The sequence below is a fragment of the Nicotiana sylvestris genome, chromosome 11, assembly GCF_000393655.2.
Source record: "Nicotiana sylvestris chromosome 11, ASM39365v2, whole genome shotgun sequence".
Lineage (NCBI taxonomy): Eukaryota > Viridiplantae > Streptophyta > Magnoliopsida > Solanales > Solanaceae > Nicotiana > Nicotiana sylvestris.
The window spans coordinates 94,720,254-94,792,342 of NC_091067.1; the positions used below are offsets into that span (position 1 = coordinate 94,720,254).

Below are 72,089 nucleotides of genomic sequence, written 5' to 3' on the forward strand. Positions count from 1 at the left end.
CGTGAGTTTGTCCTTAAATGGAAACTATACTTTCCAATCTTAAGGTGGACATGCAAGTCTCTTGAGAGTAATCTCTCCGATAGTCGAGCCATATTGAAAGTAATTTCTCAGATAGTCAAGCCACATTGAGAGTAATCTCTCCAATAGTCGGAGCACATTGAGAGTAATCTCTCCGATAGTCGGGGCACATTGAGAGTAATCTCTCCGATAGTCGAGCCACATTGAGAGTAATCTTTCCGATAGTCGGGGCACATTGAGAGTAATCTCTTCGATAGTTGGGGCATATTGAGAGTAATCTCTCCGATAGTTGGGCCACATTAAGAGTAATCTCTCCGATAGTCGGGGCACATAGAGAGTAATCTCTCCGATATTAGAGCCACATTAAGAGTAATCTCTCCGATATTAGAGCCACATTAAGAGTAATTTCTCCGATAGTCGAGCCATATTGAAAGTAATCTCTCCGATATTCGGGCGGGGATGAGTACCCATCCCCTCACACCCCATGATTGTCTTCTTCATTTATGGATCATCTTGTTAAGAAAGAACATATCCTCCTCGTTGACTTACAAAGAAAAGAAGGGGAAAAAAAGAGAAAGAAAAGGACGACGGTAAATACATAGAAGGAAAAAATTACCTTCGGATTGCCTCCTTGTGAAAACACGAAGCCAAGATAGCTTGTAGATGCTACAGTCCAATGCTTAATAAGAATATGAGCATGGGATTTATATAGATCTCCTATGAAGCTGATTGGGAAGTGAGATTTCAATGTGAGAATAGCCGAAATCAGTTACTGAAAAGAATTGGAATTGCTAAGGCGGCTGCTACAATTGTTTTTCGTATAGGATTTGATCATGTGTATTGGTTTGATTATGGTGACAACACTCCAAAAGCAACTCAAATTGTTTGTAGGAGTTTGTGAACAGAACATGGAATTATTTCTAATTATTACAATAAGACAAGATTCCTTTCCCAATTAGGAATGTAGAAATCACTGGCGCCATTACGATTTCATATGGAAATCACAATTTCAATGGTTTTGTCTTATTCCCATTCAAAGTAAGTTGTCATTATGTTGCTTAAAGTAATTGACTGGGTGTATATATAACAAATTGCATGGATAAGCCTTCGTGCTCTAAACTAGCCTAAGCCAAATTTGATGGTCCGCTAGTATTTCATTACCCGTTTACGATTTTGACAAGTCTACACCTCAACAAGTCTTGAAGTAAGAGGCATTTGTAGATAATTAAATTTTTATTAAATTTAAATCCATAAGAAATTTGGATTTAATCTCAATTAAATATATTTTGGTCCAAATAAATATCATGAGCTAATATAATTGGATTGCTTACTTAAGTCCAATGAATATTGACTGGCTAGCCCATTTAGTTAAGCTACAAATAACGAGCCCACTTCATTAGAGCCAATATGTCATCTTCTTAGAGGCCCAGTTTAGTATCATATGACGTGGCACGCCAAGTCAAGCGGAAGAGCCAATAAAATCATGCCACATGTTAAAATGACAAGGCAAGCCAAGTCATATTAAAAGGCTAATGAAATCGCGCCATGTTTGCAAGTGACATGTTCTGGCCAATCAAATGCGGCCTTGTCACACTTCGATTTGATTGGTCGAAAAGAGTTTGTTCTTATCATAACTCTTCCCTCCCACAACTATAAATATGTGTCTTCATAACCCAGAAAAGACACCAGAAGTTATAACAAGAAGCAAGAAAGAGCTCACACCAGAAGTTATAACAAGAAGCAAGAAAGAGCTCGTGGATCAAATGATGCAAATTCCTCCACAAGTTTCAAGCTTCAAGCAATGATGCAAATTCCTCCACAAGTTTCAAGCTTCAAGCAATCAAGTTCAAGCTCAAGAACGAAGAACAAATCAAGGTCAAGTTCAAGCAATCAAGCTAAAGTTCAAGAACAAGATCATCGTTCGTGGCGACAACTACATACTCAAGATCAAGCTCAAAGGCCCTTAAATTCATTTACTATGGGAAAGAAGAATCAGAGGATCCATAGAGATTGTAACACTCAAATATTTGAAATAAAATACTACGATTGTTGCAATATTTTTCGGTCCTGATTTTATTTTCTCGACGCAATTTATTTTCTACAGGCAGTATCCAAGCTTGCGCCACACCTCGGCAATTCATTGGACTACTTGTCCGTCTTGTAAGTTGGAACATATGAGCTCACATCAAGTAAAAACTTACACGCTCCACGTTTTTACCATAAAATATAATTTACAATGATTAAGTTATAAATAAAGGTGAGAGTATGTACTAATTAACTGCTCCTTCTGTCCCAGAAAAGAGCAACACCTTTCTATATTTAATAACAAGTCATTTCCCTTTTTACCCTTAATGAGATAATTTCTAACCACAAATTTTTGTGGATGGTTTTAGATCACAAATTTTACAAGTCTTTATTTATTTCTTAAAATTTGTGCATAGTCAAACACCTTCACATAAATTGGAACAGAGAAAGTATAATTTAGTAATAAGAACGTATGTAAAGGCACGTATCATGTATTCATTCAATTGATAAAAACATTGGATATGAACAAGTTTTCAAAATATTTGTAGTTGGATGCAAACCTCAAATCTCAAGGTTTTTCTCCCGTGCTTCAATCCTAGGCAATCCTCGTTGGATTATAGTTATGATTTTCTTAAGCTTGACAATCACGATATTTACATTAGAGCTGTTCCTAGCAATTTAGAAGCGAAGGTGAATGTTGACATTATCATCATTCAACAATTGCCTTGTTATTTGAAGTCATATTCTGCACAGGTAGCTTGCTGGAGTTACTCTTATCAGAACCCTGTATAAGCAAATACTATGAAATAAACTAACGAAACAATTAGCGACTCAATCTCATTTCAGATTTGTTATGTCCACTACATTATCTATTGGCGCTAACAAGTGTAGACAGGCATCTGTGAATTAACCACCCTAACCATGAAGTTGATGGATAAATGGTGCCCTGATTCAGCAATGTACCATATACAAACAAAGAGGTGTTGCTAATGAACTTCAACAACTTTGAAGTTTGAACCAAAGTGCATGCAGTAAAAGAGATCACCCTTGATACTGCACCATAGGGACAAGCAGTAAAAACACCCTGAAGAGCCATGTTTAAGGGAACCAATGTACCAGAAACCAGAGTTATCCTATATGTTTCCAAGATGAAAATAAATCTTTCTTTTTTCTGCCAGCATTATTAACAAACACAGGAAAAATGAGAGCAACCAGATGTTAGCAAATCAGTCGTTCCTCTTTATATGTGAGACCAAATTACTAAACTGATGTTCCATAACCTCTTAAGATTCAACAAATTACCAAGTAAAGCACAAAGCATTTAACAATCTCTTAGCATCTGCTAAAATATTTATAAAGATTTACCATTTGTTCACCCCCCCTTCAAAGGTTCATTACCTTCTGAATTCTTCAGGGTAGTTGAAAAGCATTTCACAAGTCCTGCAAATGTCACTTGGAGAGTTCAATCTGATCTTGTTTCACCAATTCATTTTCAGAACGTAAGTAAATTTCCACTGAAAGTTTAAGAATTCAATCAGAAATTTAAATATTAGTAGTCTATTCACTTAGAATTTCTTCATCACAAGTAAACAGTTAAAACATCATACTTCTGACCTTTAGTAAGGAGGTGGAACTTGCAAACTCAAGCTGAGTCCTCTAAATATCAGCCTATTTTTAAGCCATGTAACCTTTTACAATAACTAAACAGACATAATGTGTATGTTACGAAATCTAATGCAAAAGGCTAAAATATATCCTTAATCTCAGATGCTGCAGAGCAGAATTCTCCAACTAACTTAAGAAAATACTACAGCACGCTGCAGTATGATTCTTATCCTATTCCTAGTTGAAATAGCACATCATAATAAAAAATGCATGTGAGTCAGCAAACATGTGGAAGATTACATCAGTTTAACAACTAGGTTCAGAAGTCTAGTCTTCTTAGTACTCCCGAGAAATCCATAGTGTGATGATAATAAGAGAGAACAGTGTAGCTAGAATTCATCAAATAATTTTCAAGTTGAAACTCAAGCTTCTCCACTTCAAAATGTGGCATTAACTGCAAGTTTATAGAACAGATATCAAGCCTGAAAAACAATTATTTACTCCATACACCAATTAAAGAAAGCATAAATTGTAGAGATCAAAGGTTTCCTTTTCCCCTTCCAATATATTGTGGTGTCTGAGATTCAAAATCAGCTAATCGACATCAAAAGCATTAAACATGTTCAATCAAGACTCCTGAAAATATTAATTACAGTGCTTCATTTTACACCTTTTCATGTATCACTTGATCAGGGGCAAGTGAACCTTCACACACACAAAAAGATCATCTAATCAAGAAACAGAATGTATCTGAACAAAGTCCCATAGCACTCTTTTGAATCTGAAAGATTACCTCACGCTGACAGTTTCAACAAATTACAGAATTCAATTCATCAGAAACCTCCACGGTTTCATTACAAAACATTCATGTGGAACTACAGGTTTTGGTAGTCCACACACCAAACAGTTATCTTCTCCACTCTCCATTACCGAAATGGTCAAGCACTTATTTAGAGTTATGTGCCTATACTGGTATCCCCACCAAATTCAACACAAGCAACTCCCTTGATTCTTGTGTCTTTTCTTAAGAATTGAAACCCTAACAAATGCAACGAAGCAAACACTCTAATACTAGCAATAATTCAACAAATTGCACAGAAACTAGCTCCATTTCTCACTCGCTACACTACCCTAACCCCTAAAGACTTTAACAACAATGTCACGTCTACGGAAACAACAATACACATTTATACATATCATCAACAGAAAATACTTCATATCTTCAGTTTCCGTCATCGTCTCTTCTCCCAGAAGAGGGCGGTGCGGAACCCGATAGAGAAGCTAACAAATTCAGGTGCCCTTGAGCTATAGGAAAGTAATTCCCTAATCTAGCAGCCGACTCCTCTCCCATTTGTTGCTGAAGAAATCTCGCTGCCGATGAATGTGTCGGCGCCACCATCTCCGGCGGAGGAGGCGGCGCAAAGCTCCAAACCTGGCCAAAATCCGGCCTAGCTGGAACAGCCCAAAACCCAGCGGTAGGTCCCACAACCGTAGCTCCGTTACTAGCGTCATCCTTGTCCCCACTCCCGTCGTCATCCTCGGGCCGCAGACGCTTCCCGAGCAAAAACGGCGCCGGCGAAATCGACGGCTGTGATGACGACTTGTAATCAAGCGGAGCAGAAACAGAAGAAGAAACCGAAGAGTTCCGCAGCGAAACGGAGAGAGTTGAAAAGCTAGCAGGGATAGTACCGGTACCAGTGGCGGCGATAATCGAGGGTTCAGCTTGACGCAGCAGCCATTCAATGGTTTGACCGTCAGACTTATGACCTAGTTCGCGAGTGAGCTGGAAAACCCTAGCGGCACAAACAATTGGCATCCTTATACGCCTTCCTCGTCCATCGACTTTGCTATGACGGTCCTTTGCCGGCGGCTTCTTCACTACCAAAGCACCATTATTGCCAGCATCAGAAGAGTGTTGCTGCTGCTGCGTATGTGAACTAAGTGTAGCGCCGTTAGCTTCTACCGACGTCGACATAAAGACTGTAGTTGGGATAGCCTTACAAAAACTCAGAATTGAGGAAAGGGTGAGGGAAAGAGGGGGAACAGGGCAAGGGGAGTCTGGGTTGGGGGTGGGGGGTCTAATGATTGAGCGGCAGGAGCTGGTGGAGACAGAAGGAGGGCACATGGGTTGCGTGGGACCACATATAATACTCTCACTCTTTTATGACTATTTCCTCTTTGATTGTTTATAAAACACAAAATGCATAATTCAACTTGTCACGAAAAATTATTCACGCACCTTATTTTTACGGGCAACTTATGTCCCCCTATTTTTATTTAGGATGAATTTAATATCTCATTAGTAACACTTAGTTAGTCTTGTAGTGGAATGTGTAGTACATGCGCGTCACGTGTCAATATCTGCTTTATTTTTTTTCACTTATTTAATTATTTTGTTTTGAGGGACTATTTTGTCCTTTCACCCTTATTATGTGAGGGACTGTTTTGTCCTTTCACCAAAAGCCAAATGCAATTATTCTTCTTCTCTCTTCCTCCCCTCTCCCCGTTCTCTCATATTCAATTTTCTTTTCCAATTCAAAGCTTTTTACACTGCTAAATTATTGATTTTCTCATAGGTTACAACCAATAAAATTATTATCTACACTCAAAGAACAACTTTATTGAAAATCTGAAAAAAACAAATCAAACCCATATGGGTTAGAATTCAAATTTGAGATCTAAATCAGTCATGTCCACCCTCGACAAATTTGTTGTTCATGTTCTTTTCTATACGATTATACTCTTCTTCAAATCACTGGGAAAACAAATGAAAGAAGCACAAATGCCTTCTTAAGACGGTCCGATTGTTTTAGAGGATTTTTGTTGGGCAAGTTCTGACCTCCATAACAATAATTAGCAAAGGTAGTATATGTTAGCAAGATCTGACCTTCTGGATTTTGTTTCAGGTCGGAAAAAAATTTACTTATAAATCAACTGGGTGTTATCTTCAATTGTTGGAAACTATTGCAAACTTGAATTCGAAGTTTGAGAAGTTTTGGCAACTGATTTGAGGTGTACCACGACTGAAATTTCAGTTGAAACTCAAGCTTCTTAGATCTGAAGAATTCGAATTTCTTGGTAGTCTTGGTTCTATTAACTTCTGTTTTTCTTTTTATTAAGCTAATTGATAGAATTAATTAAGCTTCCATTTTTTCCATTAAAATGACAATTGTTGAATCATAATTACAGAGGAGAGAGATTGAGACAGGGAGAGAGGAACAAGGAGAATGGGTGTTGGATTTAATATTTTTAATATATGTCTATTTTTAATCCTTTTGGGAGGGGTTTAAAAAAAATTAAAAAATAAAATAAATAAAAAATTCTTTCCCTCTTACACGCGAGTTTGGGAGAGTGAAACTACTGTCTTTGCCATGTCACCATTTAGGGTGGTATTAAATTCACTCCAAACAAGAATAGGGAGGACATAGGTTGCCCGTAAAGTTAAGGTGTGTATAATAATTTTTCATGACAAGTTGAATGCGGATTTTATGCATTTTCTCTTTATAAAAGAATGATGTATTTTTATGTGCGAAAATAATTTAATTTTAAATTTTATGCTTTATTTTTTTTATAATCACATAAATATTACTCATTCCGTTTCAATTTATATGAATTTGTTTAACTAGGCACAGAATTTTAAGAAAAATAAAGACTTTTGGAATTTGTGGTCCTAAACAAGTCAAAAAGGGGTCCAGAGTATTTGTATGGTTATAAAAGCATCTCATTAAGAGTAGAATTGTAAGTTTAAGCTAAATTGTTACCAAATTTAAAAAGAGGTCATTGTTTTTGAAATGGACCAAAAAGGAAATAAGTTCACATAAACTGGAACAGAGGGAGTATGATATATTTAGTAGGTGTTCGGGCATAAAAATTATATATATATTTTTTAAAAAGTAGTATTTAGAGTTAAGTTAAAAATTGATATTGGAATTTAAAATTATATTTGGACATGCATATCACTTGAAAAAATATTATAGTTTTGTGATTGGGAAAATAATATTTTTTTTATTTTTGAAAAACTTATTTTCAAAAACTTCCAAAATTTGGACTAACACATTTTTTTAAAAAAAAAATTGAAAAAATATAATACTATGTGAAAGACTCTCACTAAGTGTGCTTATCGGGTAGATTGGGCGGATGTATACGCTAACGATTTATTTTATCGGCTATCGATTTATAAATGTAGTAATCTACTAGCCAACCAATAAGTCATCAGGCGGATTGGTATCAAATTAGCGATTATCGGGCGGTTTATCAGATTATCCATTAAGAAAAAATTTGGAGTAAAACATCACATTTGCTTTGTCTTTGTAATGATTCTGGATGAAGTAAATGAAGCCCTATGTATTGAAAACGAACTAACTGAGTAAGACTAGAAAATAGAAATTGAACCCCAATAAAGTGCTCTTCAAAGCTGAACTAACTGAGTAAGGCTAAAATTTCTTGACTTTGCTTTGTCTTTGCAAATCAAATTCATTCAAAGCTGGAGTGGGTGTAGTATTTGGGCAACGAGATTATCAACCACATTTAGTTTAAATTATATACTTGTATATATGGAAGTAGCAGACTAGCAGTACTACTCTTCCCCAATTAACTTAGGTCCAACCCTACATCAAGGTCTACATTTGTTACCAGATCATGACGAGTTTGATATACCTTGAACCGACCAATAAATATTACTTTATAATTTATATACATAGAGGTAAAAGTATAAATACAAAAATTCTTAATGGGAACGGTTTATCCGATAAGAAAATTGAGTAATCCGCCGCCAAACCGCTAAGCCGTTAGTTATAAAATTTCAATCCGTTCACCAACCATTACCTCGATAATCTGATACTAATAAGACAATAAGCCATTTTGCGGTTCGATTAATGGTTACAGTTCGATTTTGAGCAGCCTTACTCTCTGCTTTTGAAAAGATGTTCGATTTCGACACTTAAGACAAAGATTCTTTCGATAAATATGATTTTATCTTTTACTAAGCTAGCCTTTGGATCTAGATTTGGTTGAAATTTTAAAAAATAAATTCTAAAGTTGTATTAAAAAATAATTTTTGAAAGTTGAAGTTGTGTTTGGACAAGCATTTTACTTGAAAAGATGTTGAAGTTTTATGAGTGGAAGAAAAAATTTCACCCAAAACCTGGGCAAAACAAAAATTTTTAGAACTTAAATTTTTTTCATCAAAATCTTTTTAAACACTGATAAATTCCATAAACAAACAATATTTTCAATTTTTTAAAAGTAGTCGAAAGTTGTATCCAAATAGAAGTGATCGGGTCTAAGCCTACACTACTATTGAGTAGAGAAGGTAGTCGATGCAGTTTTAACCCAACTAGGTCGGGATCGAATCCACAGGGAGTTAATAATTGGAATTAAGTTTATATCTAAGCTAGATGCGAGCTTTGAGTCTAATTACACTTCCACAAACTTTGGGTTTGATTTCTACTTCTAACTTTACGCTATTGTATGCAATGATTGAAACTAAGGACAATATTTTTGTTGATGTTTTTCAAGTGTTTAAAGAGGCTAGGTTCGTGACTTCCACCTAGGTGTATATCTAACGGGTAGTAAGAATCTAGGGCAAGCTTGATTAGTTGGAGTCGTAATATAGCTATCATACCCGGGTACTCACTCTATACCTCTCGGTAATCTGAGTGATTTTGCCCAATTTGGCTTTCTCAAGTCCAAATGGGTATTAATGCAATTCAAGTGATATTAGCTCAAGTCGGGTATTACTATCTCTAGGTTTAACCCTTTAATTGGGGCTATCAATTTCTTGAGTTTACCCCAATTCCTTGTTAGCTCAGTCTTCCTAGACTTAGTGTATCTTTCTCAAGTAGAGACTAAATCATAAAGGCATGAATCAATGTTTGCAACCATTAATTCTATAGTTCTAGCAAGAACTAGGCCACATATTACTAATTCTTTCATATTCAAGCTCTAAAATCAATTACCTATCAAATACCCACATTGGGGTTGGGTCACAACCCTAGCTATGGGTTTAACTACTTATGGAAATAACAGAAATCAAAAATGAAAAGAAGATAAAATTCATAATACTATATTAAAAGATGAAAATCTAATGCTGAAAGATAATTCTAGTACAAAATTACCCAAAACGGAATGTACAACCGTCTCACGTGCTCAGATAATACATAACATAACCTAAAAATGTCAAAAAGATCTATTTATACTAAGCTAAAATTTTCGGACAAAAATACCCCTGCGGAGGTTGTGCGGCCGCGTAATTCTGAGCGCGGCCGCATTCTTGCTTTCGCAGCCGCGTTCTTGATTTCATGGCCACGTAATTCTGATTGCGGTCCGCGTTCTTCAAATCTGAATCCGGGTTGAGCCGAGTTTCACGGTCGTGCATAATTCCATTCGCGACCCCGTAAGGGACTCTGCGGCCTCAAAATTCTGACGCGGAGCACACTTCTTTCTTTTGCTCAAGTTGTGAGCTCTCTGAACTTCATGCATCACGGTTCGCATAATTTCCATCGCGGCCTTAGAGAGACTTTCATAGCCGCACATTTCTGGTGCGGTTCGCGCTTATCATTTAGCCTGAAAATGCAACTCTCTAAACCTCCCTTTCGCGTACCGCGTATTTCTGATCGCGACCGCGTTATGGATTTCGTGGCCGCACAATATTTGCACGATCTGCGTTTCAGATCTCTTGGCCTAGTCTTGATTTTTGTTCAAGTTTTGACTCCTTTATGAGTTGGTTATGACTCCTTTGGCTCATATTGAATAATTCCTGCAAGCAAGCATATTACATTAGTTTCCGGGAATACCTTCATGCATTCTTGGCCCAAAACACAAGTAAAAGAGAACAAATAATAGGTTTAAATCCTTACTTATCAACTCCCCCAAACTTAAGCTTTTGCTTGTCCTCAAGAAAATAAGGTAATTCTCACCTCCACTAGAACAAAATGATATTTCAGCTGGCCTAAGGTGAATCCATTATGCATCAATTGAGACTAACAATTACCCTCACCACAAATGAATTATCAACAATACCATGTTTTGACCTTTTGAGTACCATAGTTCTAACGTGATACTAGAGCACCAAGAGTTGACTTAATTCACCAAGGAAGCTCTCTCTATTACATAGGTCGTTGTGGAACCCAAACTCCTCCTCCTCTACTCTCCATAAGCAAATCTCACTTTAGAATGAAACACTCAAAACAAGGATTGTGAAGAGGTACGCTCATCTCTCTCAAAGGAATGACACAAGTCCGGCTCTAAGTACCATAAGCTTGCCCCTTATATAAATCACCACTAATTTAAGCTCACTTAACTCGAAATCATATAGGACTTTTACGGGAAAGTAATGAAGGCTTTTGGATCAAGGTAGGACTTATCGGCATATAATGGTTTCATCTTTCCTTAAGCACTCCATTTTCTCATTTCGGCTCATACTTTCTTAACTATTTGAGTCATTTTCTTCTTCCTTAAGGGAACTAGGGAGACACACTGTCACTCTTTCTTGCTCATGAAAATCATTTTTCTCCTTTTCTAATCATTCCATGCCTTTCATCATTATTTTCTTTGAATCCTTTCAACTTTCACTTTCTTTTTGACACATTTCTTTTTGGCCTTTCTTCCTTTTCTTTGCCTTCCCTTTTCTTTATTTCTTTTTTTGTACCTTTTATCACTTTCACATTTCTTTTTTTTCCCCTAAACTTATGCTTTTGCCAGTTGTTTATCAAGAATACCAAGGAAAAATCGGGTGCCAAGAGAGGGTCATTATAGAACAGATAAAGGTTTATAACGTGATTATTGAAAGAAAAAGGGCTTCGGCTCAAAGGGGTTGACTCGAGATATCATATTGGTAGGCTACGAAAGTTTTCAAGTTTCAAATTGGATCAAGGAGAGCCTATAATCATTTCTCAAGTCGAGCTACACATAGAATTTCGCCTAGAAAAACATTCAGTGCAAGTTCTTGACTTATTGGCGTGGAACTTGGACTTGCAATTCAATACCTCACCTCTCAAGCTGTTGGATTGCTAAAGAGAGCAGAGTCGAGATCCCACAACAACCCTATCTAAGATTGAACATCATAAATGGCTCAAATAAACCACTCGATGATTGTTTTGGTCAACAAAAGAGTCTAAAGGTCACAACTAGAACTATTCTTTGCCAATCAACTTGTTTCTAACCATAAGGTCGAAGGTAAATGTGTTAGTACAAAGTGAAGCCTGCTTGAGATACTTTTATTCATTACTACTATATATACCAAAACATAATGAAAACAGAGTCAATCCCTTAAGAAGGTTGTCACGCCATTCATCGTTCGGAAGAGCCACCTGTTTCACACAACATCCACCTTTAGAAAGAACCATGGCATTAAGAAAACCAAAGACTTATTGTTAACATAAAACGTACAAAAGAAGCTAACAACTTAAAAAGAAGCTACTAAAGGAAATAAGAAGCTATGCTACTAAGGGAAAATAATGAAAGAAATTATGAAGTAAACTACGGAAATTAAACTAAATATATACAAACTTGAGGTAAAGCAAATATATACATAAATAAAAATGAATATATACATCAAATGGTAAAAATATATACATATCAAAAGTGAAAATAACGAATATATACATACCAAAAGTGAAAATAAAGATAAAGAAAAATAGTGTAATGGTTATTACATACCAAATGTCATCAAATCAAAATGGACCACCCCCAAATAAAAGATAGCATTGTCCTCAATGCTAATAACAAATAAGAACAGGGAAAAGGGGTAGAGAGTAGAGAAAACTCCCTATGTGGTCTCTGTCTGCATCGGGTCCTCAACATCAGCACCCTCTGTCTCCTTTAACTGGATCTCCATATCCTCTGACTGGGGGACTACGGGGTTGCTGAGCATCTGAATCAGCTCCTCAACAGTGTGTGATGATGTAGCTAGCTCCTCAGACTGGCCGGCTGCTTCCCCTGGTGCCTCGAGATCTGTTGCATGTGCTGCTGGCACTGTCTCCTCCATGAGAAGGTCCATTGGCAAGTCTCCTGCATGTGCAATCTTCTCAACCTCCTTAGCCAGCTTCTCCACAGACTTCTTTGAGGACTGAGACTTCTTCATCTTCCTAGCCTGCTTGGTCAGGTCTGCAATGACCTTCCCATATGTATCAAGAGTCTCCAGGATCTTCTTCTGGTTTTCCAGAATCTTCTTCAATGAGTCCTTCACTGATGAAGGTACCTGAAGCACTGTTGTGGCTGAAGGCTGTGCTGCCACTGCACTGGATATGGCAGTCAACCTTGTGGTAGCTACTTGTATCTAGTTGTTGAGATTGGAAAGTGTCTAGGAAACCGTCAGTGCAGTCTAAGGGTAAGTGGAAGATGAAGACACTGGCAGTGGCACAAAGATAGATAGTCCAGAAGATGAAGGAGGCATAACTGCTGCTCCGGTGGAAGTACCAGTAGCTTTGGAGGGCTCGACAACTAATCCAGTGTTCACTACCCCTGGCTCCTCAGACTGGCCAGTGGAAGTAGTGGCTTTACCCTTTGACTTTGGGTTGTCCACTCCCTGGAGGTAATACGATGAGAATGGCTTTTTAGCCTTCACCTCCACATTGAAATGCCTCGGCTCTACCCCTTGATCTTGGAAATACTCAGTGTGGAAGTTGGGGTAGGGATATGATCTTTCTTCTTTTTGGACTGCATTGGAGACGTTGTAGGACATCAGGTTCCCTACATTAATAGGATAGCCTACCATGATGGAAGCTAGCAATACTGCCGGGGGAAGTGGAAGGACATTCTCATGTAGGCAAGGGTCAATACGGTTGCACACGAATGTTTGCCACTCTTTTGCTTCAAAGTTAAGGGTGGCTCTGACAATTGGGGCTCCTGATGGGAGCCATGCAGGTGTTGTTCCCAGAATAGCAAGTATCTCAGCTAGCCATGGGCGAGCTGCATCTCCCAAGGCTAGCTTCTCCAGGTATTAAACAGCCTCAACCTCCTCGAACCCTACATATTTGTTCAATGCTTGGTCATCGAACCAGATTTTCAAGTTCCGGACCTTCGTCACTTTTGTACCCTTTTTGATGTGGGAAACATTAGCATAAAACTCCTTGACAAGGTATTCATTGGCATCTTTCATACGTTCGGTGAACCACTTCTATCCTTGTCTCTTCGTGAACTGCTTTAGAACATTTGGATTGTGGTGGATCAGATCTTTGGTTATAAATTGTCACGCAAGAGTGAGTAACTTTTGAGACCACCATTCCCGGAACCTGGAATATGCCTTCTCACTGACAAACCTATCAGCCCACACCTCCGGCTTCCTTGATCTAGCTAGACCTCCCGCAATTGTGTCACCCCTCTCCCATCATCCGGAACCTCATTATCATCCTCTAAATTGATTGCAGCTAGGGAAGTATGTGAGGGAGAGGGTTCAGAATCTTTACTACCCTCTCCGAACCCTCAGATGACCCCTCAGAAGAGGAGGACTCATCAACCAAATGCAATCTCCCCGGGAATTGTTTGAGGATTTATTGGGACTGGACTTTCGGTCGTGCTTACATGGAGTTTCCTTTAGAAGATTCCCCGGAGGGGACATATTCACTGGTCTAAGAAGTGTCCGGGGGAGGAGGTTTAGCAGTCTTTTTCTTGCTGATGATCTTCTGGACTGATAGTGGAATGTTGGGTTTTCCTCGACCCCGACTTCGGGAGAGTTTTGCCCTCCCTTTGGAAGTATCACCTCGACCTCAGGAACTCACCATTGTCTGCAATACACCAGTAGTGAAAGGCAGTTAGAATTGGGGTTCAACGTGTGTTAAGGCATTACATATGAAATAAAAGACAATGCTTCTTAGAACAAGGTAGCGCGGATCCTACAAAAGTGAGTGCAGCCACAAACTGCCCATCACAGACCGCATAAAAGTGAATGCGGCCGCGAAGAGACCAGGCTTAGACTACTGGCTCTATGAAGTTGATCAATCGCGAACCGCATAAAAATAAGTGCGGCCGCAGAAGACCCAACGTGGACCGCACAATTTTGGGTGCGACCGCGAAAAAAATGACTGAGTCTCTGAAGTTCATATGCGCGGATCGAACAAAATTGAGTGCGTCCATGAAAGATCAATCGCGGACCATGCAAAAGTGACCGCTGCCGCAAAATCTAAGCAAATGTCAGTGCCTCTGAACTAGGGTATCACGAACCACACAATTTTGTACACAACTGCATACCCTATCGCGGACCGCACAAAAAATGTGCGCGATCGCGAAGTTCAAATTATATAGGCACTGAGGTACGATCAAAACTAGGGTTTTCATAAATTAGGCAAGATTTATGGCAATTAAGAAATAAAAGCTACTAACCCCAGCCCTCATTATGCATTCAAACACTACCCATAAGTTTCTAAGCAAGAATCAAAAATCAATTCGACATTTTGGCATGAATTTAACCCTAGATAAAAAGAAAACTAAAACAAAGAGAAAAGAAAAGAAAAAGAAAAAGATGAAATTAATTCATTATAAATGAACATACCAATAGTGAAATGTAGCGATAAATCACACTTGATGAAAATGGAATGAGAGTGAAAACAAGGAAGAGTGCACTGTGTCTAGCTTTAAAGAGCAGAGTTTGTAAAGTGTGAATGGTATGAAAAAGTCCTATTTATTCTTTTACCCAGGTGGCCTACCAACTTACCTGAGTGCGGCCGCAAAATCTTTTCGTGGTCTGCACTTTTTACCTTTTTGTGGCTCAGCATCGGACTCCTGGGTGCGGTCCGCAAAAAATTGGCAGCGGCCGCACAAATTGTGCGGTCAACAAAATTTTGAACGCGACCGCGATCTCTTAAGGAATTTTGACAGGCCAACTTCAGAGAGTTGGCAATTTCCATCATCCAACTACACGACCGCGCATAGATTTGTGCGGCCGTGAAGTTCTTGCGGTCCGCATAATTTTGGGCGCGGTCCGCAAAATTTCACTACTTAGCCAAATTTTTCCTTGTCAATTTCCTGCACTGCACAATCAATTCCTACACACACTTCACAACCAGTTAGTGCAAAACAATGCCTCATCTAAGAAGAAAATCAAAAGAAAGAAAAATACATGGGTTGCCTCCCAAGAAGCGCCTGATTTAACATCGTGTCATGAGGTATGTTACCATCATTCACTTGAAATGGATCCATGCCACCACGTGGCCATCGTCAACCTTACCAAGGTAGTTCTTCATCTAGTGCCCATTGACTCTAAAGATCTCACTATTCTTGTTTTTCAAATCTAAAGCACCAAAATGAGTCACATGCACCACTTCAAAGGGACCGCTCCACTTTGACTTTAGTTTTTCAGAAACATCCGTAACCGAGAGTTGAATAAGAGAACAAGGTCACCTTCTTTGAATTCTCTATTCCGAATATACTTATCATGTAGGTACTTCATCTTGTCATTATACAAGGACGAACTGGAGTAAGCATAGAACCGGAACTCATCAAGTTCATTCAATTGCTCCACCCGAAGATTGACAGCTGCATCCCATTCAAGGTTTAACTTTTTCAATACCCACATGGCCTTATGCTCTAATTCCACTGGGAGGTGACATGCTTTCCCAAACACCAACCGATACATAGACATACCAATTAGAGTCTTGTAAGTTATTTTATAGGCCCATAAAGCATCGTCTATTTTCCTTGACCAATCAATCCGGTTTGCATTGACAGTCTTGGATAGAATACTCTTGATCTACCTGTTGGAGACTTCAACCTATCCACTTGCCTGAGGATGATAGGGGGTTGATACCTTATGAGTGACACCATACTTGGAGAGTAAAGTTTCAAAGGCTTTGTTGTAAAAATAAGAACTCCCATCACTAATGATGGCCCTTGGGGTGCCGAACCTTGTGAATATGTTTTTCTTCAAGAATGCCACCACACTCCGTGCTTCATTGTTGGGCAAAGCCACAAATTCAACCCATTTGGAAACGTAATCCACAACAACAAGAATATAGGTGTTCCCACACGAACTCACAAATGGACCCATAGAGTTGATGCCCCACACATTGAAAATATCAATCTCAAGGATGGTGGTGAGAGGCATCTCGTTCTTCTTGGAAATCCCACCGGCCCTTTGGCAATCATCATACTTCTTAACAAGCTCTCTAGCGTCTTTGTACAAGGTAGACTAATAGAATCCATAGCTTAGGACCTTTGTAGCAGTTCTCGCCCCACCATGGTGACCACCATAGGGCGAAGAATGGCAAGCTTCAAGAATACCCAATTGCTCTTCTTATGGAACACATCTCCGGATAACACCATCGGTGCAAATTTTGAAAAGATATGGCTCGTCCCAATAATAATCCAAGCAGTCCTGTTTGAGCTTCTTCCTTTGGTTTGAAGAGAACTCATTCAGGATAATTCCGCTCATAATATATTTAGCAACATCAGCGAACCAAGGCATCTCGGTCGAAGACATGGAAAGGAGTTATTCATCTAGAAACGAATCATTGATCTCAAGGCCATCATAGGGGCTCCCCTCCTCTTCCAAACGGGACAAGTGGTCCGCCACTTAATTCTCACTCCCTTTTCGGTCTATGATTTCAAGATAAAATTCTTGTAAAAGAAGTACCCACCACATCAATCTAGCCTTTGAGTCCTTTTTACTCATCAAATAACGAAGCATCGCATGATCGGTGTGAACAATCACTTTGGTGCCGATTAGGTATGGGCGGAACTTTTCCCTATCAAAGACAATGGCTAAGAGTTCTTTATTGGTCACCGTATAGTTGAATTGGGCATCGTTTATGGTCTAACTAGCATAGTAGATCGGATGAAATATTTTGTTGATTCTTTGCCCCAATACTGCTCCTACTGCCACATCGCTAGCATCACACATGAGCTCAAATGGTAAGCTCCAATTTGGTGCGATAATGATGGGAGTGGTAGTCAACTTATGCTTGAGTAGCTCAAATTCCTTCATACATCATTGAATACAAATTTGGCATCTTTTTCCAACAACTTACACAAAGGGTTCACAACCTTTGAGAAATCCTTGATGAACCGATGGTAAAACCACACGTGACCTAGAAAGCTCCTCACTCCTTTGATGGAAGTAGAAGGATGGAGTTTTGATATCACTTTAATTTTTGCTTTATCCACTTCAATTCTATTCTTGGAGATCTTGTGGCCGAGGACAATGCCCTCCTCGACCATAAAGTGACACTTCTCCCAATTAAGTACCAAGTTGGTCTCTTCACAACATGCCAAGACCTTATCAAGATTATCCAAAAACTCTTCAAAAGAATCCCCCACAACAGAGAAATCATCCATGAAAACCTCGAGGAAGTCCTGCACTATATCGATGAATATTGCTATCATACACCGCTGAAAAGTAGCTAGTGCATTACATAAACCAAACAGAATTTTTGAGAATGAAAATGTGCCATACAAACAAGTGAAGGTGGTCTTTATTTGGTCTTCAGGTGCAATGAGAATTTGTTATATCGGGAATACCCGTCCAAGAAGCAATAATAAGCACGGCCGGCTAGCCTATCCAACATTTGATTAAGAAATGGAAGCGGAAAAAGGTCTTTCCGAGTCACTTTGTTCAGTTTCCTATAATCCATGCATACTCTCCAACCGATGATAGTTCTTGTAGGGATCAACTCATTGTTGTCATTTATAATCACAGTCATGCTCCCTTCTTTGGGACACATTGTACCGGTAAAGTCCATGAACTATAAAAATGGGGTAGACAACCCTAACATCCAACCACTTGATGATCTCTTTCTTGACTGCCTCTTGCATGGCCTTATTCAACCTTCTTTGAAGTTCTACGAAGGGTTTGGCATCTTCATCCAATATGATTTTGTGCATGCAAGAGGCGGGGCTTACGCCCTGAATGTCCGCCAATGTCCAACCTATTGCCTTCTTCCTCCTTTGGAGCACCGCAAGGGTGGAATCTACATGCACGTTAGTTAAGCACGAGGAAAGAATAACATGTAAAGTGGAATAAGGGCCTAAGAACTCATACATGAGGTGTGAAGGCAAGGGCTTCAACTCCAATGTGGGAGGCTCCTCAATTGAGGGCTTTGTTGGTGGAGTCTTCCGGTTCTCCAAGTCCAAGGAAAGTTTTCGGGGCTCATGTGTATACGAACCCTTTCCTTCCAAAGCATTGACACATTCTATGAAGCCTTCCTTCTCATCCTCATCATGATTCAATAACACAGCTTCCAATGTCTTCAACATTAATCATAGCACTTGTGCCATCAACAATTACTTCGGTCACAAGATCCACAAACGAACACACTTTGTTGCTATTAGGCTGCTGATTGACTTGTAAACATGGAACACAATTTTTTATCGCCCACCTGAAAGGTGAGCTCTCCAGCTTCCACATCAACTAAGGCCTTCCCTATAGCTAGTAAAGTCTCCTCACAGTGAAGTATCACAAAATCTATGGGAAGTATGAACTTGTCGACCTGAACTAGCACATCATAAATTATCCCCAATGGCCTCTTCATTGTCCGATCCACTATTTGCAACCTCATGGATATGGTTCTTGGTTGTCCAATACCCAATGTCTTGAACACAGAATATGGCATCAAGTTAATGATTTCTCCCAAGTCACACAAAGCTTTGGCGAAATCGGCACTACCAATAGTGCATGGGATTGTAAAGGCACCAGGGTCTTCTAACTTTGGAGCCAAGGAGTGAACAATGGCACTCATTTGATGTGTTATTTTGATCGTTTCACAGTTTATTGATATATTCTTTATTACCAAGTCCTTCATGAACTTGGTATATCCCGATATTTGTTTTAACACTTCAAACAATGGAACATTTATGGACAAACTTTTTATTATATCAATGAATTTCTTGAACCAATTCTCATAATTTTGCTTTGCAAGCCTTTGAGGATATGGTGGAGGATGCCTTGGCAAAGGAGCCTTGGCTTTGGGCACTACCGAATCCGGTATGTCTATCACATGTCCCCTAGATGGGTTCACATCATCTTTCTATATTTTCATCAATGTCTATCCTCACTTCATCATTCACTTGAACCTTGTTGCTTGGCTCATCATTATCTTGCATCACCACATCATCATTCACAATCTTTCTTGAGTTTGAGGTACTAGCAACTCCACCTTTCACACTTCTTGTAGTCACCTTCATAGCATGCCCCGTATTGTTCCCACCCTTAGCGTTTACTACCGTATCACTTGGTAGTTCCCCCTTAGGGCGAGTATTCAAAGCTTGAGAAATTTGGCCAAGTTGGACTTCCAAGTTGCGGATAGAAGTATTGTGGGAGGCTAGCTGAGCATCAGAGTTGGCATTTTTCTTCATCATTTGCTCGAACATGGTTTCAATCTGTCCCATCTCATTGTTGGAAGAACTAGGACCTTGTGACGGATATGGAGGTGGGTTGTTCGGTTGTTGAAACATCAGGGGACTTTGAAAGCCCAACCTCCGATTCCCTTGATCATTGTTGTTCCAATCCCCTTAATTGTTATTGCCTCCCCAATTACTATTGTTATTGTCACCCCAATTGCTTTGGTTGAAGTTGTTGCCACTATTCCAATTTTGCTGTTGATTTTGATTGCCCCAATTTCCTTAGTTTCTCTGTGATCTCCACTGTTGTTGATTCGGAGCATTGCTCCTTTGACCTTGGTAATTGTTGATATATTAAACCTCTTCACTTTGATCATCATAAGAATCATCTTGATTGTACCTGCTACCACTTTGCTCAGATTGATCCGGATTGTTTTGAACTTGTTTACCTTGTTGCCGTCTTTTGTTGACCATCATGTCCACTCCTTTCATGGCATTTACTTGTTTTGGCCCTTGAACTTGTTGAAGCTGAGCTTTGGCCAATTGGTTCATGGTAGTTGTCAACTCGACTATAGCTTGCCCATGGTCATATAGCTCCTTGTGTATGTGAATAGCATTAGGATCACCTTGTGTCACATTGGCTCTACTTTGCCACACCGAAGAGGTATCCTCCATCTCATCAAGTATTTCATAAACTTTGGCATATGGCGTGTTCATGAAGTTCCCCCGGCGAGTTGGTTAACCACTCATTGGTTTGTTGTGTTGATTCCCCGGTAGAATGTTTGTTGGATCATGGCGTCGATCATATCATTATTCAGACATTCTTTAACCATCGTCCGGTACCTCTCCTAAATCTCATGTAACAGTTCATTTGGCTCTTGTGTAAAAGCAAGGATCTCATCTCTTAGCATTGCCATATGTCCCGGAGAAAAGAACTTTGTGATGAACTTCTCGGTCAACTTATCCCAAGTGTGTATAGAATGGTGGGGTTACCTCTCTAGCCAATCCAAAGCCTTCCCCCCCGCCCTAGAGAAAATAAGAAAAGCCTTAACCTCAAATCATCTTCAGAAATGTTGGTTTGCTTGCTCCCCCAGCACGTGTCAACAAAACCTTTGAGATGCTTGTTGGCGTTATGTGTGGAGCTCCGGTGAAGAAACCCCTCTGTTCCAACAGTGTAAGCATGTCATTGGTTATTTGAAAGTTGCCCGCCCTAATCGGGGGAGGGACTATTGCATTCACGTAGCCTTCGTTGGGCAACACCCGATGTGCTGCTCTTAGAGGAGGTGGGGGAGGGTTTGGGATATTATTATGAGGCAGTCGGCCTCACCTGTTTAATTGAAGTTCGGGTTTAATCTTATCCACTTGATCATCATCTACCTCTTCCCCCAATGGAAAATTCCCGAGGGCTTCGTTGTTAAGAGCCATTTGGTACCTAAAAGCAATTCACACTCAAAATTAGAAAAATGGAAGGAAAGAAAAACTAAAAACTAAAATACTTAATATATACCTAAAACCGTCTAACTCCCCGACAACGACACCAAAAATTGATCGGGTCCAAGCCTACACTACTATTGAGCAGAGAGGGTGGTCGATGCAGTTTTAACCCAACTAGGTCGGAATCGAATCCACATGGAGTTAATAATTGGAACTAGGTTTATATCTAAGCTAGATGAGGGCTTTGAGTTTAATTACAATTTCACAAGCTTTGGGTTTGATTTCTACTTCTAACTTTACGCTATTGTATGCAATGATTGAAACTAAGGATAATATTTTTGTTGATGTTTTTCAAGTGTTTAAAGAGACTAAGGTCGTGACTTCCACCTAGGTAAATATCTAATGGGTAGCAAGAATCCAGGGCAAGCTTTATTAGTTGGGGTCATAAAATAGCTATCACACCCGGGTACTCACTCTATACTTCTCGGTAGGTTGAGTGGTTTTGCCCAATTTGGCTTTCTCAAATCCAATGTATTCATGCAATTCAAGTGATATTAGCTCAAGGAGGGTATTACTATCTCTAGGTTTAACCCTTTAATTGGGCTAGCAATTTCTTGAGTTCACCCCAATCCTTGTTAGCCTAGTTTTCCTAGACTTGTACATTTTTCTCAAGTAGAGACTAAGTTATAAAGGCATGAATCAATGTTTGCAACCATTAATTCTATAGTTCTAGCAAGAACTAGGCTAAATATCATTAACTCATTCACATTCAATCCCTAAAATCAACTACCTATCAAATACCCACACTGGAGTTGGGTCACAACCATAGCTATGAGTTTAGCTACTCATGAAAATAACAGAAATCAAAGATAAAAAGAAGATAAAATTCATAATACTAGATTAAAAGATGAAAATCTAATGTTGAAAGATAATTCTAGTACAAAATTGCCCAAAACAGAATGTACAACCGTCTCACGTGCTCAGATAATACAAAACATAACCTAAAAATGTCAAAAAGATCTATTTATACTAAGCTAAAATTTTCGGACAAAAATACCCATGCGGAGGTTGTGCGGCCGCGTAATTCCGAGCGCGGCCGCATTCTTGCTTTCGCGGCTGCGTAATTCTGATCGCGATCCGCGTTCCTCAAATCTGGATCCGGGTTGAGTTAAGTTTTGCGGTCCGCATAATTCCAATCACGGTCGCGTAAGGGACTTCTGCGGCTGCATAATTCTGATGTGGACCGCAATTCTTTCTTTTGCTCAAGTTATGAGCTCTCTGAACTTCATGTATCGCAGTTCGCATAATTTCCATCGCGGTCGCAAAGAGACTTTCTCGGCCAGTCTTGGTTTTTGTTCAAGTTTTTACTCCTTTATGAGTTGATTATGATTCCTTTGGCTCATATTGGACAATTCCTACAAGCAAACATATTACATTAGTTTTCGGGAATACTTTCATGCATTTTTGGCCCTAAATACAAGTAAAAGAGAGCAAATAATAGGTTAAAATCCCTACTTATCAGGGAGCTAAGTTTACCATACATGAATTTAAATTAGTTAAATATTGAATCTTTGAATACCAGGTGATTGCCTTCGACTTTTAAGATGAACCTTTATTAGGAAATGAGTGTTTTACCTCTTTATGAATTTATTTGGTGTAGATCTATGTTAACAAGATTTAGTAACTTGGATATCAAAAGGCCTCAACTTTACTTCTGTAAATGAATTACCTTTCGATAAAAGATGTTTTAACCTCAATGGCTTCCTTGGAATTTTTTCAAATTAATACAACTAGTAAATTGAGTCATAATAAAATTTTTACACTATTATGTCATTTTATTTGTCATAGTAGGTAACCGATCTTACAACAACAATAACAATAACAAACTCAGCGTAATCCCATAAGTGAGGTCTATGGAGAGTAGTATGTACGCAGACCTTACCCTTGCCTTCAAGAAGGCAGAAAAATTATTTCCTGTAGACCCTCGACTTAGAAAAGGTAAAAGGAAGGGCAACAACAAGCACACCAATTATAAACCCAAGAAACAATACAAAACTAACACTAGGTACTACAATCAAAAGCCAAAACAAAAGCAATAACACGTAATAACAGAAGTTAAGGAATACGAAAATACACAAATGATACTAAGTCATGTATTAAAGCTACTGTTATAGACAAGAACAACGTTTGGCTACTTAACTCCTTACCTTTATTCTCAACCTCCATACCTTCCTATCCATGGTTGTATCCTCGGTTATCACGACTTAGTCTCTAAAACTAGGTAAACCTAACAGTTGCGGAATAACTGAAATAATGGCAAAACCTTAACAACAACAGGTATATATATAGATAAAGTTGGAAAATTGCCGCTCGACATGCACAAGTAAAACCAACAACTCTGAGTATAAACATCTCCCAAAGACCCAGTAGTCACAAGTCACAAGCTCTAAGTAATTGTTCTAACAGTCTCTATACATCAGTATCTAGGAAAAATAAAGAAGAAACAACATAGAAGGTAGAGGGGGACTCTGAGGTCTGTGGATGCTAGCAGATATACCTTGAAGTCTCTGTAGCAACAACACGTACTCTCTACTAATAGCTGGGCTGGTAGGAGGTATCTGGATCTGCAGACAAAACATGTGCAAAAGAGTAAGGCAGAAGATATAGTAATATAATGAAATACTGAGAATTTAACAACGAGGAATACAGAATGTGGCAACTACACAACAAATAGGGGTAAAATACTAGGGCCCTCCCGAGGTACCGCCTCGTAGTCCCAAAAGTAAATACTCAACAGGGGATCTCTCAAGGTACCGCCTCGTAGTACCAAAAGTAAATATGCAATGGGGATCTCCCGAAGTACCGCCTCGTAGTCCCAAAAGTACATATACAATAGGGGATCTCCCAAGGTACCTCCTCGTAATCCCAAAAGTAAACACACAGCTCAAAACCGATGGAAAAAAACGAATTCATAGCAAGAAATCCTACAATTAAAGACTAAATACAAAATTGAGGAAAAACATGAATTCAACTAAGCATGCTGCTCAAATTTTAAATAAGCATTCAAGACAAATAGACATGCGATATTAGGCTAATCATGATAACTACACATGTTGGGATGACTCATTTAAGATATAACAGGTTTCTGTTCAGTAAAAATCAGATTTTCAATAATTAGCCCCGTGTACGCACTCGTTACCTCGCATACACGGCACTCACATATCACAGAATTGTCACAACAATACCAAATCCTAAGGGGAGTTTCCCCACACAAGGTTAGACAAGTCATTTACCTCGAACCAAGCTCAATCAGTCAATAATGATGCCTTTTCCTCAATTTTTCGACTCCGAATGGCCTAAATCTAGCCAAAAGCAATTACACTCTATAAACATAACTATAAGAAACTAATCTAATTAATGAAATCAAGACTTTAACAAGAAATTAGAAAGTCGACCCGGGCCAACATTACGGAATCGGGTAATAGTCACAGAATATGAACACTCATTCAACCACGAGTTCACCCATACTAATATTACTCAAAATCGAAACCAAAACCTCAATCAAAACCCTAAAATTCAGTTTAAGAACTTTTCAACTTTTTCCCCAAATTTCTCAACCTAAATTCTTAATTAAATGATGAATTAATGATAGACTAGTGGATATTAATCAAAAACAAGTCAAGAATCCTTACCCAAATGTTTTATCTGAAAAACTCTCAAATTTTCACCTCAATCCGAGCTCTCAAAGTCCCAAAATAAAAATGAGATCAAACCCTCGAACTTGCCCCTTTTCTGCCCAGCAATTTCGCTTTTGCGGGCTACTACTCTCAAAATGACTGGCCGAGTCCTTACATCCCCCATCTTAAAACAATCATTCATCCTCAAACAATCATAGAGACATACCTGAAGTGGTTAAAAGATGAGGATAAAGGCTGCGGATATGATGCTCGGTCTCCTAAGTCGCCTCCTCGACTGGCTGACCCCTCCACTGAACCTTCACTGAAGAAATTTTCTTTGACCTCAACTTTTGAATCTGTCTGTCCAAAATGGCCACCGACTCCTCAACATAGGACAAGTCCTTGTCCAACTGGATTGAGCTGAAATCTAACACATGAGACAGATTGCCATGATACTCCCGGAGCATAAAAACGTGGAACATTGGATGAACTCCTACTAGGCTAGGAGGCAAGACAAGCTCATAAGCAACCTCCCCAACTTTCCACAACACCTCGAACGAGCCAATAAACCTTGGGCTCAGCTTGCCTTTCTTCCCGAACCTCATAACACCCTTCATGGGTGATAGCCGTAGCAGGACCCTCTCCCCAACCATGAATGCAATATAGCGAACCTTTCGATCCGCATAACTCTTCTGTATGGACTGGGCTGCATGAAGTCGATCCTGAATCACCTTAACCTTCTCCAAAGAATCTTGAACCAAGTCTGTACCCAATAACCTATCCTTGCCCGGCTCGAACCAACCCATTGGAGACTGACACCGCCTATCATACAAAGCCTCATATAGGCCATCTGAATGCTCGACTTATAACTGTTTTTGTAGGAAAACTTCACAAGTGGCAAAAACTGATCTCAAGAACCCCCAAACTCTATCACACATGCACGAAGCATATCCTCAATTATCTGAATAGTGCGCTTGGACTGTCTATCCATATGAGGGTGAAATATTGTGCTCAACTCAACTTGAGTACCTAAATCATACTGTACGGCTCTCCAATACCGTGATATAAACTGTGTACCCCCGTTAGAGATGATAGATACTGGTACACCATGCAGCCTGACAATTTCGTGGATATAAACTCGAGCCAACTGCTTGGAAAAATAAGTAGTCATCACTGGAATGAAATGAGCCGACTTGGTCAACCTATCAATAATTACCCAAACTGCATCAAACTTTCTCCTAGGTACGTGGAAGCCCAACAATGAAATCCATAGTGATCTGCTCCCATTTTCACTCCGAAATCTCTAACTTCTGAAGCAATCCACCTGGCCGTTGATGCTCATACTTCACCTGCTGGCAATTTAATCTACTATGTCATTCTTCATTCTCCTCCACCAATAATGCTACCTCAATTTCTGATACATCTTCAAGGCATCCGGGTGGATGGAGTACTGCGAACTGTGAGCCTCCTGGAGAATCAACTCACGTAAACCATCAACATTGGGCACACATAGCCTACCTTGCATCCTCAATGCACCATCATATCCAATAGTGACCTCCTTAGCATCTTCGTGCTGAACCGTGTTGTTAAGGATAAGCATATGGGAGTCATCATACTGACGCTCCCTGATACGGTCATAAAGAGAAGAGTGAGATATCATACAAGACAAAACTAGACTTGACTTAGAAATATCCAATCTTACAAATTGGTTGGCCAAGGCTTTAATATCCAATGCCAATGGTCTAAGCTTCCCAAACTCTCCGCCCTGCGACTCAAGGCATCGGCCACCACATTGGCCTTCCCGGGATGGTATAAAATAGTGATATCATAATCATTAAGCTGCTCTAACCACCTTCACTGATGTAAGTTAAGATCCTTCTATTTGAACAGATGCTGCAGACTCCGGTGATCGGTGTAGATCTCACAAGGGACACCATACAAATAGTGCCGCCAAATCTTTAAGGCATGAACAATAGCTGCTAATTCAAGGTCGTGGACAGGATAGTTGTTCTCATGCACCTTCAAATATCTAGACGCGTAGGCAAGCACCCTACCATCCTACATCAACACCGTGCCGAGTTATGAAATGCATCACAATATACAGTATAAGACCTCGAACCTATAGGCAATACCAATACTAGGGCTGTAATTAATGATTTCTTAAGCTTTTGAAAACTTTCCTCACACTCCTCTGTCCACTTGAACAGAGCACCCTTCTGGGTCAGTCGGGTCATATGTGCTGCAATAGATGAGAAACCCTCTACAAACCGACAGTAATACCTTGCCAAACCAAGGAAATACTGGATCTCCATAGCTGAGAACAGGCTGGGCCAACCCTGCACTGCTTCAACCTTCTTTGGATCCACCTTGATCCCCTCATTCGACACTAAGTGACCCAAAATTGCCACTGAGTCTAGCCAGAACTCACACTTTGAAAATTTTGCATATAACTTCTTTTCTCTCAGGATCTGAAGCACAGTCCTCAGGTGCTGCTCATGATCCTCCCGACTCTGGGAGTACAACGGAATGTCTTCAATAAACACAATGAAGAATGAGTCAAGATAGGGCCGGAACACACTGTGTATCACAAGGAACTCTTAGTGACCATACTGAGTCCTGAAAGTAGTCTTCGGGATATCTGGCTCCCGAATCTTCAACTGATGATAACCTGAACACAAGTCAATCTTGGAAAACATTCTGGCACCCTGATCAAATAGGTCATGAATATGAGGCAATGGATACCTATTATTCATTGTAACTTTTTTCAACTTGCGATAATCAATGCACATGTACATAGAACCATCCTTCTTCTTCACAAACAAATTCGGAGCACAAAGGAGACACACTAGGCCGAATGATGCCCTTATCAAGCAACTCCTGCAACTTTTCCTTCAGCTCCTTCAACTTCGGTGGAGCCATATAATATGGAGGAATAGAGATGGGCTGAGTGCCCAGTAACAATCAATGCCAAAGTCTATCTCTGTCGAGCGGCATGCCCGGAAGATTTGCTGGAAATACATCTAGAAAGTCCCTCACTACCAGAACTGACTCAATGGTAGAAGTATCAACACTCATATCTCTCACATAAGCTAGATACGCATCACACCCTTTCTCAACCATTCGTTGTGCCTTAAGAAATAAAACGACTCAGCTAGGAACATAATCTAAGGTACCTCTCCACTCTAACCGCGATAATCCTGGCATAGCCAGCGTGACGGTCTTGGCGTGATAATCAAGAATAGAATAATGGGGCGACAACTAGTCCATGCCCAAAATAATATCAAAATCGGCCATATTGAGCAATAAAAAATTGTTTCTAGTCTCAAAACCACTAAGAACAACCAAACACAACCGATACACATGGTCAAAAACAATAGAATCTCCCACATGTGTAGACACATAAACAGGAGAATTCAAAGAATCACGGGATACACCCAAATACAGAGCAATATAAGATGACACATAGGAATAAGTGGAGCCCGAATCAAATAAGACTGATGCATCTCTATGACAGAATGGAACAGTACCTGTAATGATAGAGTCGAATGCAACTGCCTCTGTACGAGTATGAAGAGCATAATATCTGGCCTGATCTCCCCCTCTAGGGCGACCTCTACCTGCCCGACCTCCACCTTGAGCTGGATGAGCAGGTGGAGTAGTAGCTGGTGATAGCCTGAGGACTCGGTGGAGCACATTGTGCCTGAGAAATATGTGGAGGTGCACCCCTACTGAGTCTGGGGCAATCCCTCACCACATGGCGAGTGCCAACCACACTCAAAACAAGCTCTGAGAGGATGTGGCTACTGTGACTGGCTCAGGCTAATCGGCTGGACTGATCGATGAAAGCACCTCGTGCATGAGGTGTACTAGACAATGGCGGTGCATAATATGGAGCCTGGGGCCTAGGAGTGGCCGGAATACCACTGGCGGGTAGAAATGTTGAATGAACAAGGCGACTCACATAGCTCATACCATGGCGAGCTGTAGCTGGGGCACGAGTACCACTATATGTGCCAGACTCTCCAGACCTCTTGGCCTCCCTCTTCTCTCTCTCCGGAGTCAGCATACCCTCTAATCTCCTAGCAATCCACACAACTTGCTGGTATGCAATATCCATATCTAACTCTCGGGCCATGCTAAGTCTAATACTAGGGTTGATCCCCTCATTAAATCGACGGACCCACTCTCCAAATATAGCAACCAAGGCCGGTGCATGCCTAGCCAAATCACTAAAGCGAACAACATACTCTGATACAGTCATAGAACTATGGCGCAACTGCTCAAACTCTACGCGCCATGCGTCTCTTAGACTCTGAGGAACATACTCCCTCAAGAACGTATCCGAGAACCGAGTCCAAGTGAGTGATGGTGCCTCAGCTAGACTACCCAACTCATATGCGCGCCACCACTGATAGGCTGCTCCTCTAAGCTAGAACGTAGTGAAAGAAACCCCACTAAACTTTTCTACACCCATAGTACGGAGGATACTATGGAACTCCTCAAGAAAACCTTGGGCATCTTCTGACGCCAAGCCACTGAAAGTAGGAGGGTGGTACTTCTTGTACCGCTCGAGCCTAAGCTGCTCCTCCTCAGAAACTACTGCCCTACCCTCAGGCCGAATTGGGCTACAGGCTGCACTAGTATGACCTCTAGAACCTGGTCGACTTGACCCGCTGCTCTGAGTAGGGGCGGCGAGAGTCTGTGCACCTTCCCCGGCCTGAGATGTGGCAGGAGAAGGTGGAATCAACCCTGCCTGAGCTAAAGTGCCGAGCATGCTCAGAAACTATGCAAGGGTCTCATGAAGAGCTGGTGCAGTAACAGGCATCTCAGGTGTCTGCGCCCCAACTAGAGCTACTGGTGGCCCTCTATAATAGCTCGTGTGGGTGCTTTGGCTGCACCACGTGGAAGTCGTTGGACTCTACCCCGACTTCGACCTCTCGCGGCTCCAGTAGGGGCGGGGGTGCCTGGTCATCTGATCCGGTTGTACGTGTTCTCACCATCTATGAGAGAATAGAAGACAGAAGTTTAGAATTTCGAAGTCAAAAATTTCGCACGACAAGAAATCAAAGAAGTGAAATTTTCCTAACAGTTCCATAGCCTCCCGAAGATAATTACAGACGTCTCCATACCGATCCGCGAGACTCTACTAAACCTGCTTGTGACTCATAACACCTATGAACCTAGAGCTCTGATACCAATTTGTCACGATCCAAATCTCCATCCGTAAGATGTCGTGACGGTACCTAGTCTCTAAGACTAGGTAAGCCTAATAATTGCGGAATAACTAATAACGGCTAAACCTTAACAATAACAGGTATAAATATATAGATAAAGCTGGAAAACTGCCGCTTGGCATGCACAAGTAAAACAACCAACTCTGAGTATAAATAGCTCCCAAAGACCCGGTAGTCACAAGCCACAAGCTCTAAGGAATTGTTCTAACTGTCTGTATACATTAGTATCTAGGAAAAATTAAGAGGAAACAACATAAAAGGATAGAGGGGGACTCCGAGTTCTGCGGACGCTGGCAGATATACCTTGAAGTCTCTGTAGCAGCAACATGTACTCTCTACTAATAGCAGGGCTGGTAGGAGGTACCTGGATCTGCACACAAAATATGGATAGAAGAGTAGCATGAGTACACCAAAACGATACCCAGTAAGTGCCAAACCTAACCTCGATAGAGTAGTGACGAGGTCAGGTCAGGACCCAACTAGAATATAATAATTAAGGTAGAAGATATAGTAATATAATGAAAGATTGAGAATTTAAGATATAACAGGAATTCAACTAAGCATGCTGCACAGATTTCAAATAAGCATTCAAGACACGTAGACATGCTATATTAGGCTAAACATGATAACTACACATGCTAGGATAACTCATTCAAGATATAACGAGTTACTGTTCAGTAAAAACCGTATTTTCAACAATTAGTCCGTGTACGCACTCATCACCTCGCGTACACGACACTCACATATCACAGAATTATCACAACAGTACCAAATCCTTAGGGAATTTTTCCCACACAAGGTTAGAAAAATCACTTACCTCGAACCAAGCTCAATCAGTCAATAAGGATGCCTTTTCCTCGACTTTTCGACTCCGAATGACCAAATCTTGCCAAAACAATTGCATTCTATAAATATAACTATAAGAAACTAATCTAATTAATGAAATCAAGACTTTAACAAGAAATTAGAAAGTCGCCCCAAAAAGTCGACCCGGGACCACGTCACGAAATCAGGTAAAAATCACAAAATATGAAAACCATTCAACCACGAGTTCGCCCATACCAAAAGTACTCAAATCCGATACCAAAACCTCAATCAAAACCCCAAAATTCGGTCTAAGAATTTTTCAACTTTTCCCCAAATTTCTCAACCCAAATTCTTAACTAAATGATTAAATTAACGATGGATTAGTGGATATTAATTAAAAACAAGTCAAGAATCCTTACCCAAATGTTTCCTCTGAAAATCCGTCAAATTTTTGCCTCAATCCGAGCTCTCAAAGTCCCAAAATAAAAATTAGATCAAACCCTCGAACTTGCCCCTTTTCTGATAAGCGATTTCGTTTCGCGGGCTAATACTCTCAAAACGACCGATCGGGTCGTTACATCGGTAAGCTGGAGCAACGCCTTATCTTACCTAATCACCTCTCTCCAATACTTTTTTGGCCTGCCTCTACCTTTCCGTAGGTCCTCTAGGGCTAACCTCTCACACCTCCTCACCAGTGCATCTGCGCCTCTCCTTTTCACCATCTAAATCTCACCTCTTGCATTTTGTTTTCCACAGGTAACAGGTCTTACATTCAAAAATTTCCATTTTAAGAAGACTTATCTTCAGATATCATTTGAGTAATATGAGTATAATTTTTTTTTACACATGTAACTTAAACTTATTTTAGATATGGGTAATTAAACAAAAATAATACTGGTACTACTTCCTACAAACACACACAACTCACATCACTCTTGTTTTTCTTTCAAATTGCTACTCCTACTTATTGAGCACGCGCGCCTCACGTGTTTATGATTTCGTAATTTTTGTAAACCAAGTTAGAGGGCTAACTTATGATAAAAACTTATTTGTGTTAGATGTTTTTGTTAACTCATAAATATATGACACATTTTTACAAGTACGATAATCACTAAATTTTAATAAAATAATATATATTTTCTGCTCAATTTATCAATTAATCATGATAATTTAATATAATTTGATTTAAACACCTAATACGAATAGATTTTTGCCGCAATTTTGTATTCGTCCCATTGCTCGTCAGCGTGAGCGGATGTTCAATTTGCTTACCTTCCCAATCTTTGTACAAGTCGAGCTAAATTCGGGTAAAGTGTAGCAATATTCATTTTTAAGCCCGTTATTTAAAATATATTTATAAAATATATCCATAATGTATTTAAAGATTAGCCAATTCATCCTTACTTCAGGATTAAGTATCCTAAATTTGAAAATTCAGGACTTAGTGTCCTGAATTTTTGAGCTGCTAATTTGAAATTTAGGACTATAAGTGTTCTGAATTTCTGAACTACTAATTTAAAATTCAGGATATAAGATTCGTATTTCTGGACACAATTTTCTAACTTTAGGGCACGATGTCCTGAAGTTTAAACTTTGAGGTTTAAACTCTAGGACGTCGTGTCCTGAAATTTGAGCAAAATTGACTATCTTTAAATAAATTATAAACTGTGAATATATTTTATACTAACATGCTTAAAAGTGGTTACTTGGTGACAGTTCCACGCTAAATCCTCAGTTTAACATATGTCGGCCCAAATCAAGATCACATATAGCCTTGAAATTACTATGTAAGTCCAACTTACATGGATTTGAGGCTTCTTTTGTGCTAAACATTCTGTTTGGCCTAATAAAATGAGTTTATTGTGTTAAAAAACCTAGCTCAAAGTAAATATAAAATAAGAAAATAGACGAGAATATAGGGAGAAAGAGATGGGAAGTTCTTATTTCTTCCATGTATTCAAATATCCACATGGAAGGTGAATGGGCCCTTGTATATATCACCTTTTATTTGTTCCAGAAATCAAGCGATTCAATCCCAATCGTGGCTGGTATATCATGAGAATAAGCAGCACAAGAGAATTCTTGAAGAATCTTCTATTTCTTCAATATATGCCAATGTGAACTCTCAATCAATTTTTTTCGCATCATAGTTGAAACGGGATAGCCAATCGGTCATGCCAACTAATATTTGTTTCCGTAAATCTCTAGTTTACTTGTGGCATGTGATTCCATCATTATGCTTATACTTGTGTAGTACAAATAGAAGAAAATCTGGTAACCTTTCGTATTTACCCGTTATGATTATAGTAATATGAAGATATTCAATCTTCATTTCATTAGAATCTCAATATGCTAACCATTTTGGCTAATATATTTGAAACTCAAAAAGTTTCTTTTAAGACTTACTACAATATCAATGTCATGAACAATTTAATCATCCAAATAGTAACAAATTAATTCTTTCGGAGCTCTTAATTGCTTTTGTACTACAAGATCTTTTGTCATACCATCTATATGGTGAATGTCTCATTCACGGAGAAACTTATATCATAATAATTGTCATGGTCAAAATCATCATAAGCAAAATTATTTCTTGCTTAAATTTTGCCTTTAATAACTTATATAAGACTTGTTAAAATATTTTTGGCGTATCACATGTACGCGACTAATGACATATTCATGTAACCACACATCAATTTTCATTACCTTTCTTTCTCTCAAACCTCCCAGTAAGGTGTGTTGTAGTATTTATTCAATCATGTGTAATCAAATTCTTATGCATAATTTATATCACTTATATATTTTCACATTCATTTTTAGGAATGAGTCTGTATTTACAATGCTTATCAAGTCGCATTCTATCAAAAAATGAACTATAATCGTCTGAACGTACCTCATATTTACAGACCATGTTGAGATACATTTCCTTCACCTTTGAAGGATTATTTTGAGAACCCTTATTGTTCTCCTTTTTACAATTACCATAATGATGACTATTATTATTTTGGTCTTTGGCACGCTCACGTTCATTGGTCAACCACTTGTCTTCATTTAGATTTATTATGCACCACTATCACATCACTTCGAGAATGGAGCAAATCAAGTGAGACAAGTTTCATGCTTTTTCATGAAAAATATATTAGTTTTCTTTAGTCATCATTATATCATCAATATGGTGCACTGGGAGTCAAACCCAATCCCTTACCCATATAAAGGTATGTTAGGCCATAATACGTTGGGACTCGAACACAATATCATACTATCAAGGTGCACTAGGACTTAAACCCTTGTGTCTTACCCTCAAGGTGCGATAAGACTTGAACCCACCGTCCTACTCTCAACCAATAGCATAATAGGCCAAAGTGCAACTGCGAATCACCCTTGAGCCTTTAAAATATTGTCACTTCGAATTTTTAATTAGAACTAACATAGATTTTTTTCATGAACAATAATTGTGATGACCGAAAAGGTCATAACTTGATTTTTATAACGACCCGGCCGGTTGTTTCATGAGTTACCGCTTCTTTTCCCCATTTTTGCTTTTTATTGTCTTGTCCAGCTGTATTATGTGTTATCGGGTTGGTTGGCTCAGGTTGGGAGGTGATTTGGGACTTAGGAGCATGATCGGAATATGTTTTGGAGGTCCGGAGTAGATTTAGACTTGAATTGGTGAAATTGAAATTTTGGCATTTTCCGATTGATAGGTGAAATTTTGATATAGGGGTCGAAATGGAATTCCGAAAGTTAGAGTAGGTCCGTTATATCATTTGTGATGTGTGTGCAAAATTTCAAGTCATTCGGACGATGTTTGATAGACTTTTTGATCGAAAGTGGAATTTGGAAGTTTTTGGAATTCTTAGGCTTGAATCCGATATAAATTTGGTGTTTTGATATTGTTTTAAGCATTCCGAAGGTTGGAACAAGTTTTAATGATGTTATGAGATATGTTAGAATGTTTTGTTGAGGTCCCAAGGGCCTCGGAGGAGTTTCAGGTGGTTAAACGGATCATTTCATGTTGAAGGAAATTGCATAAAAACTGTTGTTGGTGTTGCAGGTTTTTGACCTTCGTGTTCGCGATGCATGTCCCGCGTTCACGAAGGGTTGGGATGTAAAGATGTAAAGTTGGCCTTGACGTTCACAATGGTGGTCTCGCAATCGCTAAGGGTTGAGATACATGGTCATCGCGTTCGCGAGGGATTAGTCGCGTTCGCGTAGAGGAAAGGTTGAATTGTTCTTCGCATTCGCGTATGAGGAGTCGTGTTCGCGGTGAGTTGGGAAGCTAAGCCTTCGCGTTCGTGTACAGGGAGTCACGAACGCGATGAAGGGAAAAGTGGTCAACATAAGTTTGTGCTTCGCAAACGCGAGGCGTTGACCGCGTTCGAGAAGAAGGATTTTGAATAGCTGGGCAGAATGTTTTAAAAGGCCATATCCGCGATTTTGGGTCTAAGTTTCACCATTATTGGGCGATTTTAGAGCTTTTTGAGGAGGATTGAAGAGGGAATCAAGGGAAACACTTGGAGGTAAGATTTATGGATCTAATACTCAATCCTAAACCCTAATTAATTATGGAATTTGTGGAATTTAAGCCTAAAAATTGGAAGTTAGGGTTTGGAAATTGAAGGCCTAAATCTAGGGATTTGAGGGGTCATTTGTGGTCGGATTTTGATGTATTTGATATGTATAAACTCGTGGGAAGATAAGGAGTTTATTGATGTAATTTTTATCGAATTTCGAGACGTGGGCCCAGGGGTCGAGTTTGGTTAATTTTGAGTTTTGTGTAGTAATTTGATTACTTTCGAGTGGGCTTTATTTCCTTAGCATATTTTGATGGTTATGTACTTATTTTGGTTTGATTTGGAGCATCTAGAGGACGATTCGAGAGACAAAGGCATTGCGGGCTAGAGTTTGGACCGATTAGAGGTAAGTAATGATTGTAAATGCTGTCCTAAGGGTATGAAACCCCAGATTTCACATCGTTGTGCTATTTTCAGGTGACGCACAATCTAGATGACGAGCGTGGGGTTGTGCACCATTGGGTATTGTAACTTAGTCCGTCCCGCATGACTGTTTAATTGCATATTTGATTGAAAACTGTTTGCTATCATCATGTTTGGGACTGAATGCCATATTTGGGCCTCGTTCCAACTGTTTGGATCCTTAGGGGATTTTTACTACTATTCCTCACTATTTTGGTTTTATATTTGTACTCAATCATGCTATATTCTACTATTTTCACAAGTCAGCCGTCTTTGCTCGTTTTTGATATTTTAAATGATATTTTGGGCTGAGCATCATGTTTTACTGTTGCCCGAGTGGCTTGTGAGATTCTGGCTAAGTAAGGCCGAGGGCCTGTGTTGTGAGGATACTATGGGATCAGCCTGCGCGTCGTAACAGTATTATACTGATTCATGATTATGAGGCTGATGACCTAAGTTGTATGCCACAAGGTGGCTTGATATGAGGCCGAGAGCCTATTTGATTATGCCACGAGATGGCTTGTTATTGTGCTTGGGCCATAAGGGGCCCCTCCCGGAGTCTGTACACCCCCAGTGAGCGTGGGTATCCAGTGTGATATGTGATATAGCCCGAGGGGCTGATGTTGTTCCATGTTATTTCCCGAGGGGCTGATACGAGTGATTGTGAGATAGCCCGAGGGGCTGATTCTGTTGATATTTTGCCCGAGGGGCTGAATTATGTATCTATATTTTCTCACTATTTTTCATTCACTCGTTTAAAGAGGTTTTTACTGAACTAAGGTGTTTTTACAAGTTTTCACTGTTTTATTGCATTGCATTGGTTTTATACTGCCTTTTTGTAGCGTTTTGCTGTGTTTTCTTATCGCTCAGCTGCCTTTACTTTTATTACTTACTAAGTTGGCATACTCACATTACTCCCTGCACCCTGTGTGCAGATTCAGGAGTCTCAGGTCATGCTAGCGAGGGCTGATTGCTTCCAGTAAGCTGTTCGGAGTTCACTAGGTAGCTGCTCGGCGTTCACAACCCAGTGTTTCTCCTTCCTATCTTTATTTTCCTTATACTAGCTTTGTAATAGACTGTGTAGTCCTTTTTCCTACTCTTAGACGGATGTTTAGATGCTCATGACTGGTGACACCTCGATGTCGGGCTGTGTTTGTTTCCGCATTTGTTCTATTTCACTCTATTTTGGGATTTATCACTTATTAATGACTTAATTATGAATTATTATAGCTGTTAATTGGTTTGGGAGTTTGTGTCGGCTGGCCTTATTTCACGATAGGTGCCATCACGATCGGGTCCGGTTTAGGGTCGTGACAAGTTGGTATCAAAGCCTAGGTTATATAGATTTCACGAGTCATGAGCAGGTTTAGCAGCGTCTTGCAGATCGGTATGGAGACATCTGCATTTATCCTCGGGAGGCTGCAGAACCTTTAGAAAAAACATCATACTCTTGAAATTCTTGTCGTGCGAATATGTTGATTCGAGTACTAAACTTCTGTTATTCTATTCTCTCACAGATGGTGAGGACACGTGCTACAAGTCAGGATGAACGACCACCAGTACTACCAGCTGGGGCCACTAAAGGCCAAGGATGCGGTCGAGTCACGGTAGGGGTAGGGCTGTAGCCTGTACAGCAGCTAGGGCAGAACCTGTAGATCTACCAGCCACCCCAGTTTAGGATCAGGTCCCAGTTGTGGATGCTCCAGCAGCACTAGCTCAGGCACCAGCTATGCCCATTGTGATTCCGGTTCTTTAAGAGGCACTGGCTCAGATTCTATCAGTATGCAATGGCCTAGCTCAGGTGGTCTCTATTACTACAGCCGCATCTACTTCTCAGGCCGGGGGAGGCACTCAGACTCTCGCTGCTCGCACACCTGAGCAGGTCGTGATAGGACTTCAAACACCGGGGGCACCTCCAACCCAGCCAGTTGCATCTGTTCAGGACTATATAGCTCCTGCTATGCTAGAGGACGAGCAACACAGGTTGGAGAGGTTTGGTAGACTTCAGCCTCCGACTTTCAGTGGTACAGAGGGCGAGGATGCCCAGGGTTTCTTGGACAAGTGTCAGAGGATTCTCTGTACAACGGGTATTCTGGAGACCAACGGGGTCACTTTCACTACTTTTTAGTTTTCTGGAGCTGCCTTCACTTGGTGGGAGGCTTATGAGAGGCGTAGGCCTGTTGGTGCCACACCCCTTACCTGGCAACAGTTTTTCATTCTCTTTTTGGAGAAGTATGTGCCACAGTCTCGTAGAGAGGAGCTACGCAGGAAGTTTGAGTTGTTACGTTAGGGAGATATGACTATGACACAGTATGAGATGAGGTTCTCGAAGTTAGCTCATCATGCTGCTTGGTTGGTTCCTACGGAGAGAGAGAGAAAGAGGATTAGGAGTTTCGTTGATGGCCTCACGTATCAGGTTCAGATTCTCATGACCAGGGAAAGGGTGTCTGGTGCTACTTTTGAGAAGGTTGTTGATATTTCTCACGAGATTGAGTCAGTTTGTCGCCAGGAGCGAGATGAGAGGGAGGCCAAGAGGCCTCGGGGATCTGGTAGTTATGGTGGTGCTCCTTCGAGAGGTTAATTTCAGCATGGCAAAAGCCGTCCATTTAGACATGCTCAATCAGCTCGCCCAAGTTATCGTGGGGCATCATCGAGTCATGGTTCTCACAGTTTTCATCAGGGCCAGTCATCACTCAGTGCCCTTCCAGCCTAGAGTTTGTCTCGTGCTCCATCAATTCATGGCTCTACTATGCTGGGTGCGTCTGCTAGTCATTCCGGTGCTAGGGGTTTCCTTCAGTCCCCGTCTCTAGCACCTGGAAGTTGCTATGAGTGTGGAGAGTTGGGTCATATGTGGAGGCAGTGTCCTCGTCGTCTTGAGGGTTCATCTCAGCAGAGGAGTCAACCATCGGCTTCAGTGCTAGTTACTTCACTACCATCCACCCACCCAGCTAGGGGTGAAGGTTAGTCAGCTAGGGGTCGCCCTAGAGGGGGAGGTCGATCAGGCGGCGGTTAGGCCTATTTCTATGCACTTCCATCTAGACCCGATGCTATCGCTTTAGATACTGTGATTATAGGTATTGTCTCTATCTACCGCAGAGATGTCTCTGTGTTATTTGATCCCGATTCCACTTTTTCATATGTGTTATCATATTTTGCTCATTATTTGGTCACGCCCCATGAGTCTCTTGTTACATCTGTTCGGGTATCTATTCCGGTGGGCGATACTGTTATTGTAGATCGTGTGTACCGATCATGTGTGGTGACTATTGGGGGTCTGGAGACCCGAGTGGATCTTTTGTTGTTATGTATGGTAGACTTCGATGTTATATTGGGCATGGATTGGCTATCTTTGTGTCGTGCTATTTTGGACTGTCATGCTAAGAGAGTGACTTTGGCTATGCCGGGTGTGCCACGTATTGAGTGGCGAGGTTCGACCGATTATGTTCCCAGTAGGGTGATTTCATTATTGAAGGACCATCTTATGTTTGGGAAAGGTTGTCTTTCATACTTAGCCTTTGTGAGGGATGTCGGTGTAGAGACTCCTAGTATTGATTCTGTTCCTGTTGTGAGGGATTTTCTCGATGTGCTTCCTGCAGACCTGTCGGGCATGCCACTGGACAGGGATATTGATTTTGGTATTGACCTGGTGCTGGGCACTCAAACCATTTCTATTCCACCGTATCGCATGGCACCTGCGAGGTTGAAGGAGTTAAAGGAGCAGTTCAGGAACTCCTTAAGAAGGGGTTTATTCGGCGTAGTGTATCGCCTTAGGGTGAGCCTGTTCTACTTGTGAAGAAGAAGGATGGTACGATGAGGATGTGCATTGATTACAGGCAGCTGAACAAAGTAACAATCAAGAACAAGTATCCTTTGCCTCGTATCGATGATTTGTTTGACCAGCTTCAAGGAGCAAGAGTGTTCTCCAAGATTGATCTCCGTTTAGGTTATCACCAGCTAAAGATCAGGGACTCAGATATTCTTAAGACAACTTTCAGGACCCGATATAGTCATTATGAGTTCTTGGTGATATCTTTTGGGCTGACTAATGCCCCAACAACGTTCATGCATTTGATGAACAATGTGTTTCGGCCTTATCTCGACTCGTTTGTCATAGTCTTCATTGATGATATTCTGGTGTATTCGCATAGTTAGGAGGAGCATGCGGAGCATTTGAAAGTTGTGTTGCAGAGATTGAGGTAGGAGAAGCTCTATGCAAAGTTCGTGTTGCAGAGATTGAGGTAGGAGAAGCTCTATGCAAAGTTCTCCAAGTGTGAGTTTTGGCTTAGTTTGGTGGCTTTCTTGGGGTATGTGGTGTCTAGTGAGGGTATTCAGGTTTATCCAAAGAAGATAGAGGCGGTTCAGAGTTGGACCAGACCGTCCTCAGCCATAGAGATTCGTAGCTTTCTTGGTTTGGCGGGTTATTGCCGCCGGTTTGTTCAGGGATTTTAATCTATCGCATCGCCCTTGACCAGGTTGACTCAAAAGGGTGCTCCATTCAGGTGGTCGGATGAATGTGAGGAGAGCTTTCAGAAGCTCAAGACTGCCTTGACCACAACTCTAGTGTTAGTTTTGCCATCAGCTTCAGGTTCATATACCATGTATTGTGATGCTTTGAGAGTTGGTATTGGGTGTGTGTTGATGTAGGAGGGTAGAGTTATTGCTTATGCTTCTTGTCAGTTGAAGCCCCATGAGAAAAACTACCATGTTCATGATTTGGAGTTGGCTACCATTGTTCGCCCGTTGAAGATTTGGAGGCATTATTTGTATGGTGTGTCTTGTGAGGTGTTTACTGATCATCGTAGCCTCCAGCACTTGTTCAAGCAGAAGGATCTCAATTTGAGGTAGTAGAGATGGTTGGAGATCCTAAAGGATATGATATCACTATTTTGTACCATCAGGGGAAGGCCAATGTGGTGGCTGATACTTTGAGTAGGAAGGCAGTGAGTATGAGAAGTTTGGAATATATTCATGTTGGGGAGAGACCTCTTGCAGTTGATGTTCAGGCCTTGGCCAATCGGTTTGTAAGGTTGGATATTTCAGATCTCAGTCGGCTATTGGCTTGTGTGATTTCTCGGTCTTCCTTATTTGATCGCATCAGAGAGTGCCAATATGATGATCCTCATTTGCTTGTCCTTAAGGATAGAGTTCAACACAATGATGCCAGAGATGTGACCATTGGTGATGATGAGGTGTTGAGGATGCAGGGCCGGATATGTGTGCCCAATGTAGATGGGCTTTGGGAGTTGATTCTGAAGGAGGCCCATAGCTCGCGATATTCCATTCATGCGAGTGCCGCAAAGATGTATCAGGATATGAGACATCATTATTGGTGGAGGAGAATGAAGAAGGACATTGTGGGATTTGTAGCTCGGTGTCTCAATTGTCAGCAGGTGAAATATGAGCATCAGAGACCGGATGGCTTGCTTCAGCAGATGGATATTCCAGAGTGGAAGTGGGAGCGGATCACCATAGACTTTGTAGTTGGTCTCCCACGGACTTTGAAGAAGTTCGATGCTATTTGGGTGATTGTGGATCGGCTGACCAAGTCCGTGCACTTCATTCCTGTGTGTACTACCTATTTTTCAAAGCAGTTAGTAGAGATCTATATCCGGGAGATTGTTCGTTTGCATGGTGTCCCAGTTTCCATCATTTCAAATAGGGGCACTCAATTTACTTTATAGTTTTGGAGATCTGTGCAGCGAGAGTTAGGTACTCAGGTTGATTTGAGCACAACCTTTCACCCTCAGACGGACGGGCAGTCCGAACGCACTATTCAGATATTGGAGGACATGTTGTGTGCTTGTGTCATCGATTTTGGAGGGTCATGGGATCGGTTTCTACCGCTCGCAGAGTTTGCTTATAACAACAGTTACCAGTCGAGTATTCAGATAGCTCCATATAAGGCTTTGTATGGGAGGCGGTGTAGATCTCCAGTTGGTTGGTTTGAGCCGGGTGAGGCCAGGCTATTGGGTACAGACTTGGTGCAGGATGGTTTAGACAAGGTGAAAGTGATTCAGGAGAGGCTTCGTACAGCGCAGTCGAGACAAAAGAGTTATGCTGACAGGAAGGTTCGGGATGTTTCCTACATGGTTGGTGAGAAGGTCCTGTTGAAGGTTTCACCCATGAAGGGTGTTATGAGATTTGGGAAGAAGGGTAAATTGAGTCCACGGTTCATTGGGCCTTTTGAGGTACTTTGGAGGATTTGGGAGGTGACTTATGAGCTTGCTTTGCCACCCAGCTTGTCGAGTGTGACTCCGGTATTTCATGTTTCTATGCTCCGAAAGTATATTGACGATCTGTCTCATGTTTTAGATTTCAGCACGGTTCAGTTAGATGATGATTTGACTTATGATGTGGAGCCAATAGCTATTTTGGAGCGTCAGGTTCGGAAGATGAGATCAAATGATATAGCTTCAGTGAAAGTGCAGTGGAGAGGTCGGCCCGTGGAAGAGGCTGACTACCTAGGAGATTGAGCAGGAGATGTGAAGCAGATATCCTCACCTGTTTGAGGCTTCGGGTATGTTTCTTGACTCGTTCGAGGACGAATGTTTGTTAAGAGGGGGATGATGTAACGACCCGATCGGTCATTTTATGAGTTACCACTCCGTTTCCCTCATTTCTGCTTCTTATTGTCTTGTCCAGCTGTATTATGTGTTATCGGGTTGGTTGGCTCGGGTTCAGAGATGTTTTGGTAAGGTTTGAGACACTTAGTCTCTTTTGAGTAAGCTTAAGTTGAAAAAGTCAATTGGATGTTGACTTATGTGAAAAGGGCTCGGATGTGAATTTCGATGGTTCGGATAGCTTCAGGAGGTGATTTGGGACTTAGGAGCATGATCGGAATGTGTTTTGGAGGTCCGGAGTAGATTTAGGCTTGAATTGGCGAAATTGGAATTTTGGCATTTTCCGGTTGATAGGTGAGATTTTGATATAGGGGTCGGAATGGAATTTTAGAAGTTGGAATAGGTCCGTTGTGTCATTTGTGACGTGTGTGCGAAATTTTAGGTCATTCGGACGAGGTTTGATAGACTTTTTGATCCAAAGCGGAATTTGAAAGTTTTTGGAATTCTTAGGCTTGAATATGATGCAAATTTGGTATTTTGATGTTGTTTTAAGCGTTCCGAAGGTTGGAACAAGTTTGAATGATGTTATGGGATATGTTGGCATGTTTTGTTGAGGTCCCAAAAGCCTCGGGGGAGTTTCGAGTGGTTAAATAGATCATTTCATGTTGAAGGAAATTGCAGAAAAACTGTTATTGGTGTTGCAAGTTTTTGACCTTCGCGTTCGCGATGCATGTCCATTCGCGAAGGGTTGAGATGTAAGGCTGTGAAGTTGGCCTTCGCGTTTGCGAAGGTGATCCCTTGATCACGAAGGGTTAAGATCAATGGTCATCGCATTTGCGAGGGATTAGCCGCATTTGTGTAGAGGAAAAGTGAGCAGGTGGGTCCAGGTTGATTTGTTCTTCACGTTCGCGTATGGGGAGTTGCATTCGCGGTGAGTTGGGAAGCTAAGCCTTTCCGTTCGCGTACAGGGATTCGCGAACGCGATGAAGGGAAAAGTGGTCAACATAAGTTTGTGCTTCGCGAAGGCGAGGCATTGACCGCGTTTGCGAAGAAGGATTTTGAATAGCTGGGCAGAATGTTTTGAAAGGCCATATCCGCAATTATGGGTCTAAGTTTCACCATTGTCGGGCAATTTTAAAGCTTTTTGAGGAGGATTGAAGAGGGAATCAAGGGGAAACACTTGGAGGTAAGATTTACGGACCTAATACTCAATCCTAATGTGATTTCTACCTAATTAATCATGGAATTTGTGGAATTTAAGCCTAAAAATTGGAAGTTAGGGCTTGGAAATTGGAGACCTAAATCTAGGGATTTGAGGGGATTTTTTTGGTCGAATTTTGATGTATTTGATATGTATGAACTCGTGGGAAGATAAGGAGTTTATTGATGTAATTTTTATCGAATTCTGAGACGTGGGCCCCGGGGTCGGGTTTGGTTAATTTCGGGATTTGTGTTGTAATTTGATTACTTTCGAGTGGGGTTTATTTCCTTAGCATATTTTGATGGTTATGTACTGATTTTGGTTAGATTTCGAGCATCCAGAGGCCGATTCGATAGGAAAAGGCATTGCGGGCTAGAGTTTGGACCAGTTAGAGGTAAGTAATGATTGTAAATGATGTCCTAAGGGTAGGAAACCCTAGATTTCACATAGTTGTGCTATTTTAAGGTGACACACATGCTAGATGACGAGCGTGAGATCGTGCACCGTTGGGGATTGTGACTTAGTCCGTCCCGCATAACTGTTTAACTGCATATTTGATTAAAAATTGTTTGCTATCATCATGTTTGGGACTGAATGCCATATTTGGGCCTCATGCTAACTGTTTGGACCCTTATGGGATTTTTACTACTATTCCTCACTGTTTTGACTTCATATTTGTACTCAATTATGCTATAATCTACTATTTTCACAACTTAGCCATCTTTGCTTGTTTTTGATATTTTAAATGATATTTTGGGCTGAGCATCATGTTTTACTATTGTCCGAGTGAATTGTGAGATTCTGACTGAGTAAGGCTGAGGGCCTGTGTTGTGAGGATACTATGAGATCGAGCTGTGCACCGTAGCAGTATTATACTAATTCATGATTATGAGGTTGAGGGCCTGAGTTGTACACCACAAGGTGGCTTGATATGAGGTCGAGAGCCTATTTGATTATGCCACGAGATAGCTTGTTATTGCGCTTGGGCCGTAAGGGGCCCCTCCCGGAGTCTGTACACCCCTAGTGAGCATGGATACCTAGTGTGATATGTGATATAGCCTGAGGGGCTGATGTTGTTCCATGTTATTGCCCGAAGGGCTGATACGAGTGATTGTGAGATAGCTCGAGGGGCTGATTCTGTTGATATTTCGCCCGAGGGGCTGAATTATGTATCTATCTTTTCTCCCTTTTTTCATTCACTCGTTTGAACTATTAAAAGATGTTTTAAAGAGGTTTTCACTGAACTAAGTTGTTTTTACAAATTTTCACTGTTTTATTGCATTGGTTTTATACTGACTCTTTGAAGCATTTTATTGTGTTTTACGTGTTTTCTTATCGCTCATCTGCCTTTACTTTTATTACTTACTGAGTTGGCATACTCAAATTACTCTCTGCACCTTGTGGGCAGATTCAAGAGTCTCAGGTCACGCTAGCGAGGGCTGATTGCTTCCAGCAGGCTGTTCAGAGTTCACTAGGTAGCTGCTCGGCGTTCGCAACCCAGTGCTTCTCCTTCCTATCTCTATTTCCTTGTACTAGCTTTGTAATAGACTGTGTAGTCCTTTCCCTACTCTTAGACGGATGTTTAGATGCTCATGACTGGTGACACCCTGATGTCGGGTTGTGTTTGTTTTCACATTTGTTCTTGCTCACTCTATTTGTGGATTTATCACTTATTAAGGACTTAATTATGAATTATTATAATTATTAATTGGTTTGGGGGTTTGTGTCGGCTGACCTTGTTTCACGATAGGTGCCATCACGACTGGGTCCGGTTTAGGATCGTCATAATTTTTGAGTCAATTCTGTGTTCCGAGACCTTAAAAACCTCCTTTTATCTCACTTCGATTTGAGTGCGCGATCCAGGCGTATGTCCGAAACGCTTTTATGTGAAAATTTGATAAAAATGCCAATTATGCCTTTAAAATTGAATTTAAGTTGACTTCGGTCAACATTTTGGATAAATAGACTCAGACCTGTGATTTCATGGTCTCGGAGGGTCCGTAGAAAAATATGGGACTTGGGCGTATGCCCGTAATCGAATTCAGAGGTCCCAAGCCCGAGAAATAAATTTTTGAAGAAAATTATTTAACTGAAATTTTAAGAGTTTTTGGAAATTTAAACGTGTTTGTAATTGATAGTATCAGACCTGTATTTTTGTTCCGGAGCCTGATACAGCTCTTATATGGTATGTAGGTTGAGCCTGTAAAATATGGTAAGAAACAGACTTGATATGACGTGAAACGGATCCTCGGTTAAATTTGAACTTAAGAGTTGTGAAGATTTTTGTTTGATTTTGTTGCTAAACTCGTAGTTTGAGGCATCATTTTGGCAATTTGATCACACGAGTAAGTCTGTATGATATTTTTAGGGTTGTGTGCATATTTGGTGTGGAGCCCCAATGGCTCGGGTGAGTTTTGGATAGCCACGTGATGTTTTTACACTTAGGAAAAATTCCAGGTTTGTTGTTTCTGGTGCACAGACATTTTGTGCATCACGATCACGTAGTAACTCTCGTGATCGCGAAGGGGAACTGGGCTGGGGCTGGAATTTGTATTATGCGAATGCGAGACCTTGGTCACGAACGCAGAGCATTGGGGGTTTGCTCTACGCAAATACGACCGGTCAATCGCAAACGCGTAGCATTAGGTTGGGCTGGTCTGGGAATCTAGGGAGAACTACGCGAACACAACCCCTCTATCGCAAACGCGAAGGAAAGGCTGGGCTAAGCCTTCGCGAACGTGAAGCTTCTCCGCGATCGCGTAAGTCCACTACTGGCAGCTCTCCGCGAATGCTACAGTGCTCTCGCGAACGCAATGAACACTGTCGCCCAACAGTTAAAACAGTAGCAAAGTAGAGATTTAGCCCACATTTTCATATTTTCAAAACTAGAGAGCATTGAGGCGATTTTCAAGGAACAAGTTCTTCCCCAAAGTATTGGTATATGATTCTAAACCTTTTTCTTTCGATTTTCCATTGCATTTTATCAATCTTCATCCAAATATCTTGGGTTTTTATGGTAGTATTTGGGAATTTGGGTAGAGTTAGGGCTTTTTGAATAATTAGAATTTAGACCTCGTTTTGGGGTCGGATTTAAAAACTAATTATATATTCGGGCTCGTGGGTAAATGGGTGATCGAGTTTTGGTCCGAACCTCGGGTTGTAACCAAGCGGGCCCGGGGTCGATTTTTGACTTTTTGGGAAAAATGATAGAAAACCTATAATTAAGCATTGGGTATGAACTCATTAGCATTTATTGATGCTGTTAAATTAATTTGGACTAGATATAAGTAAATTGGAGGCGAATTCTAAAGGAAAAGCGGTGTTTGAGGCTTGAGTTGGCCGTGAAAGTTTGAGGTAAGTGTTTGACCTAACCTTAGCTTGAGGGAATATGTATTTTGCTTTATTTACTATGTGCTAGTGTAGTGTACGATGTATAGGTGTGGTGACGAGTATCTATACATCATTGTCAAGCATGCTCGTGATTCTTAAATTGTAATTGTTGTGTTTCTTACTAAGTACTACAAATGCCTAAATTGTTGATTCTCCGTGTTGGGAAAGACTTATGATTATCTTCATAGTATTTGTTTATTTTTGAGCATTGATTCCAGTTGAGGTTTCATTTGTGAAGTTAATTATTGGTACAAGTTTGGTTATAGCTGATTCCCTTGACGGGACGTATTTATTTCTTACTGTTGGTTTCCTTGTCGGGATGTGTCTATTCTTGTTATTGATTCTCTTGCTGGGATATTGTTGTTGCTATTATTTGGGTAAGGAAAGAGAGATAAAGCACAAAGAGTGATGCCGCGCACTTTCATATTTATACATTTGGTGAGGAAAAAGTGATAAAGCATGAAGGGTGATGCAGTGTACATTTTATTGATATTGATGCATATGGTGAGGAAGAGAGATAAAACACGAAGGGTGATGTCGTGCACACTTGATTGCATTGGTGAGGATCGAGAGTAAAAGCACGAAGGGTGATGTCGTGCACTTATTGCCTGTCTGTTATGACTTTTTGCTGTTTTCGGTTCAAATATTTTAATTGTCTTATTCCTCTATTATTGTGATTCTTTATGTTGGTATTTCCCCATAGCATGTTACCCCTCCCCCGTTACTTTTGAATTACTTTTATTACTGTTATTCTGTTAGATACTGTTTAGCTGCAGGTTATTGGTTTTGTTGTGTCCTAGCCTCGTCACTACTTCGCGAAGGCTAGGCTCGACACTTACCAGCACATGGGGTCGGTTGTGTTGATACTATACTATGCACTCTTTTGTGTAGATCCGATACTGGAGCATACAGACCTTAGCTAGGGGTTGCTGCCTTCAGTCCATCAGGAGACCCGAGGTAGTCCTGCAGGCGTCCGCAGGCCTTGGTGTCCCATCCCTATCTAGTTTTCTTCCGTTCTTTACTATTTCAGAGACATACATGTATTTATTTTATTCGGACCCTATTTGTAGTATTCCTAGATAGTTCGTGAGATTGTGACACCAATTTTGGGTAGTTTATGTTTATGGATTCGTATTGGTATTAGTTTAATTGTTAAATTTTATTCTTCCGTTTTATTATTTCCGTTGTTTATAAAATGTTAACTTACAATCGTTAAGGGATTAAAAATGGCAAGGGTAAATTAATTGGGATAATTGGCTTGCCTAGCTTTCACTAGTAGGCACCATCACGACTTCCGAGGGTGGAAAATCCTGGTCGTGACAATAATACATGACATGGTCAAATATAAAGAAAACAAATAAAATCTCTTACATGTATTCTTCATGAACTAAAAAGGTAAACAATACCTTTTGCCATAAAAAACAACGAAATCTACTTGCAATTTTCTAAAAAATTATTTATTTTAGCATTAATTTTCCTTATTCATGTAAAATGCAAGTACTAATTTATTAACGGGACAAGAACATATAGTGTTTGACCAGATTGAGATTGTATGATCACATGTTTAACTGATGAGGTGATGAAAAATATTAAACTAATACATGTAAGAAGAAATAAATTAAATAATATACAACGTAAGGCATCATCACATACATAATAGTGTCACCAACATCTATTGTTTTATTTATATGCTATAGATGCTTAGCATTTTGTAGTATATTTTTTTTTTTGTGTAAAATTGCATGTGCATATATCTTTTGTAATGGAAAAATCAGTCTTAGCACCAATATCTATAACAAGATGAAATGCAAAATTTACCTTTATCACTTGGCAAAGCTCACTAAAACTCTCATGGAAGGCTTGGACATTAGTGAAATAAAATGAAAATCATAAATTAAGTGTGGCATCTTACTTGAAGAAAACAACCAATGTTAACAACTTTATCTCCAAAATCAATTCCTTGCCTCTTTCGTCTTTTTTAGGAAGTATAAAATAAAATAGCTATTCAAGCTGATAACGTGTGAAGAAACATAGCTCAAAATAATAATGTAAAATAAAAAAATAGACAAGAATGTAGAGAGAAAGATACGGGAGGTTCTTATTTCTTCCATATATTCAAGTGTCTACAATATTACTTGTTACTATTATATGATTTTAATAGATGGATCTATGATATGGTATATATGCACTGTAATCAACTTGTAATTTGGCTTTTGCAAGATTGTGTGCTCAATTATCAGAGCACAGTTGTAGAATATAAATTATGATGATTTATCTTGATGATGCTGGTTTAAATCCAAGTTGGTTTAGCAGAAATTATATGCCTCCAATTATAGCTAAACCAGTGGTTATAAGAACAAACCTTCCAAATAGAAATTTGATATGAGGTGTATTATTTAATATACAACAGTACTTGTATGCATCTAGCCAAGTTATGATAAATTTTTCCTATCATAATTGGTTTAGAGTCAGGAACCAAATAATTTCCATCTAGAAGTATGAATGTGCTATATGATTTAATATACCACCACAATACACAAAGATGGGTCCTCCAAAGAAGGTTGGAAAATGTGTTGTGATCCCAACATTAGGAGGAGAAAATGGGCAACTAAAAAAGTGATACGTGGAATAAATTATTACGAATACATCTAGATCCTCATACAAGAAAATCTGAACTTGAAGTTCAAATGATAATTCATTTGCAAAATATTGCCAGACGCATTTGCTGACCAAATAAATATCATATTTCAGCTGCTAATGCTCCAAATAGAATAACGTCCATGATGGACAGAGTTTATAGCACGCATGAAGTGTAATAGACTAATCGGTTCCAAAGATAAAATTCCTTGAAGAAAGAGATGAGCAAATGTTCAAGATGGTCATAATAAGGAGACAAATGCTTTATAATAGCACCATGACATAACACTTTATAAGACCTCATAGGAGAGGTTCAGGTACCTGAAAATAATGAGATCTCACTAAGTTATGTCTTTATTGAGTGATGATGGAACCGATGCAAAATGATCGTCGATGATGTTGTTAATATAATGTAGCGTTCAATATTATTAATATGGACGAGGATCTTGAGCTCAAATCTATCATGGTATGTGGACATATATATTATTGGCCAAAATAAAAAATATGCAATCAAGACTGACTTCACTTGAAAAATGTGAAGTTTTGGACTGATAGTCCTAACACCTGAAAGTATAAAGCAGTGGGGTGACACAAGATTTTTCGTGGCATTGATTATATAGAAACATGTTCTCTTGTTGTAGATGCAGTTGCTTTCAGATTTTAGTCTTGCAATACCTGAAATTTTGATATGCGTATATAAAAATCATTGAAGGATTTAAACTGTTCTAAGGCATATTTAGGTTCCCAAGAAATTTATTAAATACAACTTCATCAAACTCTTATGTGGATTAGAGCAATCATGGCGTATGGTACACTAATGTATCTTGCTAGAACAACAGATATAGATTTATTTATTCTAACAAATATTGCCAAAGTTTTGTTGGTTATGCAAATACAGGGCGTTACATGAAGTTCGTTCTTCATACCATGATACTAACAGCTTATAAATTAAGTGACTTAACACAAATGCGACGTGTGATTTTTTTAAGAGAATATTCTAATAATATTGAAGACGATCCTGCTTGCATAGCTCAATTGAAAGAAAGATACATTGAAAGAGACAGAATAAAGCACATTTCGCCAATTTCTTTTTTTTTTTTGCAGAGACGATCTCCAACAGAAATATGAAATAGATGTTCAAGAAATTTGTTCGAGTGATAATTTGCAGAAATAATTCATTAAAGCATTGTCGATCTCAAAACATTAGAGAAGTTGTTATACACGCTTGGAATTCGTCGTCTCTGAAATAAAGTGATGTTTTCATTAGGGGAGGAACATACGTGTTGCACTCTTTTTTCCTTAGCTGAGGTTTTATCCCACTAGGTTTTCCTAGCAAGATTTTTAACGAGGCATCAAACAATGTGTATTATAAGATATGTGTACACTTCTTCCGTCACTAAGATTTTTTCCCACATGATTTTTTCCTTAGTAAGGTTTTAATGAGGCACATTATCTATGGACATCCAAGGGGGAGTGTTATAAATAATTATCTAATGGTGGATGTCCATAACTCATAAATGAGTAATACCCACTAATTTTTTCCATTATCTTCATAACTCCCACTACTTCAATACTTATGAAGTTATGGTTGTAACACCATACCTCCATAACCTCCCCATGATCTTCCTCCATGATCTCAAATGCTTAATGCCATATTTATGACATTCTTTTATATACCTTTAAGCAATACTATAAATAGAGGATGAGAATATTGTAGACACTTGAATACATGGAACAAATAAGAACCTCCCATCTCTTTCTCCCTACATTCCTATCTATTTTCTTGTTTGATATTATTACTTTGAAATAGTTTTCTTAACATTAACTTTATTATATTTTTTTTAATGTGCATTTAAGTGTTAGTTTATCTTAAGGTTCAAACTCACACAATACGTCAAATAACATAACCTGCCAAATTAAATTCAAAGCCAACGAGTGTGTCATATTTGGGGTAAATTTCATAAATGGTCATATAATTATAACTCTTTTTTTTTTAATCAAAGTCAAATAACTTTGTTTTCTCACATAAAAATTATAAAACTTTCACTAACTCACACAAAAATCATAGTGATCGGAAAACATAATTTTTCAATAGTATTTTCTTATTCCAGGTTCTTTTATCTTTTATTTTAATCTAATAAATAAGTATCTGATTAAATAGAGAAATATATATTTTTAGCCGCTCTAAAAAATAATAGCCAATAAAATATATACTTTTATATATTTATGTGTATAATATACATATTCTATATAATTTTTGGCTAGCGAATGCAATTAATTTCGGCTAACCGATCAATTTTATATGTTTTCCTTAAAATAAGAATGACCCAACCTAACTTGACACAGTACCCATTTACATAAATTAAAATAATACTAAAAGTGAATTCTTCCCTCACAAAAAACTTAGTTTGGAATGTATGAGACTCTGATAAAAAAAAGAAAAGAAATAGAAGTATAATTAGAAAGAGCTTAAAACAAAAATGATTATTTTGAAAAGAAAAATAAAAGATAGAAATATCTTATTTTGAAATATTTTCTTTTAGTATTATTATAATTTATATATATGGTTATTGCGTGGGGTGGGTCAGGTCGGGCAGAGTCATTCCTAGTTGAATTGAATTATTATTTATTAGACTGAAAATTAAAAAACAAAAAAAAACTATGGAATAATAAAATACTACTGAAAAGTTGTATTTTTCGGGATTATTATTTTCGCGTAAATTAGTAGAAGTATTATGATTTTTGTGTGAGAAAACATAATTATATGACTTTAGTAATAGTTATATGACCATTTGTAAAATTTATCCATCATATTTGTCAAGTCAATTTAAAGGATAATCAAAACTTTCTATATATTCAACTGATATGTTCCAATTATTTATAAATTGAACTCTTCGTTGAAACTAATATTTAAAAAAAAAAAAAGCTAAAAAGAGAGGCCTTTTAAGAAGTTAAGAATCCAGGTTCAAGTTCGAGTTAAGATGTGCTTGAGCTCGAATTATTTCTTTGTGAACTTTGTATATAATATATTTTATGTGGATATCATTGAATTGTTCGCAACATATAAAATAACTCAAAACCAAGCTACCAAAAGCCTTTTGAGTCAATAATTATGAAGAGATAATCAAGGGAAATCCTTTCTATATTATAAAAGAGCGCATGTGTATTTTGTGGATGTGACATTAGACGCCTCATTTTCGAGTATAGAGGGATTCTGTTTTGTGGTTTAATTAGCCTTTATGGTTTAAAGGGTGTTTGAAATGGATTAGGGTGGTTTTGTTGGAGGATATTTCCCAGGTATCTGATGGGTTGATCCCTCTTACACGTAACTGGTTCGGATATTAGAGGGTGTATATTTGTAATGCGTATATGTACACTGCGTAAGAGCAATGTGTATAATAAATATGTTTATATTAGTCAGTTATTTCATATGACATTATTTAGTCTTAAAGGATTGTATTTAGTTGGTTCAGTGATCCAAATAGTTTAAAAAATGATTGTGATTGTTTAATAATGTAGGTGGATAAATTGTATAAGGTAAAATACGAAATGTCACGTGGTCATTTAAAGGAAGGATACGTGGAATTCAAGATGGAGTTAGCCACTGAACGCAGTTATTCCGCTTATCATCGGAAGGAATAACGATCATAAAGGTGTACTAAATGTTCCGCGCCTGGTAGCATTTAATAAAAAATATTCTGCAGAATTAAGAGCAACGGCCCGTTACAAGAATTTGGTATTTATGTCTACCGTTATATCTTCATCAATGACCCTCATATTGACATTAAAGGAGCGCACGATCCTAGGACCTCCTTCCCTAGACACAACTATAATTAGAGAGCTCAATTATCATTGTAAAGGACACAAATTCTCTGGCTAACTTACACCACATTCTATACAGAACTTAAATACAATTTTACTTTTTTGCTTTTTGATCTCATCATTGTTGTGCCCGGAAACCTTGTTCCCTGATTCATCAACTCTGCCATTTCGTCTATATTTTAAGGCTAAGTATTATATATATTTTCAGTTATTTCTTTATTTGAGGATCAAATTAATTCACTTGTCTAAAAATCACGAACAAATTCAACTATACCGTTTTACGAATAAACAGTTTTGCGCCCACCGTGGGGCCAAGACAGTCGTGCAATTAAATTGATCCTTACCTTTTCTACTAACGTACTTTGATTGTTTTGTCTTAGAGAATGGTACACCCCATATTTTCGTACGTGAGGGTACATCGTAAATCAGTTGATGTAAGCTTAGAAATAAGATTATATTTGGAAGCATATAAAGTAAGATAATCATGTTACCTTGGAGGCTACAAATATTTAAGATCATGAATAACGAGTATCAAGAGGGTTGGAAACCTTAGAAGCTAAACCAATTGAAGAAAATAAGTTTCGTCGAAAGTCGACAAGCTTGGAGTGTTATAACATGTACTTTGGGGGTGAGACTAGGATTCTTAACATGATAAGGAGGTTATGCTATGAGTTATTTTAGTCGTATGATAGTCATTTTCTACGTTTTGAAGCCAAACAAGTTGTGAAACAAAAGTTGGCAAAGGTCTTCACAAGCTACATTCAAAAATATGCAGAACATTAGGTCAAATGTAGCTGATCTTTGCTCCAAATATACTTAAAATTATGGGGTAATATACCTACCAAATTGAATATATACAAGTCTAATTTCCAACGCATTTAACCGTTCGTCGATACGACATTGGAGTAGAGAGATATTTGCATTTTTGCGAGACTGCGCAAGCAGCTCCCATGGGACCCACAAAGTCGGTATAAAACTTTAGCTTGTATTTAAGTCAATTATAGGTCGTTTTAACTCATTTTTCTCATTCACAACAGTTCCTAAACCCTCCTAAATTCTATCCAAGGGTTCTTCCATGATTCTAGGGTGAAAACCTAATATAAAAACATGAATCCAATGCTAAAAATCCCGTGGTGTTTGCTAGATCGTAGTTCTTCATCTTGTGGTTGATTTGGAGGGTTCTTCAAAGGTAAGTAACCTCAGATTTCATATTTTTCTTTATGGTTAAGCTAATAATCAGTCCCTCCTTCATATATATTAGAGTTTCAAGGCGAAATACAAGTGTTTATACACCAACTTGAACACAAAAGTTGATTCAAGAAAAGAATACAACTCCTATAGTATTGTGGTGTGATTGAGGGTCATTGTGAGCTACATCAGCTGGGGATTTCAAGTTGTATCTACTGCATAAGGTAAGTAAATCATGTTCTTGGTTGTGCTTATGGTCAATCATGTGTTGGTTGAGTTGTTTGAGTGAAAATCTACAAGATAGTAATTGACATGGCATAAGGAATCGTTATCTTTTTTTGTGGGTTGTGTTGAGGCTATATATATGGGTGGTTGTGGCTGAAAATTCTTATAAATAGTTTTATTATGTTGTGGATGCTGTTGTTAAGCTTATCTATGTGCTAATTCAGTGGATTGATGAAAATAACATGAAAAATAAGATGTTGACGATAAAGGTTAAGGTGCTAGGCGTGTGGACTATATTTGAAGATTATGCTTATGATGTTTTGGGTTGAAAATGGTATGGTAAGAATAAGGATTATGTTATATATGTTGTATACCGTTTCATAGAAAAGGAATTGGATTCAAACCATATCTTGTTAATCGTAACTCGAACTTGCCGCTCAAAATAGTTGTTGAACTAATCGGAGAGCTTATTGTGAATTATATTGTTGCTGTTTGGGATGTTTGGTGACTTTTGGTAACATATGGGATATAGTACAAACATGGGAGGTGTTGTCCATTTTCTTGTAGAATATTGGGTACCAAATATTAGAGTTACAACGCTTATATGATGACGACGAAGTTAGTTTACTCATTGTAGACGTAACAAGATCATATTGAGCTTTCTTGGCGATTGGATAGAAGATTTCAAAGGTATGTTAAGGCACTTCCTTCTTTCTTTTGGCATGATCTAAAGTGAAATGAATACGCTATTTCATAACTGATCTACTCCTAGCAACTAAGGTTTTCCCTGTTGTTATTTCCTTATAAAATTATTCTAAGCAAGTGTGTATGATCCTTGAATCCTACTGAGGTTCATATTGAGGGTATGGATGTCCATAATGTTAATCGAAGGTGCAACAACCTTAAGCACTCCGAAAGATTTAGAACGTGATTCCGTGAGTCTAACATGCATTATATATAGTATCTATTACTCTCCCGAGTTGCGCTATAGTCAGCCGGGTATGGAACCTTTTGTGCAACCACTAATCAGTTGGGTTTATCGAGCTCCATGTGGCCGGGTACGATTCTATTGAGCCTTATGATGGTCGGGTACGTTTTACCGAGTCCTTTTTGAGATGGGTACGATATGATGATGATGATGCCCACAAAGGCGAATGTTTATAAAAGTTTATGTATATATATGTATTATGCATTTCATGTCAGTAGCCCACAAAGGAGAATGTTGTATCTTCTTTATCTCTCTTTAAATTATTGTTCTTGTTTATACTTTCTTGCCTTACATACTCAGTACTTTATTCGTATTGACATCCTTTTTGCCTAGGGACATTGTGTTTCATACCCACAGGCCCCGATAGACAGGTTGACATTCCTCCTAGTAGGTTATTAGCTAAGCAGAAGGTGTTGGTGCACTCCAGTTGCTCCGAAGTTTCCTATTTGGTCAATATGATTTGGACATGTATTGATTGGTATGGCGGGGCCCTATCCCGACCTTTATGATTTGTATGTACTCTTAGAGGCTTGTAGATAGATATCATGTATATGAAAGATTGTTGGCCTTGTCGGCCTATGTTCAGTGTACGAGTGTTCATTTTGGTCTTATAGGACCGTATGTCACATGTATAAGTTTGTATTACATGTGGGTCATCCTATGTCAAGTATTCCCTTATGTTTTATTCTAGTTATATCAAGACGGCCCTTCTGGCCCATTTACACATGATGGTATGATAAGAAAGATATATTACGCTGGTGCTCGGTTGGGTAAGGCATCGGGTTCCCGTTGTGGCCCTCCGATTTGGGTCGTGATAGATAAGATCACGAATAATGACAGATAAGATTATTAACAACACATACAATCTTGAAATTCGAGGGGATCAACCTCATTTCGAGGAATCAATCAGTGACACCCACAACGAGGGGAATGACGCCATGCTTGTGCATGACAGGCGATATCCTCGACATGTTTGGGAGACAACTCCCCATGATGCTAATGAGGAGCATGTCATTGATGCGGTAAGGGTCCTGCATGAGCAATATGCAATCATTCTAGGCCATCTCACATGGCAGGATAAGGTTATGATGAAGCTGAAGCAGGCGTTGTCGGGGGCTTCGAATAATGCAAATAGGCGAGATCCAATTCCTCCCGGTGTCCCCACAAACCAAACAACGCAGAGAGTTGACAACAACACTCCCAGGGGTGATGTCGGCTTCCACGGGGCTGGGGGAAGCAGATTCGGTCTCAACAACAAGATGACCTGTTCAAAAATGAACTTTTACAGTTTATGAGGAAAGTAAATACCCGCAAACCAAATCTCGGGCACGCCACCAGTATTGGAAGGCCCAGATTCGAAAAAGTATACTCAATTGTAGTATAAGCCGAGCACAACATCAGAACTAACCTGAAGAGGTTCAAAATGGTTGAAGTGCCAAAGTATGATGGGACTTGAGACCCGCGGGAGCATATTAGCACCTACACAACATCGGTAAAAGGAAATGATCTAGCTCCTCACGAAATTGAATCTATGTTACTAATGAAATTTGGAGAGACTCTCACGAGGGGAGCCCTAACATGGTATTCATCATTACCCAAGCATTCCATAGACTCCTTTAAGATGCTCGCGGATTCTTTCATCAAAGCTCATGCCGGTGCAAGAAAGGTACAAGCTTGCAAGGCCGACATATTCAAGATGGCGCAGAGAAATCTGAATTACTACGAGAATTTGTTACTCAATTCTAGAAGGAAAGAATGTTGCTCCCGACTGTCCCAGATAAATGGGTAGCTGAAGCATTCACCAAGGGATTGAATCCGAGAAGTTCGGACACTTCCTGAAAACTGAAAAAGCTTGCTTGAGTTTCAAGCAACGACTTGGGCGGATGTCCACAACCGGTACAAATTAAAAATAAGGATCAAAGATGATCAGATCAGCTTTCCATCGTCGACCAAAGGACGAGAGAAGAATAGAGAAAATATAAAAGATGATTACGACACAGATACACGCATTTCGAGGGGATCGAAGGTCGTGGCAGAGGCTTCCGGACAACAAATAAGTTCACCATTGATAGAAGGACTCATCATAACCGGAACAATAGATCACCGCAGGATAAAGAAACATCAGGGTTGCGGGATCTTCTTACCCCAAGTTTTCGGAGTACAACTTTACCGTTAGTATAGTGGAGTTGGTATCAGCCATAAGAAATATCAAAGAGGCATGATTCCCGAGACCTATGAGATCTGATCCCAACTAGAGGAATCACAATTGATGGGAATACCATGGGACGAACTGGCACTGAACATGGGACTGCCGAAACCTCCGAGAAGAAGTGGAAACACTATTAAAGAATGGTCACCTTAGAGAATTCTTGAGTGACCGAGCTAAAAGCAATTATAGTCGGAACAGAGACAACACAGAACCCTCGAAAGTAGGAGAAGAACCCCCACACGAAACGATCAACATGATATTTGAAGGAGATGATATTAATGGGGTCACCTTTTCGGTAGCAAAGAAGACGAAAGTATCAATAACTCATAGTAAATGGCTCTGGGAAGACGATATCACTTTTACGGAGGAGGATGCAGGCGGATTGCTGCTACCACATAACGATGCACTGGTAATTTCTTTAAACGTATTAGATTTTAAGATTAAACGTGTTCTAGTGGATCCAGGAAGTTCAACTAATATCATACAATAGAGAGTACTGGAGCAAGCTAAACTCACCAAAAGCATTATTCCGGCAACAAAGCTCCTCACTGGATTCAACCTTGCAAGCATGAAAACCCGGGAAGAGATTTTGCTGCTCACGAACGCTAAAGGAGTTATAAAAGCAACTCTCTTCAAAGTTGTAGACAGATATATGAGATACAATATCATCCTAGGAAGGCCATGGTTACATGAGATGAAAGTTGTGCCTTCAACGTATCACCAACTGTTGAAATTTCCGACACCCGAGGGGATTAAGCAGATAAGGGGTGATCAATCGAAAGTAAGGGAGGTGAATGCAATTTTGGTCTCCAATAGCAAAGGAAATGAGAACACGACATAGAAATTACAGGAACCGGCTCCTACCCCCGAACCAGAGGGAGTTATCCCGGGGACAGAGGAATCAAAGCAATATCAGGTGTAAAGGTATTTCCAAATTCCAGAAGAGGCGGACGCAATGAAGTCCACGGTGGAAGAACTAGAGCAAGTTGCGTTGTTTGAAGAATTCCTAGAATGGAAATTCCATTTGGGAACAGGACTGCACCCGGAGCTCAGGTATGCTTTTATTGAATTTCTTAAAATTAACGCCGTTCGTTTTGCACGGTCGCACGAGGATATGAAAGGTATCTTGACGGAGGTAGCCGTGCATAAGTTAAGCTTGGATCCCAATATACCTCCGATATGATAGAAAAAGCGCCTTATTGCTGAAGGTAGGAATAAATTCATCAAAGAAAAGGTAACCCACTTACTCAATATCGGTTCAATCCGCGATGTAAGATATCCAGACTGGCTAGCTAATGTAGTAGTAGTTTCTAAGAAAAACAATAAATTTCATATGTGCGAAAAACTCATTCCCATTGCCAAATATCGATCAAACGATTGATGCCACGGCCGAAACGAGTTAATGAGTTTCCTCGATGCTTATTCTAGGTACATCAAATCAAGATGAACCCAGAAGATCAGGAAAAGACTTCGTTTATAACAAATTTTGGTACATATTGTTACAATGTGATGCCCTTCGGGTTGAAAAATGCCGGAGCCACTTATTAACGGCTCGTTAATAAGATGTTCGAAAAGCAGATATGAAAGACTATGGAAGTATATATAGACGATATGCTCGTTAAGTCTTTGAATGTAGGTGACTACCTTAAGCATTTTCAAGAAACATTCGACATACTGAGGAAGCATAACATGAAACTTAACCCCGAGAAGTGCGCGTTCGGAGTCAGTTCTAGTAAGTTTTTGGGATTCTTGGTCTCACAAAGGGGAATTGAGTTATATCCTAACAAAATCAAGGCCATAGAGGATATCCCGGATCAATTATAAAATATAAAAGAAGTCTAGAGGCTCACAGGGAGATTAGCAGCTTTGAATAGGTTCATTTCCTGATCTTAGGAAAAATGTCATCACTTCTTTGCTCTGATCAAAATGAAAAATAATTTTGAATGGATACCGGAGTGTCAACAACCCTTGAAGGACTTGAAAAGTACTTGTCAAGCCCTTCTTTGCTCTCGAAACCAAAAGAAGGTGAAACATTGTTAGTCTACCTCGCGGTTTCAGATGTTGCGGTAAGTGCAATTTTAGTCCAAGAGAACGAAGGTACGCAATCTCCCATTTATTACATTAGCAAGATTTTAATGGGAGCGGAAACTCACTATCCACATTTGGAAAAACTTGCCTTAGCTCTCGTAGTTGCTGCTCGGAAGCTCTCGGGTAGATTGGCCAAATGGGCCGTCGAAATGAGCGAGTTAGACATAGAATATAAACCGAGAACAATAATTAAGTCACAAGTCTTGGCTGACTTCGCGGCCGATTTCAGTCCAGGACTATTGCCTCTGGAAACCAAGGAGGTAGTAATGGTGTCAGAATCGACATCGGGGGTTTGGACCTCATTTACAAATGGAGCTTCCAACGTAAAAGGGTCCGGACTCGAAATAGTCTTAATCATACCTTCGGGAAACCTTAAGGCAAGCCATTCGAATGATCCCGTTAACTAACAATGAAGCAAAGTATGAAGCTTTGATTACAGGGCTCGAATTGGCCCTGGGACTTGACTACGAGGTCATCGAAATCAAATGTGATTCGTAGTTGGTGGTAAATCAGTTCTACGGGATCTTTGACACTAAAGAGGAATATATGCAACAATATGTGGTAAAGGTCTAGGCTCTATTGGCACGATTTCGGGAGTGCTCAATTACTCATATCCCGAGGGAGGATAACACGGAAGCCAATATATTAGAAAACTTGGGCTCATCGACAGAAATCAAGGGATCAAAATTAGGGACGGTGGTACATTTAAAGAATTCGGTCCTAGATACAGATGGTTACTATGAGGGGAATTTGACTAGTTAGGATTGGAGAAATGAAATAATCAACTATATCGATCACGAGAAGTTTCCCGAAGACCTCAAAGCATCACAGGCATTACGCGCCAAAACCTACACGTTATAGCTTCAAGAAAGGCCAATTGTATAGAAAATCCTTCCAAGGCCCGTTGGCCCCGTGCTTAGGAGTGTCAAAAACTAATTTTGTCATGAGAGTGGTTCATGAAGGGATATGTGGCAATCACTCGGGTGTAGATTCTTTGGTGATGAAATTAGTTCAGCCAGGATATTATTAGCCTCATATGGAACAAGACGCCAAAGACTTTGTACGAAAATGTGATAAATGCCAACACTACACACCACTAGTACATCAACCGGCAAAACCCTTACATTCGGTTCTGTCCATATGGTCGTTCATGAAGGGTATGGACATCCTCAGACCACTGCCACCGGCTCCTGGAAAGGTAAGGTTTCTTTTAATTCTAACTGACTATTTTTCTAAATGGGTGGAAGCAAGTCCTTATCAGAAGATTGGATAATGCGAAGTGGTCGACTTCCTATGAGAAAATATAATTTGCAGGTTGGAATACCAAAAGAGATAGCATGCGACAATGGGCCGTAGTTTATCAACGTAAAAATTACAAAGTTCCTTGAAGATTTGAATATAAAGAGGATCACCTCTGCACCTTATCATCCGAGCGCAAATGGTCAAGCGGAGTCAACAAACAAGGTGATTATTCAAAACCTCAAGAAAAGATTGGAAGCGGCAAAAGGCAATTGGCACGAAGAATTACCCGGAGTTATATGGGCCTACCGAATAGTGGCCAAATCGAGCACCGGAGAGACTCCTTTTTTCCTTGTGTAAGGTGCAGAAGCTCTAATCCTGATAGAAGTAGGGGAACCCACCTTGAGATATTTTCAGGCAACGAAGAAATGTTAATCAACTTGGAGCTTCTTGAGGAATGCAGGGACATGGTGCGTGTAAGAATGACAGATTAAAAGCAGAGAATGGAGCGATATTATAATCGAAGAGCCAATTTGCGTTATTTCAAAGTAGGAGATTTGGTTCTGAGGAAAGTAACTCAAAATACCCGAGAGCTCAACGCGGGAAAGCTAGGTCTGATGTGGGAAGGTCCCTACTGGATTTCAGCTATCACTAGGAAAGGTTCATACGAGTTGGAGAACATTGAATGGAGATAAATTGCCTAGAAACTGGAACGTGACACACCTCAAAAAATTTATTGCTAATGAACATTATCCAAGCGAAAAGTGTGTGCTACACTCTTTTTTCCTTTGTTCAAATCTTGTCTCAATTAGGTTTTTCTGGCAAGGTTTTTAATGAGGCAACGATAGAAAGCATACTACGAAGACAACAACAACAAGACCTTCGGTAGCAATGTAAACAAACAGGCTTCCACTCGGGGACGGTTAGTTAATCTTTGGCTCGATAGCAAATTCCCACTGGGAAATTAAGTTTTCTATCAGACATAGGTTACCCAATCGTTCACGAGAACAAAAGACTAGAGGATTGCTAGATAGTCTTTTGATCGATAGCATAGATTCCTAAGGGGAAATAAGGTATGTTACCGAGTTATGGATTATCTAGAAATTTAGTGGTGGGATCCTTGAAGGCGCACGACTTCCAGTGTTCCAATTCGCATTCTTTGCATTCAAACACTAGGGGGGGGTGATGTGAGGATACGACAATACTGACTACCACAACAACCAAGGAATGAAAATCCGGAAACAAAATACATCATCGAGACTGAGGACTGTGCAGCCGGCCCCGGAGAAACAAGTTGTACAAGATAGCCACAAGTAATGGCAATTTCTTTTCAGTATAGCAAATGCTTATGTACTTTTGAAAATAGAAGGAATTAAATGAAATGAAATCCTTTTGTTTTTATCTTGTTTCTCGTTTGAACGTTGAATTAACTTTGTCATTTGGAAGTTAAACAAGTACTTCACATGTTAGTGCTGTAATAATTAGAAGATGTCCTCTTGAGCACCGTAAAAATAAGAAGGCCCTCTCTCTTATGAAATCCCTCATGTGACAGGATTGGTTTCGGAAGAATTTGTTGCCAGAATCAAAATGCCTTCGGGGAAAATGCACCGAAAGACGTATAAGAAAGGATGAAAAAAGTAAACTTGCGCAAATACTTATACAAAACCCTCATGTAAAAGGGATAATGCTTGGAAACAAAGTACTACAAGGAGAGTGCATCCGATACTACACATAGCAAAGCGCGAAATGAAAACGTGTGCAAAATTCTTAAGCAAATACAAAGGTTAAAAACTTGTATGCATATTCAAACGAAAGTAAGACGAAAGAAAGACTCAAACAATAATTAAGCAGAAATATATTTTTATTTACAAGAACGTACGAAAATCTACAGAATGGGAAAAGGAAAAGAAAAGTTAAACTGCAGCATCTCTGAAACCAGGAGGAAAAGAAGTGTCCACATCCCCGGGAGACGTATGTGGGCCCAGTGATGGCACAATATTATCCCCAGATTGGTCTTCAACATCACATCCTCCGATTCCTCTTCAGTTCTCGAAAACTCGGAATCGGAACCAGAAGAACTAGAAGCATCAGACTGCGGCGGGAGTCCATTTTTAGCAGCCATCTTAAGCTCTCGGGCACTAGTAGTTTTAGCATCAAATTCAAGGATGCCTGCTTTGGCCTCTTCCAAGATTTTTCTCCTCATGCTATACATGGCATAAGATTTTTCAACTAGTGGTTTTAGCATCAAAGTCAAGGATACATGCTATACATGGGGGGGGGGGGGTTTCACCCTATTTTGTATGAGTCAAAATAAGATTTAACTAGTGGTTTCCCTATTGATGATTAAAGAGAGTCGCCACCATTTAAAGGTATACTAGGGTACCTATTTAATTACTAAGCTCATTTCTCTGCTAGTCTGCTAACCGGTGAGATTTTGGGTAAGGGTTCTTGTTGTTCTAAGGGGAAGGTGTTAGGCACCCCTTAAAATCTACCTGAGGTAGCTTCATAAGACTTAGACTGGGTTTAAAGGATTAGTTGTCTATACTCTACTTAATTAGCACTAAAAGTATGGAAGAATGTATATCTAGTTTAGATCTTATTGCTTAAAAATGTACATGTGATTTCGAAAGAGGATATAAATTTATGAAAGCCTTTAGAAAAATACTTATCTCTTATGATTGAAAGAGTATGTCTATAATGTTTGGGTTTGTAAAGCCTTATGAGATATGGCTAAGTAATAAAATATTTTATCTTTAAAAATGATGCGACTATTTTTATAATCTTTGTAAAGTGAAGCATGTTCAAAGAAATAGTCTTTAAGCATACCTTAGAAATTATTTCTGAAACTTCATATTCATTTTGAAGAAAACCGTCTGAAAAACCTTGGTTTTGCAATAGCGTTTGTTCGATTTTCTTTTGTAGAAAAGGTCCATTAACAGACCAATTTGGATTCCGCTTCTGGTTTTTGAAAAGAGAAGACTGTCATCCTTCGCTAAGACTATTTTGGTTTCAAAAGACTTCATCAAATTATTAGTAATACCATAAGAGATTAATAGTATAAACAATTGACGAATTATAATTATCTACTACTAAGTCTAACACTTCTTTTAATCTGATGTCTGTTAGAGCTTGCCTATATTGTTCACATGGTTCAAAGAGATAAAGTAAAGCATACAATCAAATATGGTAAGTGTTACGTAAAAAATAGGGACAGTAAACTTAATAAAAGCAGTAGAGGAGAAGAACGAACTCTGGTTTGGACTTGAAAAGAAGCAGGTCCAGCAGGTAGCGAGAACAGACAGTAACATCTTTAGACTGCAATATGCACAAGTACAGGACTTGGGCCTGAGTTCTTTGAGAACTCGGCATGCCAATTATAATATATGTTCAAAAAAGAAAAGAAGGTCATTAGATATGCTACTCAATATATATAATTACACATGAAATAAACTAGTATGGGCCTAAGACAAATTACATCAATCAATAGCAATCCAGAATATGAAAACTAGTGTGGAGTCACAGATGGTAAAGTGATTCACAATGAAGCCTTATTTTTTCATTAAACACTAAACCTAAAAGGATTAATAAATGTCAATACATTGGAGTCTAAGGGTATAATTCTATTCATGGCCAAAATAAACTAGTATGGGCCTAAGACAAATTATATCAATCAATAGCAATCCAGAATATGAAAACTAGTGTGGAGTCACAGATGGTAAAGTGATTCACAATAAAGCCTTGTTTTTTCATTAAACACTAAACCTAAAAGGATTAATAAATGTCAATAGATTAGAGTTGAAGGGTATAAGTACTCTTCGGATCCTTGACACTTTAAAGTTTCCAAGGGTCTCGAGGCCCACAACAATGCTTGTGTCGGGGAGAGTAGCTCAACCAAGAACTAAACTCTACTCCCAAATACCCCTAACTACTTATACTTACTCTTTCCTACAGGTTTAGGATCCAATGAGGCACTTAATGTACATCCCATACCACATTTATACCCTACCACAAGAATATATACACTTCTCATAACAACTATACAGAATACCATAGGATCATAAGGCAGCCACTTCACATTGCTGTAACCACAATTCAAATCTAAGTATATGATTCACTAGGAATATTATAACATGTTAGGCATGCTAAAAAAATTAACTCTAGGCATACATAAGAAAAAGAGCACTAGCAGATTACTTTAGCAATCTAGACACCTGAATCATGTATCTTAATAGTAGAGGAGGTACATAGTTCAAAACTCATAATAGTCCCTATTCATGACTGCATTCTCTTAATAACCTCCAATTAATTAGTCAAGGATTTGTTATAACTAGGTCTTAACTTCTAGCATACATACAAGTTAACAACTTTATTTGGAACTTCTAAAGAGTATTAACAAAGATACAGGTTAACAACTTCAATTCTTCTAGAGAGTATTAGTAGAGATACAAGTTAACAACCCTTTTTCATTCTAAAGCAAATGACATAGTTACTTATTTCTATAAAATCTCTCAGCTTCATACTAATCTCATTATAGAATAAAGCATGCTACTATACTTAAACATGGAAGAAGATTCATTTTAAGTTCATGAGTTAAGCGTAGTTCATTTAAGTGAGCTTAGTGAAGTTTTAAGGACAGTGTAGACATGTACATGATTATGAAAGCAAGCAGAAGTATTGAAGAACAAGATGAGTGTAGGGTATCCAAGAGAACACCCACAGGGGACATTTAGCTGAGGTCATATTATTACAAACATGATCTGTCACGATCCAAACCGATGTGCCACAACGGATGCCCGAGTCCTACATGTCAAACACCCCTAAGCATGCGTCTAAGATATAAACCTGAAAAACAACTGCTGAATTACGAGAATAATGTACATAAAAAAAATCTGCCCAAAAGGCATACATTTATATACATGCAACATACGTAGGGCGAACCGACAAGACTGCTATAGACAACTATACATCAAACTGGAAGCCGGCAAAGCCACATACTATCCAACTAGACATACTATCTACAGACCTCTAATAGAAATATAATTGTACAAAGACGGGACTGAGCCACGTCATACCCACACACACACACACACACACACACACACACACACATATATATATATATATATATATATATATATATATATATATCTACAAACATATCGTACCAAAATCAAAAGCAACTCTGGATCAAGTGGAGCACGCCAACTCTCGCTGATTAAGGATCCTAAGGAAGGAGGACCGTCAGCTTGCCAACCCGCACCTGTTGGCATGAAACGTAGGCCCCGTGAAATAGGGCGTCAGTACGAAAAATGTACTGAGTATTTAAGGCATGAAAATTAGTACGTAAAAGACATAGATGAAACATGTAATAAAGAAATCTATCTGTAAATCTGAATAACTTTGTAAATTATGAAACACTTATAATGTCATGCATGTGCATATAAATGTCATGTCATGCATAGGTATGGGTGTACATAATATCATCAAGCCACTGAGGGTATCCCATCATATCATCTCGGCTACTGTGGGCAACATCATTATCGTATACCAGCTGATCAGGTGGTGGTGCATATATAATGCCATAACCTTTTCCCACATCCCATGTAAATATAATATACATATATACGTGTATATAACACCATCTGGTCATGGGTTAATGTACATGTATAATTGCATGAAATGCATAAGAAATACGTTAATAAGATTTTCTCGGAATGCCATAAAAATCAATATGCCTTTCGGATAAACTTTATCAAATACGTATTTTTCTGAGACCCATGAACAGAAGATATAATAATAATTCACATGGGGAATCAAGAATATAGACACCCCTAGTATTTCTATGAATAGAGTCATTTATGAAAGTTACGTATTTGCTCGTTTCGTTTGTATTCTTTAGATCATGCAAAAAAGAAAGAAGGGATAGCCTTAACATACCTGGAGTAGGGAAAACTCCATATAATATTCCGTTGGAAACTTTCGTGGAGTGATTATAACCCTAAAAATCGGATTAAGCTTCCGCTCTTTGAAATTGTTGAACGCTTTAGCTTCTGTTTTTTTTGAAATTCTTGAAAGAACTTTAGCTTATGCTTCTTTGAACCAAATGAACGAAAATAGGCTTCTTCTAGTTGAAGAATTGAAATTGGAAATGTGGAGTATGTTTCTTGTTTTGGATTTTGAACGTTTTTTTTTCTATTTTTGTCCAATATAATGGAATATGATCAATTTCCTTATTAAATTCAAGTGATTCATAGATAGCCACCTAGGACTTATATGACTACTTAGTCATTTCCTTGATTTGTGGCTTCTTGTCACGTTTTGGAGGGGTGATTTATAAATTTTTATCTACTTATTAGTTAACTGGGTATTGTCCCATTATCCGGTAATTAACCAATTACCCGTGTAATTAAGAATTATCTCAATTTACCTAAAAATACTACTCATTTTTAATATACTTTATACATCACTTTATCACGGCCATATGGTACCTTGCATGGTACTAGTTTATAATTATCGGGTATTATCGCTCTACCCGTATTTTATCCAAGTTTGGACACTTTCAACGAAACTCATTTTCGTTAATTCGTGTACCCTTTATCCTTCATGACACTTATTTATCACTTGATATAAATAGCGTAAATACGTTAACCTCAAGATAATCTCATCCCCGATTCTATGTCAATTAACTGAAGACGAAACTTTTAACGTACGAAAACGCGAGATGTAACATCCTTCCCCCCTTAGAAATATTTGTCCTCGAATGTTTAACTCCCCCTGATCTATATAACTTTGGCAGGGTTGCCTTTGTAACAACACTACTACCAACTCTCCCCTTAGAAGCTTAATAACCCAATGCCACACAGGACCACAATTATGAATAACGACCATGACCTCACACGACCAACAACAATAACCAACACACGAATTTATACACGTACCTTATGGTTATGACGTCTCAGTTGAACCCTTCTCTGGAGGAGGAAATAAGTAGGTATATCTAGACTTCATGTCTTCCTCGACCTCCCAAGTTATTTCTTCCACATTGTTGTTCCTTCAAAGTACTTTCACGGAGGCTACCTCCTTATTCCGTAGCTTGTGGATTTATCGATCTAGGTAGGATCGCCAATGCACTTCCGTAACATAGATACATGAAAAACCGGATGGATAGACTCCAACTCTAAGGGAAATTCTAACTCATAAGCTACTTGGCCCACTCTTCGAATAATCCTATAAGGCCCAATATAACGTGGGCTAAGTTTACCTTTCTTGCCAAAACTCATCACATCCTTTATAGGTGACACCTTTAAGAATACCCAGTCATCAACCCCAAACTCTAAATCTCGTCGCCGCACGTCAGAATATGACTTCTGACGACTTTGAGCTATCAACAGTCGATCCCGGATAAGCTTTACTTTTACTATGGCTTGCTGAACCAGGTCTGGCCCATGTAACCCAAATTCTCCAACATCAAACCACCCTATAGGCGACCTACACTTTCGTCCATAAAGAGCTTCGTATGGAGCCATCTGAATATTGGAACGGTAGCTATTATTATATGCGAAGTCAATAAGAGGTAGATGATCATCCCAGCTACCTTTGAAGTCTATTACACAAGCTCGTAACATATCCTCCAGCGTCTGAATAGTACACTTAGCCTGTCTGTCTGTCTGGGGACGAAATGCTGTACAAAGACTTACTGAAGTCCCCAATCCATTTTGGAAGGACCTCCAGAAGTTAGCTGTAAATTGAGCTCCTCTATCCGAGATAATAGATACAGGGACACCATGCAGTCGTACTATCTCCTTAATATAAAGCCTTTCATAATCCTCTAAGGAATATATAGTTCTAACGGGCAGAAAATGGGCTGACTTTGTAAGCCTATCAACAACCACCCATATCGAATCGAACTTACACTAGGTACGAGGTAAACCTATGATGAAGTCCATATTGATTTCTTCCTATTTCCAAGTCAGAATCTCCATAGCTTGCAATAACCCACAGGGTTTTTGATGCTCAATCTTAACGTGCTGATAGTTAGGACACTGAGCTACTATATTCTTTTTCATTCCGTCCCACCAATATACTTCTCTAATATCATGATACATCTTTGTTGCTCTTGGATGGATAGAATAACGAGAATAGTGAGTTTCTCCCATAACCTGCCAACGCAGCCCTGCAACATTAGGCACACATAATCACCCTTGATATCTGAGGACTCCCTTTTCTGTAATTTCAAACGGTGTTTTCTCCTTCTGAAGTGTGGTATCCCTATAATGAACTAACACAGGATCCTCGTACTGGCGTTCCTTTACTTCAGTTACTAAAGAGGATGCTGTCGTATCTTGAATAGTAATTCCAATATCACCTGAATCTAGTAACCGAACTCCAAGACTAGCTAGTTGATGAACCTCATGGGCTATTCCCCTCTTTTCTAGCTGTAAATACAACATGCTACCCATATATCTACGGCTGAGGGCATAGGCTACTACGTTCGCCTTCCCCGGATGGTATAAAATATCAACGTCATAGTCTTTAAGTAGCTCCAACCGTCTCCTTTGACGTATATTCAATTATTTTTGCTTGAAGATGTACTGGAGGCTCTTATGATCAGCATAGATATCAACATGAATGCCATACAAGTAGTGCCTCCACATCTTTAGTGCATGAATCATCGCGGCTAACTCTAAATCGTGGGTCGGGTAGTTCTTCTCGTGCTTTCTTAGTTGTCTAGAAGCATAAGCCACAACCTTACCATGCTACATCAGCATATAACGCAACCCAATGCCTGAAGCATTACAATAGATAACGTAACCATCGATCCCTTCTGGAAGCATTAGAACCGGTTCTAACATTAATCTGTCCTTTAATGCTTGGAAACTCCATTCGCAAGCATCAGTCCATTGAAACTTTGCTCCTTTTTGAGTTAACTTTATCAAAGGTGCTGAAAGGGAAGAAAATCCCTCTACAAATATCCTGTAATAACCTACCAAACCAAGAAAGCTACGAACCTCCGTTAGTGTTGTGGGTCTAGGCCAAGTCTTTACTACCTCAATCTTTTGTGTATCCACCCGAATACCTTTACCCAAAACGATATGCCCAAGGAAAGCTACAGAGTTTAACCAGAATTCACACTTAGAAAATATTGCATACAACTTCCCTTTTTGTAGAACTCTGAGCACAGTACGCAGATAATCTGCATGCTCAGCCTCTGAATGAGAATACACCAATATATCATCGATAAATACAATTATGAACTGATCTAAAAAGGGCCTGAACACACGGTTCATCAAATCCATGAATACTGCTGGGGCATTGGTCAAACCAAACGACATTACGCAAAACTCAAAGTGCCCATTTGATCCTGAATTCTACTTTCGGAATATCTTCCTCCTTAACCCTTACCTGATGGTACCCGGACCTCAAGTCTATTTTTGAAAAATACTTGGCACCTTGCAACTAATCAAATAAATCATCAATCCTCAGGAGTGGGTACTTATTCTTGATCATCACCTTATTTAACTGTCTATAATCAATACATATCCACAAGGAACCATCTTTCTTCCTGACAAACAACATAGGTGCTCCCCATGATGTGTGCTAGGTCTGATAAAGCCTTTTTCAAGCAAGTCCTTTAGTTGTTCTTTCAACTCTTTCAGCTCTGCGGGGGCCATTCTATAGGGATGAATAGATATTGGGTGAGTATTTGGTAGTAGGTCAATAGCAAACTTAATTTCTCACTCTGGCGAGAGACCCAGAAGCTCATCGGGAAAATCATTAACCACTGGGATGGACAGAATGGTTGGTGACTCTACTTCCACATCCTGAGCCCGAACTAAGTGATAAATACAGCCTTTTCTAATCATCTTCCTTGCCTTGTGATAGAAAATAAATCTACCTCTCGGAGATACCGTATTACCTTTCCACTCCAAAATAGGCTCCCCTAGAAATTGAAATCGGGGTATCTTTGATCTACAATCGATGTTGGCATGACAAGAAGCCAACCAATCCATACCCATTATAACATTAAATTCTACTATATCTAACTCGATTAAGTCTGCTACGGTAGATCGACCGTGAACTACTCTTATACAACCCCTATATACTTGCTTAACTATCACTGAGTCCCCAACAGGTGTAGACTCCTCAAAAGGTTTAACCAATTCAGGTTTTATTTCAAACTTACTAGAAACCAACGGAGCAACGTATGATAAGGTGGAACCTGGGTCAATCAGTGCATATACATCATATAAGGAGACTGATAATATACCTGTAACAATATCAGGCGATGACTCGTGGTCTTGTCATCATGCCAACGCATAAATGCGGTTCTGAGGATTGCTCGAGTTAGATGCTTCGCCTCTGCCTCTACCATGACTCATTGGTGCTTGTGGACCTTGCCCAGAGGGGCGTACTGATGATGACAAAGCAGCTACAGATCCCGCTGGTTAAGCTATGCTTGCATCACCTCTCATCGGACAATCCCTCATAATGTGGCCC

At 39.4% G+C, this 72,089-nt stretch overlaps 3 protein-coding genes across 3 annotated transcripts; all 3 read right to left on the reverse strand.

The window, feature by feature from the left end:
- Window positions 1-4,395: 4,395 nt before the first annotated feature.
- LOC104212847 (transcription factor TCP7-like) lies at window positions 4,396-5,823 on the reverse strand. Its single transcript, XM_009762206.2, has one exon. The coding sequence runs from the start codon at window positions 5,771-5,773 to the stop codon at window positions 4,871-4,873; it is 903 nt and encodes a 300-aa protein (XP_009760508.1). The 5' UTR covers window positions 5,774-5,823; the 3' UTR covers window positions 4,396-4,870.
- Window positions 5,824-16,354: 10,531 nt separating this feature from the next.
- On the reverse strand, window positions 16,355-19,316 carry LOC138881345 (uncharacterized). Its single transcript, XM_070161564.1, has 4 exons — window positions 18,957-19,316; window positions 18,352-18,825; window positions 17,569-17,970; window positions 16,355-16,771 (listed from the first exon to the last, which is right to left on the reverse strand). Exons 1-4 carry the CDS (start codon window positions 19,314-19,316, stop codon window positions 16,355-16,357), a joined length of 1,653 nt encoding a protein of 550 aa, XP_070017665.1.
- Window positions 19,317-25,938: 6,622 nt separating this feature from the next.
- LOC138881346 (uncharacterized) lies at window positions 25,939-28,148 on the reverse strand. Its single transcript, XM_070161565.1, has 5 exons — window positions 28,068-28,148; window positions 27,822-27,971; window positions 27,309-27,538; window positions 26,435-26,653; window positions 25,939-26,266 (listed from the first exon to the last, which is right to left on the reverse strand). The coding sequence occupies exons 1-5, from the start codon at window positions 28,146-28,148 to the stop codon at window positions 25,939-25,941; spliced, it is 1,008 nt and encodes a 335-aa protein (XP_070017666.1).
- Between the last annotated feature and the right edge of the window lie 43,941 nt (window positions 28,149-72,089).

Coding starts and splice junctions, on each gene's coding strand:
- LOC138881346 (XM_070161565.1), bottom strand. CDS start 28,148: ATGGTTGAGAAAGGGTGTGATGCGTATCTAGCTTATGTGAGAGATATG. Junction 27,539..27,821: donor AAGAAGAAGGATGGTTCTAT/GTACATGTGCAT, acceptor TTGTACTCCCAG/AGTCGGGAGGATCATGAGCA. Junction 26,654..27,308: donor TATTTCCTTGGTTTGGCAAG/GTATTACTGTCG, acceptor TGACCGTATCAG/GGAGCGTCAGTATGATGACT.
- LOC104212847 (XM_009762206.2), bottom strand. CDS start 5,773: ATGTGCCCTCCTTCTGTCTCCACCAGCTCCTGCCGCTCAATCATTAGA.
- LOC138881345 (XM_070161564.1), bottom strand. CDS start 19,316: ATGAGTGCCATTGTTCACTCCTTGGCTCCAAAGTTAGAAGACCCTGGT. Junction 18,826..18,956: donor CTGGAGAGCTCACCTTTCAG/GTGGGCGATAAA, acceptor TTAATGTTGAAG/ACATTGGAAGCTGTGTTATT. Junction 16,772..17,568: donor CCAAATTTGTATTCAATGAT/GTATGAAGGAAT, acceptor GGATTCTATTAG/TCTACCTTGTACAAAGACGC.